The sequence below is a fragment of the Eucyclogobius newberryi genome, unplaced genomic scaffold, assembly GCF_026437365.1.
Source record: "Eucyclogobius newberryi isolate DKJ021-1_F unplaced genomic scaffold, fEucNew1.0.hap1 SCAF_10, whole genome shotgun sequence".
NCBI lineage: Eukaryota > Metazoa > Chordata > Actinopteri > Gobiiformes > Gobiidae > Eucyclogobius > Eucyclogobius newberryi.
This window is the reverse complement of record NW_027315724.1, coordinates 18,833,138-18,884,411: the sequence shown is the minus strand read 5'-3', so window position 1 is coordinate 18,884,411 and position 51,274 is coordinate 18,833,138. Positions and strand designations below refer to the sequence as shown.

At 40.7% G+C, this 51,274-nt stretch overlaps 1 protein-coding gene across 2 annotated transcripts; it reads right to left on the bottom strand.

Moving 5' to 3' along the window:
* Nucleotides 1-14,478: 14,478 nt before the first annotated feature.
* meis3 (myeloid ecotropic viral integration site 3) lies at nucleotides 14,479-33,817 on the bottom strand. 2 transcript variants are annotated; one of them, XM_072461979.1, is made up of 13 exons: nucleotides 33,768-33,816; nucleotides 33,304-33,408; nucleotides 26,920-27,062; nucleotides 24,265-24,442; nucleotides 24,103-24,153; nucleotides 23,964-24,014; nucleotides 23,171-23,320; nucleotides 22,503-22,611; nucleotides 21,416-21,561; nucleotides 18,601-18,677; nucleotides 17,127-17,185; nucleotides 16,196-16,282; nucleotides 14,479-14,985 (listed from the first exon to the last, which is right to left on the bottom strand). In XM_072461979.1, the coding sequence occupies exons 2-13, from the start codon at nucleotides 33,313-33,315 to the stop codon at nucleotides 14,786-14,788; spliced, it is 1,263 nt and encodes a 420-aa protein (XP_072318080.1). In that variant the 5' UTR covers nucleotides 33,316-33,408; nucleotides 33,768-33,816; the 3' UTR covers nucleotides 14,479-14,785. The 2 variants fall into 2 exon arrangements, with proteins under 2 accessions (XP_072318080.1, XP_072318081.1); XM_072461980.1 differs by lacking the exon at nucleotides 33,304-33,408 and having other exon boundaries at nucleotides 33,768-33,817.
* Between the last annotated feature and the right edge of the window lie 17,457 nt (nucleotides 33,818-51,274).

Sequence of the window (51,274 nt, the reverse complement as noted above, 5' to 3'; positions counted from 1 at the left end):
ACGACTACGCCGTAAAAAATTAGGCATTTTTGTGATTGGCTTTTGTGATTGGGACGGCAAAGTAGAATTTTGGGTAAAGTTTAGACAATTTTGGTAAAACTAATTTTTGACCTTCAATGTTAATTTAAAGGTCACTCTGTAGAGGCGCTATCGCGCCCATTTCAATTTTGTCAGCCTAAACTGGTCCAAACTAGAAAGTTTAACAACTGATTCAAATTTGGTCCTAATCGGACTGGTTTTGATCAAATGGGAACAATTTTTTAGATCTGCAATATTCCAAAATAAGTTGTCCAACTTTGCGGCTGCGCCGCACACAGACCGTAAAAGGTATCTCAAAAAATTGGATAACTTTAGATGTCCCACTTGTCCAGAGGACGTACGCCGATTTTGAAGTCGGTGGGCAAAACGCCCTAGGAGGAGTTCGTCAAAGTTTGACGTAAACAAAATGGCTAACTCAGCTTGTTTTCATTTTCAAAGGAAGATGGCGGCCATAGGGTAAGTCTGGGGGCGTGGCCACAATAATATTTTTTTTTTGTCCTCACGAGAGGAATGCGTGTCCCGAATTTCGTAGCTTTACGACAAAGTTGACCTCGGGGCGTCTCCCATAGGCGCAATGTATTTTGACTTTTGTCGGTGGCGCTGTCGCGCCATTTTTTAACGAAAAAAAAAATGGCCCAGAAAAAATCAAATTTTTCGCCGATTCTGAATTTTGGGCAAAGTTTGGTGAGTTTTTGAGCATGTTCAGGGGGTCAAATTAGAGCTCAAAAAGCAGAAGAACAAGAAAAATAAAAATAATAATATTTTTAGCAAAAACAATATAGCCGTTTCCACTATAACAACAAATTATACATCGTTTGAAAGCTCTAAGCCTTCCCCATGCCGCCATGGGGTGGAATCATCATTACGAGCGCTTACGCGCTCGTCACTCCCCATTCCGTCGGGATGCCCCGCCCACTCCCCATAGACTTCCATTGATTTGAGCAGATACAAGCATGGCCCATGCCTGCGGCATGGATTCTCGCGTACAGGACGATGCCAGGAGGGTTTTTGGAGGAATGCAGCGCTTCGCGCTGCTGTTGTCAACAATTAGTGAATGACTATTTCTGTCATAGCAGGAGTAAGTATGCATGATCCATGCCTTCGGCATGGGCTAGTTCACTGTACTTGCCAGGGGCGACGGGGCTTCGCGGTCGTCATCCCAATGTAAGGTGCTCGTTTAGTGCGCACTTTTGCACGGGCTTCGCCCGTTTACAACGGTAATGTTCCATTTTCCTACTACTAATTAGTATGCACGGGGCGTGCGTGAGTGAAGGAGTGCGTTAGTGAGTGTTTGGAAGTGGGCGAGCGCTTCGCGCTCGATTTCGTGCGCACTACGTGCGCACTTTCGCAGCCGTGCTTCGCACGGCCTTACGAGATTAATAGGCCTCTCGCCAGCTTGTGGCGCTCGGGCCTAAATATAGCCGCAAGCGGCAATGATCGGCCCTCGCCACGCCGCCGCCGCCACGCCGCAAGAGGAGGGGGCGCTAACACGCCCCAATTGTCCTTTTATTACGCCTACTGCTGAATCTGTGACGCTGTCACGTCTTCTCCCCTTTGTTTTACCATCAAAAAGCTATTTTATTTTGAATTCATGGCAAAATGTGCGGCTTTGCCGCACAGACACCGTGACTCTTTGAATAAAAATGTGAATAACTTTTGACGGTCCACCCCTGAAGATGAGTCTCACCAAATTTCAGGTTGATAGGGCTAACGCCCTGGGAGGAGTTTGTGAAAGTCTAAAGTGTAAACATGTTCTGGCGATTTCCCCATTGGAATAACATGGGAGGTTTTGGTCATCGCTACTGCAAAACCATAACAATTATGACATGGGTCTCATTGACTTTTTTTGATGGGGATGCCAAAATTGAGGTGTGTGTCAAATTTCATAAAATTTCGTAAAACTAAACATTTAACCTCCATATAAAATCTGTAGGGGGCGCTGTGGTGCCAAATTAATTTATTTCACTTCAAGTATGTTTAGCGCAAAGAGTTTAACAACTGATTCTAATTTGACGCAATTCGGACTTTATCTGCGCAAACGGCAGAAATGTTAAATTTGGGAGATTTCTGAAATTCTAGCTAAAGTTTGCGGCTTCGCCGCACAGAGACCGTGATAGGTATCAATGTAATTTGGATAACTTTTGATGTCCCACTCCTCAGTAGCATTTTCACCAAATTTCAGCTTTTTAGAGCCAACGCCCTGGGAGGAGTTCGTAAAAGTACGACGTTTGGAAAAACTCCCGAGTCCTGCTTAGCCATTTTTGAACCAATATGGCCGACATTTGGTTGGGTGGACGGCGTTGCCGTAATAATATTTTTTACTTCTCTTGTCACCATCTACCTCTGCGCCAAATTTCATGATTCTACGATCAGATTTTTTTTGGGTCATTTCCCATCTCTCAATGCATTTTTGGTACATTTGGGGGCGCTGACGCGCCAATTTTTTTTTATTTTAGAAAAGGGAAATAGCCAGAATGTAGAGAGGCACGATTTTTAGAGGTGTGCAAATTTTTGTGACTTTTCGTCAATGTTCACTGGGTGAAAAATAGGGGGGTTGGTCCCGAGAAGAAAGAAAGAAGAAAGAAAGAAGGAATAATATTCCGATGCGAAAACAATGTTTCCCATTTTTCAAATATCATAAACTATACATTTTCGGAAAGCGCTCGCGCTTTCCTACCTCATGGTGTGGGTCCCTGGTCACTGACGGGTACTTTCGTTAATTTTGAGTGGGCTCCGCCCACTTTGTGTTTTTGGCCCTCTATACAGTAATAATGTTCATTTTTTGCATTACATGCTTATATGCACGGAACATGCAAGAGATGGGGAACGTATTCGTGAGCTACTTAGGGCAAATGAGTGCTTTATATGGGGATGACGGTCGTCATCCCCATGTAAAGTGCTCGTTTAGTGCGCACTTTTGCACGGGCTTCGCCCGTTTACAACGGTAATGTTCCATTTTCCTACTACTAATTAGTCTGCACGGGGCGTGCATGAGTGAAGGAGTGCGTTAGTGAGTGTTTGGAAGTGGGCGAGCGCTTCGCGCTCGATTTCGTGCGCACTACGTGCGCACTTTCGCAGCCGTGCTTCGCACGGCCTTACGAGATTAATAGGCCTCTCGCCAGCTTGTGGCGCTCGGGCCTAATAATAATAATAAAATAACAAATAATTAACAAAATCTCAAGGTCTAAACCAAGAATAATAACAATGTACTGAGTGAGAACTAGTGTTTTCATAGTATTTACTAATATTTTAAACCCTTACTTTGTTACCAAGTAAAGGCTCGATACACATTTTGATACCACAAAACAGTAGTACTTTACCATGTGATTTATACCGTGTACTAGTGCTGATCTAGTCCCAGAACTTTCAAAAACTATTCAAGAAAGGTCAAAAGAATTGTCCCATTTGTACAATTATTTTATTTTATTTTTCATTGCAATTATATTTGTTTATTTTTAGAGGAAAAAAGCACAAAATACAATTAACACAAAATAATAGTACTTGTTCTGATAAAGCTAAAAAGCATTCTTGCTTCTTGTTCAGGAAAAGTCAAATTTTGTCCTGTTTATGTGATTTTTCTTTAGTATCGATACTTGTCTAAATGAGTAACTAGATTCAATAGTAGTTTTCACATATTAATGATTCTTATCAATGTAAGTATTAATGTGACTTCAGTCTCTTGGCGAGCTGATGACGAAATATCTGCAGGGCAAAGGGGAAAAAACACAGCAACAATCACACAAAGGCAAAGCACAGTATACGTGAAAAAGTATACATAAAAAATATATACACTAAATAAATGCTTCAATAAATAAATAAACAACTTTCAATATTAAAATGTATTTTGTTACATGTCTTTCCAACCGTATACCATATATGTTTTTAAACACACAAAGGGAAAAAAAAAGTAGCCCGAAGAAAGTAGTTCCCTCAGAAGAAAGTAGTTCCCTCAGAACTTCTTTCCTCAATCCTCGACAGTCGGCTTTGTCCCCCTCATCCAGCCTTAGCCAAAAGTACACTCCACAGGTATCCATCCATCGTCTCCATTATTGGCGTTTTACATCCAAGACACATTATTTTAATGTGAAATGTCAATATTGATAATTTCTTCAGCGCTTTTGACAATGCTGTTTAGTTTTAGAATCAGTGTGTCATCTGCTTATCGATACATTTGTAAACTTGGATCTGAACCAAGAGTGAAACTAGCTTTAACAAACCCGATTACGCGACCCACACTTGAGCCGCCACCAGCCCCCACACCGCTTGAGAAACGTTGCGGCGTGGCCTTTTCCTCGTCCTCGGCGCTCCTTCACAGACGCGATGTATTATGCATACATGAGACTGTGTAACGCACTCACTGCCGCCATAAATTAGATATATGGCGGTCGTGCTGGAGGCGGGGCCAAGTTTGGAGTTACTGTGTGTGTGGGAAATGAATGGTAGTTTGTGGGGTGAGGGGGTGAGTGGGGGGGGAGAGAGAGGGGCACAGATGGCTCCGGCCCGAGGCGTTTTAGAGGTACCACAGCCAAACACGGAGACGCACTGAGCAGGATTAAGGGCTGGCTCACATAAGCAAACATTAAAACGTATTAGTCGTCCATGTTTTTGACTTTTACAGTGCATTTATGTTTGAACAATCACCGTTTTTTCATTTGATTTTGATTTTTGCCTCATGAAAAGCAAATTAAAATGGCGCCCAACGTACGTTTTACAGTCATGACAAAGGCGTACTTTTTCATTTCTACTATTTAACACAACATTTTTTACACTTTTTACACTTATTCCACATGCTTTTACTGAAAGATTTGCCGTTGACGTTGATCATTGATGACAAAATGACCGAACCTCGACTTAAATTTGATTACCGTATTTTCCAGACTATAAGTCGCACCAGAGTATAAATCGCACAAAAAAAAAGCATAATAGAGAAGAAAAAAAAACTGGAGTATGAAATGCGGTTGCAAGTGTGAAAATAACAAATAATATCACATATAAGTCGCTCCGGAGTATAAGTATTAGTATATAAGTATAAATATAAGTTTAAGTTGCACTCCGACCAAAACTATGAAAAAAGGTGCGACTTATAGTCCGGAAAATACGGTATTTTTTTTGCGTTCGGATTCACATTTTGACCTTGTTTAGTTGGCATTGTGTGTACCGGTTAATTGTAAATTTTGGTGGGAATTTAAGACTGTAACTCTCTTTTTTTTTGGTTTGTTAAACAATGACTCCCTAACTTTAGCTTTAATTTAAATTCTCAAATCACGATAATTTATTTGTTTAGCTCTGTTGTCGTTGCTGCTTTTTCTTTTAAGTTCCGCCTGTGTTTGTTCAAATTTTTCATCTTAAGTTCTTGTATTTATTCATTTATTTATTCATATTTAATTAATTTATATTTAATGTCGATTTCACCTTTTCAAAAACTTTATAACAACAAAATAAACATGCGCTCTGTTCAAATTGCACACAAAATAACTCAAACTACAGAACAAAAAAAACGATGCATTCAGAAACTATAAGTACAAGTATTAACTGTGTACGTCTAAACTGCCTGCTCTTTAGCGCAGCGCTAATGTAGAGCTTATCCTCCCATCTACACACTGCATTACACTTCGGCCGGTAATTTAGTGGTCATATTTCACGCGTTCCCAGCCCGCCGCCATTAGCCCTGTGATTATTCTGTCTTCTGCGCCTTATGTATCTGTCTGCACTGTCCCGTTCAGCCTCGTCCTCATCACTCAGCCGTCCGCGAGCGTGTTCTCTCCTCCGTCGGACTCCAGCAGCTTGCCTCTGTCACGAAAAGCCTCAATAAAACTATCTCCGCTTTTGTCTTTTGGCCCCATTATCGTTTCTCTTCTGTGTCATTCAAATCCTCCCTGTCTTTTTACCCTTTTTTTTCTTTTTAGTTTTTTTACATTCCTTTCTCTCCCCTTGCCTCCTCCCCCTCGCTCGCCCACTTGTCTGAACTCTGACAGGTGTGTAATTGGATGATTAATGACTCTATAGCGCCCCCCCCACACACACACACACACAGCCCGGCCCACCCCGCTCCTTCCCTCACAAACACACACTTTACTTTTTTATAATGTTCAAATGAAATTGTACATATTTATGCGGCCCCGTATTCACGCGCACATTTTTCACATTACACACGTGGGTTCATTTTGCGCCGCTCGCTTTTGGTCAAATTCGAACCAGTCGGGCCCTGATGGAGACATTAGGAGGAATGTAGCGGCGCATCGACTTCAATATGTATGAACTGGAGGCAAGGCGGCGGTCGAACATGTGGCAGAAACACAAAGCAAACGCTGAGTAACGAGGAAAACATTGCTAGATAATGTGAAAAATATATGTTAGCGTCGTAGCAATCCTGGAGGTATGCGTGCTACCTGTTCGTCTCCGTGGAGATGCTATTGTTTTGCTGAGAATGTTGTGCAGAATGGCCTTAAACGCGTATCTTGAATTCATTCGATTGTGGGTATTGCATGGGCTCGCCTCCTCGCAGAACCGACCGGTAACGTGACTCGGCGGCGTCATCTGCTTTTCTTTGTGCAAAAAGCTCAGAGTGCAACAGTGAAACCTTAAAAATCCACCAGCCAAACAAACAATAAGTTCTAAAACACTGAAAGTTCCGAGACACATTTTGACACTGAAATGAGCTAAAAAGATTAAAGTCCATATGACAGGTTCTCTGTTTTTTTCTAATTATGACTAAGTTTGGTGGTATAGAACCTGTGGTCAGTATTTATCATAGTTTTGCATCCGTAAATTGGCAGTTTTTGAAGACATTTTGAAAAATAAGACTTTAAATTCACAGGAAGTTGTGCTGAATTCTAAAACTGACTGTGATGTCATCAATGTGCGGCGTGCCATTGAAAGCACAGATGACAGTTTGAACAATAATTTAAATAAATAAAAGTGTTAAAGAGTAATATTTATTGTCAAATCATAACTATTGTGTAGTTTATATGGATTTTGGCGCTAGTTTACAGTATAGTTGCTTGGTAGGGTCAGAAAAGTGTAGTGTAGCTTTTATGTAGAATAATAATACATTTAATACAGTGTTTCCCGATGTGTGCTGGGACCTGTGGGGCAAGAACACTCACAGAAGGACTGAATTAGAGAGAAGGTGAAACTGAATGTAAAATGTACTTGAAAGGAGAATTTACATCTTTATGTTTTATGATTTGGACATCAATATCATTATAAAACAAAACCGTAAAATAGAAGTGGCATTAACTGAGTGTAAAGAATCATCATTAAACAGACAGTTGGTACTCGGGTGTTTAATATGAAACTTAGGGGATGCGCAAGACAAAAAAGGTTACAATAAGTGTCCATCCATCCATTTTCTACCGCTTGTTCCCTTTCGGGGTCGCGGGTGACTGGAGCCTATCCCAGTGACTTCGGGCCTTAGGCGGGGTACACCCTGGACAGTGGCCAACTTGTCGCAGGGCCAACACAGAGACACAGACATTACAGACAGTTCACGCTCACATTTCACCAATTTTTACCTACCACATGCATGTCTTTGGACGGTGGGAGGAAGCCGGAGAACCCGGAGAGGTTCTTGGGAGGCAAGAGCGCTAACCGCCTTTGCCACCGTGCACCCTACAATAAGTGTGTATCCCGTAAAATAAAATAAAAAAATACTAAAAATGAAAGCAAATGTTTTCCGTATTTTGTCTTACTGTAAATAAAATGTATTTGCTGGTCAAAATGAGTTCTTTATGTTGGTATCGTCTCATTGAAACTGAACTGTGCCTTAACCTTAAACTAGTTATAATTCCTGTCAAAAGAAGGGTTAATTTGCAGAAACAGATAATAAACATCAAGGCTTACAATTGACTCTTTGAATAGCAGCTCTATAACTCTATTTTATTCCCAAAAATATGTGATTCTATCCCTTTTTGAAATCCCGTCAACAATACGCTTATCAGTAATATGTGTCGAAGATGTTCTCAAAAAGAAAAGAACCAGAACCGTGACAAACGTTCTTAACAAATCAATCTTTTTCAACTTCCATAATGTTACCTCACTGCATTCACATAAACCCGCAGTGAAAACCCCAAGACGTCTCTGTCATTTATCACGTTTAACACAGATGCTGGTTTGATATGGTGTAATTCTCCTCCTCTAACGGTCTCTGCTGCAGAAGGATTGGCCGCCTCACTCTGTCTCAACCAATCATAGGCTCGGGCTGTGAGTTATGTCAGCGGCGAGAGGGTCGGACACACTGGAGGGTCGTAACCAAAGATTCAACCCGAGGAGGTGGATAATATATGGCACGTGCACCTGTTGGACTCGACATTGTAAGTATTCGGTCAAGAATTAGCAAAACGACACTAGAATAACAACCAGCGGTGAGTAGAGTTTCCAGAAACTGAAGTAAGAGTAACAATAGTTCTAAGAAATTACTCAAGACTAACCGTCAGAGCTGTTGGAACAAAACATCTGACAAACTTTTATATTTTCATAGGATGGAACCCTAAATTTGGTTTCCCCCTAGTTTAGGGCTAAAAACTTTAGTAATGGTGCCCCGAGTTTAGGCTCAAAACTTTAGTAATGGTGCCCCGAGTTTAGGCTCAAAACTTTAGTAATGGTGCCCCGAGTTTAGGGCTCAAAACTTTAGAAATGGTGCCCCAAGTTTAGTGCTCAAAACTTTAGTAATGGTGCCCCAGGTTCAGTGCTCAAAACTTCAGTAATGGTGCCCCAGGTTCAGTGCTCAAAACTTTGGTAATGGTGCCCCGAGTTCAGTGCTCAAAATGTTAGTAATGGTGCCCCAAGTTTAGTGCAAAAAACGTTAGTATTGGTGCCCCAAGTTTATTGCTCAAAACGTGAGTAATGGTGCCCCAAGTTTAGTGCTCAAAACTTTAATAGTGGTGCCCCTAGTTTAGAGCTCAAAAAGTGAGTAATGGTGCCCCAAGTTTAGTGCTCAAAACATGAGTAATGTCCAAAAAGTCCAAAAGTGAACCTCAATAAGCATAAACATGGAACAACACCTTGACTAAACTTGTGTAAATCCCATACCACAATTTGGAAATCACTGATAGAAATTTTCTTACGAGAAAGATTTATGATGTTTGTTTTTTTTATGTCCTCGATGTTTAGATGAAATTTTCGGAAAAAAAAACACAATTTGTCATTACGATTTCGCAAACAATTGAACACTACGCAACACTCAACAAACAGAAATTATAGCTAAATTTAAACAAAATTCAAGCGATTTTGGCTTGTTTTTTTCTTGTTTGATTACCAAATTGACACTGAGCATTATTTGAGTTACTTGTTCCACTTCTGAAACGTTGCGCTCTCATGCATTAAAGTCCGTGTTCTTGTGGGGGACGTCCCGTTGAAGAATGGCGCTCTTTCGTCTGTGTTCTTGTTATAACTCAGGTTTGTGTTGTTGTTACTCGCTGTGGTCGAGGCCGGAGGGTCGAGAGCGGCAGATCTGTCACGATCCACCTGAACTATCACAGGAGCCGTAAAGAGCCGAGGATAGAGTCTGTGCACGGGGCAAAGTGCAGCTTCTGTGGCTCATTTAACAATAGGAGAAAAGATAAAGAATTTAAGTTTGGTCAGGTAAGGGCAAATAAAAGTGCATCAGTGAAGAAGAGGGAAACAAAGAAAGTCTAAATGATAAACTCCTCGAAGAGAACGACTAAAGGTTATTTTAGTGTTTTCAATTACCAAACTAGCCAAAGATGATTTCTTATGTACATTGAGATTTTTTAAATACATCATATACATGTTTAAATGTGGTGGCTGAAGGCGTCTAGATAAGAATATTTGAATAAAGTGTATTATTGATGGAAAAACAGACTAGACTGGAAAAAAAAAAAAACATTTATGATATTTAGATTCAATAATGCCACTGTCTTTGATTTAAAATGGTATATTTGTATGTGTTTTAGAGTCTGTTCAAAATTGCCAAAATACAATTGCAATTATTTGTCTATGATTTTTGTCATAGTCGAAAGTACTCCACTAACGGTCCAATACTCTCATTTATTTTATTTTATTGAGACCTGTTTAAATACCTCTAAATATTTTACCCAAATCTACTAAACCATTAATGCGGCATATGATGTTATATTTATTGGGGGGAGTATTATAATCATTCCATATTAGATACAATAATACAATTAATTTTGAATTTTAGGTACCACTTAATAACCTTAATTAGCAGGAAGAGGTAATTCAAGAAAAAATATTCAGGCTTAGGAACTATTTAATTAAGATGTTAGATGTTAGGATATTACGTGGTTATTAAGCCTGAATCGTTCTTAATAAACGATTTGTTCCATATGCGTTAAGTCTTATGCTTTATTAAGGCTTTTACATTTGTAGTTAGTTAATTAATGTTACCAAACTTTATTTTAATCAGTTCTTTCTTTTCTTTTGAATGAAAAGCAAAGCTGTGTATTTCACCCAGAACTGACTGAACTTTAGTCGTGCTTTGGCAGTTGTTTTGAAGTCTCTCCAAACACTTTTTATTGTATTTATTCCTCTGTATTTCAATTGTGTCGGTTTCCGTTCTATAACCTTTAACCCCTTTCTGTCCCGTACGTTTGTCAAATATATTCTTTCACTTTTTTTTTAAATCTCCAAACACACACAGGGTCAGAAGCCGGTGATGTTTTTAGTCAACACACTTTACTCTTGAAAACCTGTGGCCTTTTCTTGACAAAACACCACTCTTTTCTTCCACTGATCTGCTTTCCTTATCCTTAACCTTTTAGCTGCGCGTTATCTGCCCCAGTCTAATCCGACATCAACAACATGCCCCGGTGAGAGCCTAAATACCCCCCCTGGGCCCCGCTCCTGCCCCCCGCTGACCCGCAGCTCCGGGGGGTCATAGGCTAGAGTTCACGCGGGGGTCAACAGGATATGGCTTTTCTCCCTGGGACTGTGGCCTGACCCCCGCAACACCACACTTTTCATTTCTCCTTTGTCCCGCGCACACAGGGCCAGGACGGGGCCTCAGCGCTTAAGCCCAGCTGACTTTTTAAGCACCACGTTCTATAGGATTAGGAATGTTTGGACCGTTTTGCGAAAAGAAAAAGACGAAAAAGCAGATTATGTCTATTTGTTTGGGGGGGAAAAGCATAATTCAGGAATGACTTTTGTAGATAGCTCCATTATTTTTATTGTTCATTTACTGTAGATGATGAAAGAGTGAGTAATCATAGACGTGTGACTTTGCATGATAAGATGAACACTATTGTAACTGATTTATTAGGGTCCTGATTATCAGCCTGTGATGACCGCTTATCTCTGAAGACCACATCTGCCCCATGTCACAGCAGCGAGTCTCAACTGCTTTAAAGACTTCAAATGACAAAGAGTGTATGACTGAAACCAGAGATTGAACAGGTCTTTTCTTGTTAATGTTAAATGTGTGGATTTGCTGTACATTGAGGTGGTCTATGGTCCAATTTCCCTCATTAACACACATTATTGAAGTAATGCAGACCTCAAATTAATGTTCTAAGCCAGGGATGTCCAAACTTTTTTCACCAAGGGCCGGATTTTGAAACTTAAACGGGGCAGAGGGCCACAAACAACTTGACAATGTCGAATTTGTTGATTGACAAAGTGAATCATTCGAAATTTGGCGTTATAATTGCGATGAGCCTCCACCTTTAATTAGACCTAGAACATTAATATTAGGTTGGTATAACATCAATATGCCTGAATTTTCCCAATTTCACAGTAAAAAGTACTACTTTTTGTTGTTTGGGCCGACATAGCAGGAAGCTGGAGGGCCAACAAAAATTGGTTTGAGGGCCGCATTTGGCCCCCGGGCCCTAGTTTGGACATGCCTGTTTTAAGCCTTATGTAATGTTCAGTGGCTCGTTCAAAGAGCTTAAATATCCACTTGGCACCACTGTGGCCCCCTGTGGACACCCCTGTGGTATACTTTAATACAGGTACAGTAGTAGTACTATTTGATACTGTTACAGCTACTTCATCTCGATCAAATAACTGTCTTTATTTCTTGACTTCACGGGCCCCCAAAGCATTTTTAACATTAGCATTAAGTAAACGAATGCCTCTTAATGAGCTCTCATGCCCGTCCTTCCTCTTCAAATATTTAACCTAATGTTCCTAAGGCTACATAAAGTATAAAGCGCAATAAGAGCTACACTTTTCTTAGCCTTATAAAGCAGAGACGAGGACTTAAATCGTAATGAACACGTAATCGATTAAAGTTTATTCATTCAAGAGTAATTAAGCCTGAATAATAAACAGTTTGTTCACTATGAATTAGTAAATGTATTAATGGCCAAATTTAGGACTAAACCACCAAGTCACAACCAGATCAAGGTAAGATTAAGCCCTAATTAAGTATTTTCATGATCTATTAAGGCTAATTAAGGTGTAGCTATTATCAAGTGTTATAATAATAGACTAAACATGTAATTTTGAACTAAAATTTCCATTGAAGCAGATCAAAACCAGATCAATCACGATAGAACTGAATCTAGGTTAAATTTGAAAAAACATCTAAGTCTAGAACCTAGAGTTAAACCAGGATTAAGCCCTAATTCATGATTTATTAAGGCTAATTAAGGTGTAGCTATTGTAAAGTGTCATAATAATCGACAAAATATAAATACCTGCTCTGACTCTATCATGATGTTGTGAATTGCTCGGACACTGACGAACGGAGACAGACGTTATATAAAAAAAACATTTTAATACTTTATTAACCATAACTGTATATCCCATAGTAATAATCATTCAGAAACGCTTCAGCCGAGTCCAGACGGAGCGGAGAGGAGCCGAAAGTTGAATGCGTCCTTTGGCTGCGGCCGCTCTCTCTCGCTCTCCAGACGAAACAAAAAGAGAACCAAACGCTACAGAACCCGACGGCACGAGAACAACTCAAATGGCTTTTTCTAGCTCGCGTTGCATGTGTTTTTAGGCCCGACTGCGGCGCCTTAAGGAGGTCAGTGAGAGACGAGGCAAGACTGGAAATCATTCATAGCGCGGTAGCTTCATGCTATAAGGAAGAGCACTACGTGACGCCGCATCACAGTCAAAGTAGGAGGCCGAGCGGCGACACGCTGCAGGAGAAGCTCTGGTTTTAGGCCACGGTAACCACGGTAACGAGAGTAATGACGGTAACGACTGGTGATGTAGGCGGTTATTGCGACAGCCTCCATTGTGTTGACATGACACGCCCAATTCCTCAAGAAAGAATTGTATTTAATGATATTTTTCTCAATTGACTCATTGGACATTTTACTTGTTATGAATATTTTGATATTGCTAAAATGTGCCTGTAAATGTTTCTGTTCAGCACGAAACCTGAACGGACCATGAAATTAACCACTAAAAATGGCAGAAATATCACTTTACACTCTTTGTTTGGGAGGTTTCACTGGATGTTTCTGTCTCTTTTTAATTATAGATTATATACTCATCCAATTGTGCATTTCTTCCAGGTTTTGTGTGATGAATTGTCTTTGTTTATTGTTTTTTTCATCCAATTTCCTGAAGCAAAACGTCAAAAACTGCCGCTTTCCAATTCTCAAACGGTTTCCTCATTATAACTTTCGTAAACCGTAACGATGTTGTTTTGTTGATGGAAATGTGAAGGAGAAACCACTGGATATTTGGATAAAGCTGTGCACTTCTCCTGCAGCGTCTCGTTCATAAAACAGTGGTTGAAGCATGGATATAACTCTGACAGTAAAATGTGGAGGAAGACGGGAAAAAGGCCAAGTGTTCATCACAGGTTCAAGTCTGGTCCAAGAATCCAGCAAAACGTCCATTAGGCATGATGGGAAGTGTAGTTTTAAAGCGTACGTCCCACCCACAGGGCACAGTGGACATATTTGGAGAGGAGGAAGCACTTGACTATAGTAAAAGAGGTATGGCTTAAACCTGTGGGTCCAGACCAGGGGTTCTCAAACATTTACTGACCACGTTTTGAAATATTCCAAGTGCCAGGTTTACTTAAGTGATCCTGAAGTTGGATATTACTTCTAGTGAATGTATTAAATGCCAAATTGAGGACTAAACCAGGACTAACCCAAGTCAAAACCAGATCAAGCAAGCTAGAGCTGGCTCTGGGCTGTCTGGAAAAAGGTCCAGGACATGGTCTAAACCTGGTCCAGATCAAAACTTCCATTGAAGGAGATCGAAACCAGGACTAAACCAGATCAATCATGGTAGAACTGAATCCAGGCTAAATTTGGAAAGAGATCTAGAACCTAGATCTAAACCAGGATTAAGCCGTGGTGAATCTGGACTAGTTCTAAACCAGCTGTTTACTTAGATCTAAACCAGGATTAACACATGTTTTAACTCAGTCTATACCCGGCCAATCAGGATTAACAGTTCCAAACCAGGACTAACCCAGGAATAACCTAAGATTTACCCAGGACTAAACCAGGACTAAACCAGTGCTACACCGGGAATCACCTAAGACTTTAAGCAGGACTAAAACCGCAAAAACAAAACCTGATTTGAACAGCAATAGTTCTGTGAAAAGCCCGGCACGCGGCCCACAGTTTGAGAACCCCTGCTCCGGCCCGTTCTGTGAAGCAGGGAGGCTACATTGAGGTCTTTAAAGTGGGGAATGTAAACTTTGTGTAATTTCTTCTCTTTAAATATCGTACTCCACACGCGCACGACGCACAGCTCATATTGGATAAGTCTCTGTGTGCGAGCGCTCTCAGCCGAACGCCAGTCTCTTTCAGTCCCACGGCAACGGCGGCGGCAACGACGGCGGCTAGTGCGCGTGAATGTCCAGTCCTTGCGCCAAAAGCGGCTCAGCGGGGTGGGCGTGGGGAGGCGGGTGGAGCAGCATGGCGGGGTGCGGGTGGGCTCCGGGGTACCCGTGGAGGGAGGGGCCCGGGTGTGGAGGGTAACCCGGCTGGGACAGGAGCGCGCCCGGGTAATCGCCCTGAAGAGAGGACATGCCCTGGAGACCTGAGGGACGAGAGCAGGACGCGTCAAAAAGACAAATGAATATCACGCTCACACTTTATCACTGTGTTTTATGCTGTAATTAATTATTAATTTACATAAAAAATATGTAAATGTAAAATATATACATTCATTTAATCATTTACAAAATATGCAATACGTGGTTTCCGCCATTTAAGAGCCACCCAGAGTTTTAAAAGATTGATTTTAAACAGTTATTGGACTGGGAAGAGCTCACACACTTAATGAGGCGCATGCGAGCGTCAGTTTTAACGAAGACAAAATGGACGACACAGTTATAGAACATTTACACAGTGGGACATGTTGTCTTTGCAGATGTGGCACAAGCGACATATGCAGGAAATCAGGATTCATATCAGCTCCATTTGGATAAGTCTACGGAATCGTTTAAAAATGTGCAAACGTCGTTCCAAAATGCAGTTCAAAGTTATTATGTTCATACAGAATAACTCAGGAATGCACTTACTTTATTTGCATATTTGTTTAACGGTTCAGGCTCGTGTTAGTTCCGGAGTGGGTTCTGGTTTAGCCTATGTCAGACCTGGTTTAGTCCTGGTTTAGACCAGGTTTGGACCTGGTTTAGACTTGACACTTTTGCAGCTCCTGAACGCTCGGGCCGGGGAGGCCAGCAAACTCGTTCTTACAGAACGAGTCATGATTAGTGAGTATTTTGGGGACTTACAGTGAAATACAAACCTTTTTTGACTGCAAATATTCAATTTTAGGTTTAACACATTTCGGCGATCAATTTTATATTCTGAATTCGTCTTGTTTCATTAGAAGTTAAAAGTAATTACAGGTATTATTATGTATTTTATTGTCAATATTTGTAATTTTTTTTTAATAAAAAAAAACAAAAAAATTATGTGACTGTATTGTTATGTTAGTTTTGGTAATATTTATTGTCGTTAATTAAAAAAAATATATACAAAAAGTACTTATTTTTCCCATTTAAATTACATTTGCGACTGCATTTTAAAACGCTTTCCGTCGCTCCAAAAAGAACCTTCACTTCCACCGCGCCGATTATCAATTTTTCATTAATATGTTTAATACCAACAAAAATAGCAGCGTGAAAGTGCCGTTTAAACATTTACGAGTGCTGCTTGTGACCACACTAATGCACTGCGTTTGGCGCCGTGTGCTGTGTATATGATTTATAATGATTCATGATGAGGTAAGAGGTACAGACCTGCTGTTCTGAGCCCGAGATGAGCCTGTCCGTCCAGGCCGTATCCCCCCAGAGCGGCCCCCTCCGGGCTGTACGGGCCCCCTTGACCTGACGCACACAGGAACACAGTTAGACAAAGCTCCTTATGTTTTACAGTTTTGTGAAGAATGAGTACTTTTACCTACAAGTACTAAGCAGTTATTACTTATTACTTATTATTACTGCTAAGATTTTAGAGGTGGAGATGTATCACAGTTTTGGAGACATGCAAAAGGAGAATATGGAGTGTTTCCTCTATGATTAAAAATAATTAAAAATGACTTAAAACAGCTGATTAAGACAGCGTTTAACTCAAATATACAAAGTGACATTTTTGCCTTTTTCTGTTTGATTTTATGATCTCAGTCACATTTTGTGCTGGACTTAGACAACAACCAACAACAAAATATAGTTATTAAGATGACGCAAAAAGAAAATCGAAATATTCATTTTCGTCAATATTTCCAAGCCCTTTTATACTGTATATTTGAAAATGATGACTGTGTAAAGTAATATAATAGCATAATATATGAATAGCGTTAAAGCTACTACGACTACAATTAAGACTGTAGAGTAAATGATATGTAAATCCTACTTTCAAATTATTCTCAGCAGTTACTAGTTATAGTGCCAACAACGCTCACTTTATTTGGTTTCATATTCAAATTAAACGCTCCCAAACGTCTCTTCTCAAGTCTCTATCGACGGACGTTACAATTGCTGCAAATATGAATGTTTTTGTCGTAATGTATGAGGATTTACTGATCTAACGAAGCTCTGATGTGTTTTAAATTGTCTGTTGTCATTCTGCGATGTAATAAATGTGTTTGTAAGATGTGGACTCAAGTAAGAGTTAAGGCAAAGGTACAAAAAACAAAAGAATTAACAAAACAGCAAGGAAACGTCCACCGACCTGAGCGATTTGATTGGTCGATCATGGGCTGCACTATTCTCCTTCTGGCGTTGATGAACCTGCGTCAGGAACAAAGGAAAAAAAGACACAAAAATACACGGTGAGTGAGAGCGAAGGCCACCGGATAATGGAGAAGCGGAGCGAGCGGGAGACTATTAACCTTTTCCCTTTTTACAACCACTTAACCCCGCGAGGGGCCGGAGTAAATCACCGCTAGGGCCACAGCCGCGATCAATCCGCTCCGGTAATTGATTGATCCGCATCGACTGTGTGCGAGAGCGTGGCTTTCAGGGCAAAAATGTGATGGAAATGGTGTAAAAATCAGTCTATGAAGACGCTAAAGGCGTGTTTTTAGGATTATATCGGTATTTCAATTTCAATTCAAAGACGGGACTAAATTGAGATCAAAACCAGGTCTAAACTAGGTCTAAACCAGGACTAAATCAGGTCTAAACCAGGTCTAAACCAGGACTAAACAAGGACCAAACCAGTCTAAACCGTTTCTAAACCGGGTCTAAACCGGGTCTAAACCAGGTCTAAACCAGGACTAAACCAGGACTAAACATGGACTAAACAAGGACTAAACAAGGACTAAACCAGTCTAAATCAAGTCTAAATCAAGTCTAAACCGGGTCTAAACCAGGTCTAAACCAGGACTAAACCAGGACTAAACAAGGACTAAACAAGGACTAAACAAGGACTAAACCAGTCTAAATCAAGTCTAAATCAAGTCTAAATCAAGTCTAAACCGGGTCTAAACCAGGTCTAAACCAGGTCTAAACCAGGTCTAAACCAGGTCTAAACCAGGACTAAACAAGGACTAAACAAGGACTAAACAAGGACTAAACAAGGACTAAATCAAGTCTAAATCAGGTCTAAACCAGGTCCAAACCTGGTCTAAACCAGGACTAAACCAGGTCTGACATAGGCTAAACCAGAACCCACTCCGGAACTAACACGAGCCTGAACCGTTAAACAAATATGCAAATAAAGTAAGTGCATTCCTGAGTTATTCTGTATGAACATAATATACATAACTGTCTCTTTGAACTGCATTTTGGAACGACGTTTGCACATTTTTAAACAATTCCGTAGACGTATCGTTTCTGCCTGTTTAAGCAGGAACACCAACAGTCAATGTGGTCGCGGGGATAATTTGATTATTGGGTATTGATTGGCTATTGTGCTTTATGAGCGAAGACAAAATTGATTCCACTAATTGTGACCCTGGCAAATTTACTCCTCCCCTTTTTGCCCTGTCGTAAAAATTGATTAAAATCCTGCAAAAGTGCAAAACCCTTATTTAATTTTGGCGTTTGAAGACCACAAAGACCATTTCATACGACTGTGGCTGGTATTGCATTGACGAAGCGTTAATTGGAAGGTTTACGGCTCACTTTTACCCTGACCCCAAACTGAATATGGATAAGAGAAAGTGTCTGTGCATTGATTATTGATTGCGGGTGGCACTGACCAGTTGTTGACCTGCAGGATGGTCAGCCCTGTGTCCTGGGCGAGCTGCTTCTTCTGCTCCTCCGAGGGGTACGGGTGCTGAAACACACGCCACAGGCTCATACGTGTTCTTCAGGCAAACTTTGCAAATACGGCGACTTTATGGGGACAAAAATCAGGTAAATCGTTCGGTGTAAGAGCGATAACACGGTGTAAAGTTGTGGGATGTCTAGGTTGAAGCGCCCCCTATAGGTCGGACGACTCATTGAACTAAAATGCAGTTAAATATATTTCGAATTTTGCTAACAGAATATTAAGCAAACAATATTAACAAAAATATTATAACAAATGATCAGAATAGCACATTTTTTAGGTTTATAATTCCATTTCCTGTTTGTAGTTGATGACATCACACTAGGAAATTACTAGTTAGTTTTATTTATTTGACAAATAAAAGTATGTGAGAGCGACTATTTTGTTGAATAAATGTTTAAAGGGTTAAAAAAAATTGTTTGTTTGTGTAAATTCTGCATAAACTTTGACTGGAACGATGCCCTGGTGTGATGTCACTTCCTGTCATTTTATACAGATTTTTGAACATTTTCTCCTCAAATACCTGTCTTGATTGGTGTAAAACTATAATGTATAAGTACAACAGGTATAAACACACTAAATACAGTCAAAATTGGAAAATCTTAAAATCCTGTCATAGGTACTTTAAGATCAGGACTCTGGATTATTTGTTTGTTTGTGTGTTTTGGTCTGACATTGTTAAGTATTTGAACGTCTTTGAGGACTAAAATTTGTTGTTTAAGCAAGAACAAACATGTATTTAATCATAAATAAGTTGTTTATTTTAGAATTATTTAAACTTAGTAACGAGGAGCCAAAATAGCAGTTATGTTTCGGGTTCTCAATGAAGTTACTAAGGCTGAATCTTCTTAATAAACTACACTATCGTCCTTAATTAAGATTTTGTTGGTGCTTTATTAAGACAGACAGTTTCCAGGTGCTGTTGTAAATGGAAAGAAAATTACAATAAACACGTAAATAGCAAAAAGAGCCGACTCCAAAAAGCAAAAACGATGAGATTCATGCGCTTTCGTGGTTAATTTATTTGACAATGCGACACTTAAACCCCGACGTTCACAATCGTGTTTTAGGACGTTTTTGATAATATTGTCCTCAGTAAAATGCCAAAAACGTAACAGCATCCATGATTTTTCCCCAATATCGTACACCCTAAAATTGCCAACGATTTTTCGCTCGGTAGACGCCAACGAGCTCATTCAAACGACTTCACAGCGATACAAAAGCTCCACGTTTGCCGTCTTTTGCCGGTTCCCACACTCTCTCTCGCGCTGCGGTAATTGCGGCGCAGAAACATTTAACCTGCCTCATTTCATCGCTAATTACCGGTCTAATCACCTCGTCGGCGATTACTCCGTCCATCGCGGCCACTTCCTCGGCGCTCAACGCACTCGCATCATGGCTTAATCCCGCTCGCTCCTGTTTGATTTAATTGACCTCCGTTGCGAACCCGGGGCCCTCGCTCTCTCCGCCCGCCGCCGTCGATGGTGTTTGGCCTCGCCACTAAATCCTCTTTCAAACTCATTACCACGTGCGGTTTCATCGTTTGCACCCGGCGTTAATTGTTGCGAAAAGTGTATCTAATTTAGTGCGATTCGTGGCTGTTATGATCATGTTCTGTGCATTTCCTCCTGATGCTTTTATGTTTGAATGTGAGTCCAAAGCGAGAATAAACCTGTGACTAATAAAACAAGATGAGGTTCAGACTGGACCCAGCCAGGACGTATTTGGAGTTTAAGTACTAAATTAACAAGGACTAGCAGTAACAATAATTGAAATATTGCGAAATTGTATTGTCAAAAGCTTTAAAATATCGTAATAATTTGTTTTGTTGCAAGAATAGAATGGTGACTTATATCGTGATACTTATTTTAGTGCAAAAACCTGGAAGATGTGACTGTTTTATTGTCACTTTTTATATACTTTAAGTCTTTGGAATATGACAGTTCGTAATAAAAGCTTGTCAAGGCGTTTTCATTTTAACACATTTTTTTATGTCGGCAAAGAGAGTGTGTCGTACAGAAATGTGTTAAAACAAGTCTTTAAATAGTTGAGGTTTAATTGGGTGAAATGTAAAATGAATCACTTAAAACCAGAAAAATCAATATTTGAAAGTTTACAACATAACTTATTTTATTTTTAAGCAGCTATTTTTAGGTTTTTTTTTATCATGAACTAAATACTCAACAACATTCACAATTATTATTATTAATATATGTTTATTATGATTGTTATGATTATTATCATCGAAAAAGTGATGAATTGCCCACTGCTAGTTATAAGCCAGTACTAAACCTTTAAAAGTCAAACTGTATTAATTTAATTCATTAATTATGTATTTTTAAATTTAATGATGTATTTATATTTTATTTATTTGTTATTATTATTTATTTATTTATGTGCTGTTATTTATTATTTATTGCTGTCAGTCAGTCACATCTTTCTGCATGTTCTGTTCCAAATCATTCAGAAGATGCAGTCTCTCTCCCCTCCATCTTTTTCCCTCCTCCGTCGCACTTACGCCACCGCAGCAGCAAAACCACCAGCCCCCTCAACCCTCTTCATCTCAGAAAATAACATCAAAACCAAACTGTCAATTGTGATTTAAAACAACAATAGAGCTAATGCGGCTAATGCAGCTAGTGCGGTTAATGCGGCTAATGTGGCTAATGCAGCTAGTGCGGCTAATGCGGCTAATGCGGCTAATGTGGCTAATGCGGCTGATGCTGTTGGAATCCCGTTCTTACCGACAGGTGCTGGAAAAGCCACGCCCTCATGATGTTTGTGGCGACTTTGGGGAAGATGCCTCTCTTCTTGTTGTTCCGTCGGTCTCTGTCAGAGTCGTCGTCGTCCCCTGTGCTCGGCGATGCCACGCCCCCGTCCAGACCGTCGCCTGCGTGAAGAAGAAACAATGTAAACTTCTGAAGACGCGAAAACGGCAACACGTGTTCGATAATTGCATTAGATTAGGTGTTATTAGAGGACATGGCACTGGGGTTTTCAAAAAGTATCAGTGCTGAGAAACGAATTGATACTTACACTAGTAACAAAAGTATCAACACTGAAAAAATGACATAAAAAGGACCAAATTGAAATATCAAAATAGCTTTATCAGAATTAGTTATAAGTCACGTGTTAATACGATAGAAAGAACATTTAATTTGTTTTGAAAATGGCAATCTAGATCTTCAAAAAAGAGTGTTTTTGTGATGGTGGAATCGAGTATCAATCCTTTTCCTTCATGTTATAATCACTCTCCTGTTCAGTTCAAACCAGCAGAAACGCATAGTAACAACTTAATGACAAAAAGTGCATTCCATTGTCATTTCCATTTGGTTACAACACTTAAGTACATGGAAATAGTCCAGGTCCTACTTTAATCTGGGGAGGAATGGAAAATAGACATAGTTCTATAATGTGTGCATAATAAGCATGTAATAAGAGCGTAGTAAGTGCATAATAAGAGTAATAAGTACGTAATAAAGAGTGTAATAAGGGCATAATAAGTGCGTAATAGGAAAGTAATAGGTAAGTGATAAGTGTGTAATAAGTGTGTAATAGGTAAGTAATAAATTGTAATAAGTTGATAAGTGCGTAATAGCTAAGTAATAAGTGCATAATAAGTGCGTAATATGCAAGTAATAAGTGCGTATTATCTAAGTGATAAGTGCGTAATAAGTGCTTAATAAGTGCGTAATAAGTTATAAGTTGTAATAAGTTGATAAGTGCGTAATAAGTGCGTTATAAGTTGTAATAAGTTGTAATAAGTTCATAGGTGTGTAATAAGTGCGTAATAAGTGCATAATAGGAGCATAATAGGAGGTTTGTGTTTACCGGTGTCGCTGCCGTTGTCCCCTGTGCTCTGTGAGGGCAGGCCGCAGTTGCCGGGCGTCCCCAGAGGCGTCGTGGCGCACTCGTCCGGCTCACGTAACCAAGAAGCCCCCTGCAGGCACAACAAGGCACGAGCCGGATTAAAACTAGGGAACGACTGGCTGTTTTTTTTTTGCTGAAGGCTGGTAATGTGAGAGGGCTGCGGGGGAAGGCCACAAACTCTGAAGCAAACTCGGACACAAAGCTTAATCTGATTCAAGATGAAAATATATTTGACAAGCTCAGCCAAACTCTGGTTTAGTGTGACGTTAATTGTAGGGGGTTTGCCCAAAAGATTAGTCTAAAAAAGAAAGAAGTAAGAAAGAAAGAATGAAAAATAATGACAAGACAGAAAGAATCCAATTCAGTCCTGTCAGTCCTCAATGCGAATAAGATTAATCACATGACTTTAAATCCATGTATAAAACTCCTGCAATGAAAATAGACACTGAGGGACACTGAGGGACAATGAAGTCCATTGAGGGAATCAGAGGGACACTGAGGGACACTGAGGGATACAGAGGGACACTGAGGGATACAGAGGGACATTGAGGGACACTGAGGGACACTGAGGGAATCAGAGGGACACTGAGGAACACTGAGGGATACTGAGGGCTTGTCTTGGTTCTGACCTGATCTGAAAGGTTGGTGCAGGACCCTCCGAAGTCCTCCATGTCGGACTTGGAGCCGCCCTCTCGCTCGTCCAGGACCAGGTCTGTGGGCATCTTCCCCTTCAGACACGTGATGTACCGGTGACAGAAGTTATCACACAGATCGTGAACCTGCAGAGCAAAGAAAAGTGTTTAGACAAGGAGAATTCTGCTCAAAGTTCTCATTACATCATTATTACAGACTCATTTAGACAAGGAGACTCACAAATGACTTCACTGTTAAGCATAAAAGTCACTATGTCAGTTTGTGTTAGCAATAAAATAATACAATGTTTAGTTAGAGACATTAGTGTATCGAGAAACTAAACAATTGAATGGGCCTGTAATTGCAGGTGAATATGAAAAAAAAACTACATATCATTTTGAAATATATTACATTAAAAAATATACATCTGACCTAAAAATAATGCATTTTATGTGTTAAAATAGTTTGTACATATTTGGGACATAAATATGAAAAATGAAAAAAGCCAGGTTTAAATATTTTACTTCATTTTGTTGACATAATAAGATTTTACACAGGAGATATTTTAATTCAGTTTTTAAGTAAATTAATATGTGCTGAAAATTAGCGTAGCAATCCAAATGTCGGCTCAAATAAATCTAACTTAAAACTTGAGTTTTGTCGCATACTGGATTAGAAAAGTTTGGTGCATGTGCTAACGGGTGATCTATATGTCCCTATATCAGAAAAATATATAATTTTAATACGTTGTGCAGTGGTACAAAAAATATCACACACAAAAAAAATCACCTTTTCCAACTCCAGCAGGTGAAATCGCAGAACCTGAATTGCTTGGATCATCTGCAAAGAGAATAAAAAAATACAAATGAGACACAGAAAATATGAATTAAAATAAAAAACAATAATAATAGTGTTAAAAATGTCTGACCAGGTTGTCCAGCTCAGGGTTGGAGGAGAAAATTGGCTTCTCTGAGCGAATCTACAAAACAAATCAAGCAATAACTTAAAAAAAAAAAAAACAACAACAAAAAACATTCAGAACACATTTAAACCTCTGCTTTGCCATTGGCCGACTCCGCCCGCCACTCACCTGTTTAGCGAAGGCGGCAATGTCGTCGTTGAACGAGTCCGAGGAGCAGACGTCGCTGTGGTTGTTCATTCCCAGCATGTGGGAGGGGCCTGAGAGCGAGGAGGCGGAGTCGCGGGGCGAGCAGGTGGCGAGCTCGCACTTCTCGAAGACTAAGGCGAGCAGCGGGAACAGCGGGTGACTGCAACACGCACGAGGACACGCACGAGGACACACACAAGGACACGCACGAGGACACGCACGAGGACACGCACGAGGACACACACAAGGACACACACAAGGACACGCACGAGGACACACACAAGGACACACACAAGGACACACACAGGGTTAGAAGACAATCATAAATAATTGTGATATGGCTGTTGTGTCTTGTACTATCGATATTATTGCGCTATTTGACACATTAATTGACATTTATCTTGGGATGTCACGCTATAACGTTTTTGTGTTACGATTGTTGTGAGAAAAACGTCACAATTTAACAATTATTCGCAATTATTCATGATTACCGAGACTAAACAACAGGGAAAACGGTGGTGGTCTAACATGTCATTGTTCCTCAAGTTTGTGACCGGATTTATGAAAGAAAATAATGTTAAATGTGACAAAAACAGCCAGATCCAATAAAGTTCTTTACATTTAGATCTGTTTTTGGGCTAAAGCTTGAACAAAAAAATCTTAATTTTGCTTCTAAAATTGTTGCAATCATTATTTTTTCTTCTTACAATTATCAATAAATATGTTGATGACTTAATATATTAGTCAAACTCTGTCGAAACGAAAGCTTTGCAGACACAAAACAGAGATCAAATCAAGGCTAATTTACTCTGAATAAGATAAACATGACTAAAATTGACATTTAAAAAAAAAAAAAAAAAAAAAAGTAATTTCTTCAGATGGAGGACCCTGGCGTTGTAAATTGTAGCTATACTTTGGTAATAATTGGACAGCCTTGGTCCAAAATACTATATTGTTACTACTAATCCATCCAGTGAATTGTATAATCGCCATGTTTATTTTTAAAACATCACAATAAATACATAAAAAACATCCTTAGCAACTTAAATCTAATATCATTCTTGATACAGAAGCATGATTCATACAGAGATGTCAGATGTTAAAATACTGCAGAAAAAGTATGTAAATTTCCAAACATTGCATGATAAAAATCTATTAATATTACAACTTTTTAAATAACATTACAACAAATTGCAACTTAACCAATAAAAGACGAGGCATTTCACGTCGTTACATCTGAAAACCTTTGAGAATTCGACTGTAACGTGTGAAAAATGTCTTTGGAAACACAATTTAAGGCGGGTGCATTTGAAAGCGGTGCGTGTCGGCCTCGTGGCTGCAGAAGCGGTTAACATAGCGGGCATAAACAGGCTGACAGTTGACAGAGTCCACCCGGGATTGACTTTCAGACCACAACAACTGCACATATCTGACATAAATGGACATTCACGGTGCGCAAAGATAATCTGTTAAACGCTGACGTGAGGTTTTAGCGCATTACAGACCTGCGTGGAGGAATCGCCAGGGGTTCATTGTAAACGCAGGGCTTTAGAGCTGCATTATTTATCATTATCACGTGTTGTCTGTGGTGTAGATTTAATCACATTTAACTCCTGCGTTAATGAGATGAATGTACAATTTCTGTATTTTTTTTCCCACATCAGTGAATGGATTTTGTTCTGACAGAAAAGACACTGACAAGTCCTGAACTCTATAATTAAAGTTTGATAAAGATTCTTTAAAAAAAAACGGTTTGCAGATTATCTTAATAAATGTATTCCTCAAGGTCATTGGACCACTGTTATTTACAATGTATATAAATTCAACTGTGCATAATCTAAATGTAAAGGTCAAATGTATTTAAAAATGTAATAAAACATGCCCGTTAATAAAATAAATGCACAATACTTGATTCGGATATTTTTACAGTTTCTAATAAAATCAATTTAATTGCAATAATACCTCTTATTGTTTCAGTATTGGCTGCACAAAATAAATAAAGAAGTGTGCATTTATTTTATTAACGGGTATGAACGTTTTATTACATTTTTAAATAAATTTTTGAGTCATTTTAGACTGAGCGTCGCTTTGCATCGAAAAAAGAAAGAAAAGCAATCACCACTGCCAAATTTTGAGAACAGAACACTGGCACGGACATTATTCACCATATTACGGGCATTTTTCCCTTAAATTAAAGCTCTGAGTTGGTTATGTTTTAGTTTGGTGCAGTTTCAGCCACAAAAACGTGCGCTATGGCTTCAAAAAGGTTGAAAAACGCTGCATATTTGAGCCTTCGCACTCATTTTCCAGGGGGGAATTCACACCAGGCCTGCACGATTATATCTAATTGAAATCGTGATTAGATTTGCAATTTTGGTTTTCGTAATAGGCGTCTGCGTAGTGTTTATATTTCAAACGTGTCCTGGAGAACTGACTAGGCCTGACGAACAAAACGTGTACTACCAGAACATGTTTGTACAGCTCTAAATTGAACTTTTCTTCTGCAGAATAAGACATGTTGGTGCTTAAAAGCTGCAGCGATTTTGCCAGCTTTGCCATGGTTGCGTCATAATTCTGATTTGTGCTTCTTTCGTCTGAATAAACCCTCGTTACGTCGCGTTTATTTTTCCGTCTCACCCGTAGATCTGGTCCTTGTGGTGCTTGAGCGAGTCCGGGATGGGCGCTCCGTACTGGGGCGGGGCCAGGCCTCTGAGCTCGTCCGCGTAGCCCCCCATCGCCGCCATGCCCTCTGGCCCGGAGTAGTGCACCAGGTCTTCATACTGGAACACAAGGTAATACGGGGTTTGTGTTAAAGTAAATAAAATGCAATCGTTCAGCACACGCCGATATCAACATCTAATTGTAACGTCGAGGCGAATTGATGCGTCAGGAAGATAATAACGTTACTTTGATGCTTAAAAACACACAAAATGAATAGTATATTTTGGGCTGCAACTATGAAAAGGAACCAATGTGGCTATTCAAATAATCATAAATACATTTTGATAAGCTTGAACTGACCGTAAAGACTCGTTTTAGAGCAAAGACAGCGGCTTTATTAAATCAAAATGTCAACAACAAAAAAAGAATATCATCAATCATATCATCTCTTTCTAGAATCCTTCAGTCACTATATTTCAACCTTCATTATTATCTACATTTACAATAAAACACAATTGTCTGACTTCTGCTAAAACCACGTCGGTTGCGGCCCTGGCCATCTTATTACTGAATATTAGCTGCTAAATCGTTAAACAGAAACACAATTAGCAGCTCACAACAGAGACTTTGACATCTGGACCGCCGGACATCAAATCCCGGTCAGATTTTATTATGAAGAGGGCTGTGGTCACATGACACGTGGGCTGTTCTGGTCAAACAGAGTCTGGTCTGTGCGTGTGTTTGCGTGAATTAGCGCACAATTACATTTCAATGCTTTGTAACTCGAGACACTGCAGTGATAAAAGCCATAACTAAATGTATAATTTCTTATATGTTATAGATGGTTATGGTGATATATAGCAGTGTATATATATATATATTATATATATATATATATATATATATATATATATATATATATATATATATATATATATATATTATTATTGTGTTTACTTGGCCGTGTAAACTGAAAATGTCTAAAACACGACTGAAAATGTCAAAATTTGACAAACTTTGTTTTTGTCGTGCGCCGTAACTTAATTGTATCTTTTGTTGCCTTTATTTTTGTTTTTGCCTTCTTCTCTCTGCGTTCTGCTTTTTTTTCTTCAGTTTTGTTTTGTACATTTAAAAACTGGGGTAAAAACTTTGTACAGAAACATTTCAAGCACAGATCAAACCAAAAATGGGTCCTTAACTCTGTGTATTTTAACATAATATGACGTACATTTTGTAGACAATAAACCTTCCACACCAATTATTATGCATTTATTTATCATTATTAGTTTTGAACTGCTTTTGATTTTTTTTTAATCAAAAGCATAGTTCAATACATTTTCAAATAAAAACTGAACTAAAACTTAGTAGAAAAAAGAGTTGTTGTTGTTGTTGTTGTTGTTGTTGTTGTTGTTACTATTTATTTATTTACATATTTTTCAAAAGAACCCATTGTTGAGGGTATAAACGTGAATACAAATTTAAAAAATGCATATTATATTGCACTATGCCACTGTACAAGTATAAAATGCACAATTTAATTTAAAAATATATCTATATAATAAGTGACGATGCAATTTTGAGACATCATTTGTTTTTTGGGGAGTGAAGGAGACATTTGCGCATCGAGAACCTACAGAATGAAACCCGTCATGGCAGTATTTGTTGTTGTGGGCGTCGATGACTGTGGCTAATGTCGCCTCCTCCTCAAACCGGAGTGTCGTCGTGCCGCGCCGCCCCTCACGACCCGCTGTGACGAGACGACATCCACGTCGCGCTGGGACGTTTGCAGACGTGGCACTGACGATGCTCCAGTTCTGTTCGTGTACGGAAAGTCGTTCTTAATATATAAATATATCTTGTTTCTATGACGTGCATTTCCTCTGTTAACTTCAAGGTAATATTGATCAGGTTATCTAATCAATTCTCAGGACTGTTATGACTAATACTAAACTAATACGTAGCCCATTAATTCCAATATGTCAAGGGGAAAGAATGGACATTATGAACTTAGATACTTATGTTTTTGATACATTTTTAAGATGTATATTTGTGACAGCAACAGAATGGGCGAACGCTTTAATATATTTTGCATTTAAGAGCACAATAAACAGACATTTTGCATCTAAAACGGTTGCATTTAATGGCACTGTTTCCTCACTTGTTATCTATGATTGGTTATATACTATACTATTAATTTAAAGTGGGTAAGTGATATTGACAAAATGTAATATCTCAGCATTTTGGACTGATCTCGATACTGATGTTCAGACAATATTACGCAGAAATGTGCTAAAAACAAATGCAAACGTCACTGTTCTTCGCCTTATTCAAACGATAAAGGCACACGTTAGTTTATGTTTGTTGTCAATGGGCTTTTTTTAGACACTTTTCATGCTTGCCTGACCAATACAGGTCTCTCCAGACTGCATTTTGCCTGCCCACCTTGGCCTGCATCCTCTTGGCAGCCCTCGCACCATTATAAATACACAATGACACCAGACACGCTCCCTCGCCTCCCTCGCACTTGCCCGTACGTGTTTGTTATGAGCTCATTTGTTCAGGCTCGTGTCTCTGAGGCTGCTGCAGGAGCGTCGTCCAGGTCAGCACATCTCGCCTGTGTTTGGGATTAAAGGAACACCCCTGGCAGTCTCCACCCTCCCACCCACCCCTAGGGGGCTGCCAGGATCACAGACAAGACGCGGCAACTGCCTGGTGCCCTCGCTGTTATTCTAACCGAGCCGTAAAAGAAGCGGTGATCAGCCGCGAGTGCTTTTTTTGGCACTGGCTGTGTTCAGCGGGCAAGAGGTTGTGATTTACAACGGTGTGTGTCTGTAGGTCAGGGGAAAACCCACTCTGGACAGATGAGTCGGTGGAAACATGTTTGAACGCCGTCTGAACCCACTCCTCGGCTTGTGAACATGTGTCTGTAACGTGCAACCTTTCTAGTGTTGTCACGGTACCAACATTGCACTCTTGATTTCTATTCTAAAGAATAAACTCTCGACCAATTTAGAACACAACATAGCTGTACTTTCTTGTGTTCTTGTAAAATGTAGCGTTGATAAAGCTTGTCGTTCTAAAACTCTTCAGAAAAAGTCACATTTTTATTTGTTTAGGTGATTTCTTTTGTATCAATGCTGGTTCAAGGAGTGAATCTGTTTTTATGCTTTTACGACACATATGTTTTTAATCTGACAGCTAAAAATCCCTTAAACTTTTGATAAAACCTGAGGCAATACAAGGTAGAATTATTATATTATTATAATTATAAGTATTATGCATACATTTTATTCAAAACACTTATTTTGTATATGTTTCTTGCAAGGCTTTGAGAAATGATGGCTGTTACGAGCTGGGTCAGGGAGGTAACCAAACCAGGAAGTTAAACAAGTTCAAATGAATCAGTAGTTTGGGAATGTAAAAAGAATAAAAAAGTATTATAAACAAAGTGAACCGTTCACTCTTGCACAATCACAACAACAAAACAGAGACTAAACTTGGAACGAAAGCAGAAAAATAGAGCTAAATCAGGGCTCAAACAAACGTTACATTAGACTCAATCTGGTCCCAAACCCAGGCCATGGTTTGGACACACACTAAAGCAAACCAAAATGGATCATTTAACAAACCAGACTGTGAAACAAAACTTAGATAAAGTTAACAAAAGTACAAAGATCGAGCAGCAGAGAGAAAGCAGCAGCATTTACGATTATCAGAGAGTCTCAACCTTTGGGTCCGATCAACCTCTATTTGACCCACACATCCTTCTCCTGCCTGAAAAATGACAATGAAATTTTCTGGTTAATAAACAGATCAGTTGTCAATTGACTTGAAACACTTCATAGTTAACGTGTCATCATTGCATAGGAGTCTATAGTTTGAGCCCTGGGGCAGGAATCACTGACCACAACAAAGATTTAGCCCATTAAAGATGCAGCCCATAATAATGATTTTTTATCCCAATCAATTCATAAAGAAAATTGCAATGGAAACCTTTACCGACAAATTAAATCCACTTGTGAAGCAACACGAAAATCACACATTATATAAAGTTGTATAAATGTTGCTCTGGACACCACCGTTCCTTTTGACCCGCAATATTAGAGCTCTCAAACCGTTATATTCCTGTCCCATATGGTCATCAGGATCACAAAAAAGCACCTGCTCTGAGAGGCCCTCGCTCTGTGGACACCTTCCAGCTTTATGTGCTCTGGCCATTAACGCAATCGCCGCTATCGGATCGCGCGTCTCCGTTTACGCGCGGGTCCTATCGCGTTTCCGTGCGTCACGCGGATCAAAGCGGGACACGTCGACATGACAAATTCCGCGGATTTCCCCCCCAACTTTTCTTTCTTTTTTCTTTTTTTTTGTCCAAAGAAAAGTCACGTTTGAGGCGGGTTCAGCCTCGGAGCGCGGCACATCGCGAGTTTAATTGTGTTATTTCAGCGGCGGCGCGTAACTTTTTTGAACAGCTCTAACAGGCGTGTGCGCGCTACTGCTAACAAGTCCCAGGGGCCCGCATTAACGGAGCAGCGGGGACGGCACCTCCAGAGAGCAAGAACTGGCCCTTGACTGCATTACTTCACAAACTCTTTAATTGGCTGCAGCTTTTCTCCCTTTTCAAATGCGTAAAATGAGCGTGAAGATGCAAATGCGACAAGCAAACGTGATTTATACTCTGACCATACTGACACGTGATACAAATAAAATGACAATAAACAAGCCACAACGTCGACTAAATAAATATAAGCTGCTGAGTGTCTTCTCCTAACTCTTTTTAAGTTAGAAAACTGTTGAAAAGAAATCCCTGTGCGTATAATGCGTGTGTATAACGTCACATTTCGAAAACACTCAGTAACACACAGTAAAAACACAGTAAAAACCTAGATTTCCTTGTTGCAAATGGCCATGCAAACAGGCTACAACGTGCACAACTCACATGTCAAAAAACAAGTTGCACTGATCTTAAATTCTGGTTAGAACGCGACGATGACCATTCCAAAAACTTGAAGAAGACCTCCCAATCTCTGCTTATAGCCTATTTATACCACAACGTGACAGTTTTCCCACGCTATTTCCCACGGGCCACAGCAAGATGCCAGCCGGCTCTCCCCACGCACCATCCCGCGGTCCATCCATCCATCCATCCTTCCATCCTTCCATCCTTCCATCCTTCCATCCTTCCATCCATCCATCCTTCCATCCTTCCATCCTTCCATCCTTCCATCCTTCCATCCTTCCATCCATCCTTCCATCCTTCCATCCATCCATCCATCCATCCTTCCATCCATCCATCCATCCATCCTTCCATCCTTCCATCCTTCCATCCTTCCATCCTTCCATCCTTCCATCCATCCTTCCATCCTTCCATGCCCCGCGCTCGAAAATCACTGTAGCACAAACACTGACCTACTTACGGGAGTTCCATCTCGCCTTTGCTCTTCCTAATGACCCCGCGCTGCCACACACACACACTCACACACACACACACACATGTACACACACACACACACACACACACATGTACACACACACACACACACACACACATGTACACACATGTACACACACACACACACACACACACACATGTACACACACACACACACACACATGTACACACACACACACATGTACACACACACACACACACACACACACACATGCACACACACACACACATGTACACACACACACACACACACACACATGTACACACACACACACACACACACATGTACACACACACACACACACACACACACATGTACACACACACACACACACACACACACATGTACACACACACACACATGTACACACACACACACACACACACATGTACACACACACACACACACATGTACACACACACACACACACACACATGTACACACACACACACACACACATGTACACACACACACACACACACACACACACACACACACACACACATGTACACACACACACACACACACATGTACACACACACACACACACACACACACATGTACACACACACACACACACACACACATGTACACACACACACACACACGCACTTGGGGATGTGTTGACACGCTTTCCCCTCCGCGCAGTGCGTAATGGTGACTTCTTCGCCGCGGGCCTTGCTCCTCCGCGCGTCTCTCGCACTGACCACTCGTGTAATAACCGGGCAATAGGCGTCCATTAATGCTCTTAACACCACGCTCGACTCCTTGGCGGTGTAAGTGAATCATGGACGCGTGCATCGCAGCCACTCTCGTTATATCTCTCTCTCTGTCTCTCTCCTTAAAACCAAATAACATCCTTTAAAGAAAAAAGAAAGAAAAAACTGCTTAACGACATGGGACCTACCCTCTTCTCCATGCGGCTCGACGGCCAATCCCACGCCGGGGTCGAGGATGCTCTGCTCGGCTACTCCACTCCGCGTGCGTCGCTCCGCTGCTCCGCGTGAAAACCCTGGAAATGCAAAAACGTGAGCATCTTTTGACACTTATGGAAGTTGATCGAAATTGGCTCGGGAGGTGAATAAACGCGGGTGTAAACAGTCGCCCCCCCCCCCCCCCCCCCCCCTCCCGCGGACAGCCGTCCCAGGCACAACATTAAAGGATTAGAGGTTTTATTGGCGTAATAGTCTTACACCGGGGCTGAAGAGGCGGTAAGACTCTTAAAACAATGAAATCCCGCGTGCAATTAAAACGTATTAACCATTACGGTTCAGGGGCGCGAGGGGAGGGGACGGGGGGGGGGGGGGGGGGGGGTGTAAACAACGAGGCACTGGCGGCGGCGCGAGGATGGTTCACGGTGCTGCCTCTTACCGTAAACACCGACACAGTCCCGCGCGCGTCCGGAGGTAGTAGTGTCCACAAAGGGAAGAGAGGCGGCGGTAAACAGCGGAGTGCCTTTCCCGTACGCGCGCTGTCTCGTGGCCGCGCGCTATAACGTGCTCGGCGGGTGGATAACGGGGGAGGCAAGGCGAGCGGGGCGAGCGGGCGGTCAGTCCCCTCGCTCCTCTCCGCGGCTTTTTGGCTCCTCTCGCTCGCTGTCCTTGCACAGGCGTACGGCGGAGGGCTCCTGCTGCTCCTGCTGCTGCTCCTGCTGTTACTGCTCCTGCTCCTGCTGCTCTTGCTGCTGCTGCTGCTGCTGGGATGTGTCAGTGCCTGGGAATGAGCCCCGGTGCGCGCAGCCTCCACGGAAGAAGAGGAGGAGGAGGAGGAGGAGTGGTGGTGACGCGAGGGTCAAAACGCAACGGGGTCTGTCTCTCTCTCCTAAACCTCTCTCTCTCTCTCTCTCTCTCTCTTATTTTTCTTTTTTGAAATATATATACACACGAACAAGAAACACGACCAGAATATAATAATAATAATAATAATGATAATGGTAATAATAATATAAGTGACATCACGCAGACACTCAATAATAGAGATGATGATGATGATGATAATAATAATAATAATAGTGATGATGATGGTTATTATGATAATAATAATAATAATAATAATAATGATAATGGCACAGTATGACAAAACATAAATCAAATATGGCATAAAAAGTTCTACATTATATTCTAACATTTTAAGTCCAATTTAGTCCAAAATCTGTTAAATTTGTCCCTTTTCAAATAAAGTCTGAATGTCATTTTTTCCATTTGTCTGATGTCTGTCACTATGTCAGTCCAGTCGTCGGTGCAGTTCATCCGTTTCTTTGTGATGCCTCTTTCCTGCCGTCAGAAGTACACTCCAAAGGTATCCATGTGTTGTGTCCATGGCAGGAGTTTTGAGGCCCAAGTACACTGTTCTACAAGTGAGTGGGAAGGTCAAAAACAACCTGCAGTGCATTGTTAATTTCAGTTAGCAGAGTAGCTGTCCAGATTTGCAACGCATTGACAACATTTAGATATTATTTCCTTTGAAACTTCTGATTCTTTCTTATTTCCATTTTCTTTTTTATTAAAACAGTGGTGGAAGAAGTATTCAAATGTGTTACTTAAGTAAAAGTACTGAGCATGTGCAAAAATGACTCAAGTAAAAGTATCACAGTGCTGGGAATACAGACTGTAGTACCTGAATATATGTATTCAGAAGAAATTTCCCCATGTGTGGACAATAAAGGATTATCTTATCTTATCTTGTCTTATTTGGTGGTATTCAGAATAGGCCACAATGTGAAAGTATTCCAAGTATTGAATGGACCAATCAAATATGTTACAAAATACTGTACATTTTAATCAGTATTCTGTAACATTTTCAAAGTATTTTTCCCAACACTGGTTATCATTTCTGCTTTTAATGATAAAGTACGGCTGTGATGATATCCAAATTTCACAGTCTGATTTATTATAATATTAATTTCACAATACAATATTTTGAAGAGGAAAACCACATTGTAGATAATTAGATTTTTAAATGTTTTGACAAGATTTTGGTAGGAATAATTCGTCACGATCCAAATATTTAACAGTTCCCCAGCTGTTTTTTAGCTGCTGCGGCAAAAAAACAATGCATTTTGAAGCAAAGGAGCTCGTAACTGGATGTGTCGTGACAGTCCGTAATATTATTGAAAGACTTTTGACGATACGATATCAAACAACATCCAGAAATCCTCCAAAACTAAATTCTAATACGGTTTACGGTTCCGGAGTATAAGTATATAAATAGAAGTATAAGTCGCACCCCGGCCAAAACTATGAAAAAAGGTGCGACTTATAGTCCGGAAAATGCGGTAAATGTAAGCGAGTACACCACCTCTGCGAGTGCAACATTGTAGTAAACTGAACTGACTGAATAAACACAAACTCACGGCTTTTCATTAGAGTTGTTTTCCTCAACACAGAGACATTTCACAGACTTTGAGGATTTCAAACAAAGTGAATTATTTGGAAAAAGCTTGTGGAAGTTTCAGTCCGTTTGCATTTTTCTGTGTACAGTTTGGACTATTAAATTGTGACATAAAAACGGCAGCTTTGCACATTTTATGCCCAGAAATTGATTACATCTTTTGCGTCCGGTATTTTTTTTAAATTATTGTTAATGTCTTTGAACTTTACTGTAAAATAATGTGTAATTGTTGTCCAAAAGAGAAAGAAAAGTGGACTTAAGTGGATTGTATTTCTCCTCAAAATGAACAGGAGATGGTAGTAATTGTAAATCTGTGTTGAATAAAGCCATTAGAAGGAAAGGAAATGTATTTATTTTGCTTTAGGAGTTAATGACAATGTTATATATGTGAAAGTATTCCAAGTTTTGATTCAATATGTTAAATAATACTGTACTTTTGCTTTAGGAGTGATGTTATATACTTTGCTCTCACTGCATTCTGAACCCTTCTTCTTCTTCTTCTTCTTCTTCTTCGCTCTCACACTTCCACCGCTCCCGTAGCCCCTGGTGCCGTCGCCCGTGGCTACATCACTTTCGGGGAATTTGGACTCTGATCGATTGCAACGTTAAACAAATACACAAGTTAAATATTGAAGAGTTAAGAGAGATAGAACAAGCTTGTCAAATTGGCCCGTTAAAATTAGCTACTACTATATCAATATTATTGCGATACAGACAAAACCGAGACTGAATGAGGAAAATTGTGAATAAAATCAGCTTTTTTCAGCATTTTTCTTTATAAAACCATGAATTTTCTCTCAAATTGAGAACTTTTTTCATTGCGATATAGAATATTCTATTTTGTTTGTGCTACATTGATTAATGCATGGAAAAATATCGCAATATCAACAATTTTGCCTTGATTTGTGCAGCCCTGGGAATTAAGACTACAATTTGAAGTTATGAGATCATGATAATTTGCTCTCATGTCTATATTTTAATTTTGTTTACAAGTTATAACTGCCGTCACCACCACTAAATACTACTTCAAACTTTGGAATGGTGATAATAAGGTCAACGGTGAATTGTTGTGTGAATTCTCTGCAGAGCCAATGACCCCTTCCCCGTCATTATTGTTGCTTTGTGTCCCACTCACGGAGTTTAAAGCCCCCGGAATCAAAGGTGTGAGGGGGTCTTTAGGCTGTGATTTTGTTATGGGTAAATCTTCTCCCATTTGAAGTCACACAGGGCTCATTGTGCTCGACCCGGGGCTATTGTGCTCTCTTGTTACAGTGACAACAGCGAAGTTTGCCCCGGAGTAACTCGATCCTGCTACTCGAGTACTTCTTGTTCAGGCCGCGACACGGGACATGGTTCTGTGCTTTGTACGGATCAATGCTTTACACGGTTTCACGTAGTTAGTTCCCGGCAGATTTGAAATACACGCAAAAAGAAGGCTCTGAACATCTCAAATTGTATAAAGAGGGACTTTTTTTTGTCTGTCTTTGAAAATAAACAAATAAAGAAATACATACAAAATAATAAAAAATAATAGAAATAAATAAAAATAAATAGAAATAAATTAAGTTATGTATCCTGAAAGTACAAAAATAAGAAAAGATAAAAACGACTTGGAGAGTGTAACTGTAACTGTAATAAAACTATATGATTATTGGGTTTTATCAGTCGTAATGCACAGAGAGACACCGGAATAGCAATAAGCGCCATATCAAACGGTTTGAAAGCCGGTACAACCAAAAAATCCGGATTTATTTGTGCAGAAAATATATTTGTCATGTTTTGTATGTAAAGGACAACAAAAAGAAGGACACGCAGTCACATTAGTCTATACTTTTTACCTCATTCAGCTGCAAAATGTGGAAATCGTCTTGACTTTAACGTCATTTTTACAGCTGCAACTAACATTGCTATTGCATGGATAAATAAATGTTGCAAGTTGGTGTTAAAGGAGCCTGTGCGTGTGGGTTTATTTCCGTTTCATTGTATAGTTTTATGAGGCTTGTTTTAATGCTGCAGGAGGTTTTTTGAGCCTTTTCTTTTGCCCAGAGATGGAATGTATACAAGTACTCGCTGTAAGTTGGGCAGTTTTTTGGTTAAATTTACTTTTTTGAATAGATTTTTAATTGAACTTGCACTTGTAATTGCGTATAAGTCCAGGTAATTGTACTTTATTATGTTAAAAATCTTGTGTATCACTGAGTAAATACATGTTTCTTACTGCTGTCTTTGCTCCTCCCACACATAACAGCATCCCCTGCTCTGATTGGCCAAAGCTCAAGAGTGGATTGAAATGAACCAATTCAGCTTTAAACGGTTCGATTCACAGAGATTTATATAAAAGAAGGATACAAAATACACTGATTTACTGAGTTAAAAAGTAGCGTGAGTAGAGTATTTCATGTGTACTTTTGACAACAGTACAGACTTCCAGTACTCTTTCCACCACATGTGTTACTATAATTCAACAAATGCAAATAACCAAACAACTAAAACAAATACAAACGTTATCATCAATTTGTTGTTGCATTTGTTGTATTTGACTTGTATTTGACCCATACTTAAGCTTAATCTGTGCTCTTCAATGACTATGTGGCCATAAATAAGCGGGGCGCAAGTGTGATGATGCGGCTTGTAATAACTCCTTAAGTGTTTTATTGTGTTTTCTTTCTCCACGGCCCAAATGTCACTCACATTCAGCCTCCACCCGCCTTCGAGCAGTGGATTGGTTTTGGAGAGAAAGTGTGAAAACTCGTCCATTACGCGTGAAAGTTTAATTTGAACCGAGGGGCGAAATGGGGAGAAAACTCGGGGCCGTTCCTCCTTTATTGAGGCGCGGGAGGAACATCACCAAAGTGGCAGTCTTGTGTTGTAAATTACACTTCAGTGACATAATAATTATTCAAAACGCTTCCCCTGAGCGCGTCCCGCTGCGAGGGGGCTGCACTTCAATCAGCGGCGGCCTGGCGGGGAACAGCAGGCCGGGGCAGGGGGCTCCGTGGGCGGCATGCGGTGTGCGGCTGCGTGCGCGGGGCTCTTCCAGCGCGTCCGGGCCGTGCGCGCTTTGTTCTCCCCGGGGGGCTGCTCTCCGGCCCGGCCATGATCACAGCGCTCTGCCCCCCTCCGCTGAGCCGCGAACACAGGCTTGAAACGGCTCCGATGGAGTGGAAAGGGCCGTGCACGCCGTGTTTTCACTTTGTTAACAGGGCGAATGAAAGGGATTATCATTTAAAACGCGCGTCATCTGGTCAAGTCGTGTTTTCCAGCTTCCTCTGCGCAGTCAGTCGCAAAAGGGGGATTTTGTGACCATTAAAAGCTCATTTCATTTGTTAGTGACATTTATCTGTTTGGTCAATTAGACACTTTACAAAACGTCTAATTCAATCCATAAATGTACTCATCTCCCTGGAAGTGTCCTATTTATTTCATTTATTTGTTTGGTAAATTTGTCACTTTAAAAAAATCGAATTAAAAGAAAAAGAAAGAAAGAAAAAACAGACAATAAAATGATCCCCATAAATCAAACTGATTGTGCCTCACTTTTTTATGAATAAAAAATAAATACTTTTAGTTTAGGATCAGCATATCAATCTACTAGCAAAATACATGTCTTCTGAGTTTAAAAAAAATATTTATCTATGCTTTTTGGGCTGAGGCTTACCCTTTTAGTGAATGAAAAATAACTTTGGTAAGTAACACATATTAATGACTAGTAAATGACATAAACAGTGTTTAATTATGTCTGTTAATAAAGTTATGTGTTGTGTCTCAGGTCATTTACAAGTATTCAGTTCATTAGTGTTCATTAGTATTATTAGCAATAAATGCTTTTGTACATTCACAATAAGCATAATAAGTGTTTTATCCCAGAACTAAAGTGTTACCATAACTTTACACTGAGTATTTGCTTTGCTCTTGTGACTATTTTCTTACTACTTACTTACTAAGTAGTAGTTACATACTATATTATCCTGCCGCATCTAATTGGTATCGACCATAAATCTTATACCATAATTGGCTAGTTAAGGTATGTTAGTGATAACTTAAACACGTAGATTAGGTTCATTTGCATCACAAACACAGAGGGACGTGTTACTTTTATCACTCCACCTCATGTTTAAGGGAAAACACCGTAACTTTGTAGCCGCAGGGCGATGCTAATGAGGCGCGTTTAAAGATGGCATATGTTGGGAAGATGGTGCTAAACTGCAGAGAGTTTAGCCGAACACAAAAGAAAAAGAAGAATAACATGGGATCAAAACAAAGCAAACTGTAGAAATAAAGTGAGGGAATGATACTGAAAATCCGTTCCCAATTAAAAAGGCAGTTAGGGTTAAAAAATACTCAATACCAAGTACAAGTACAGCTACCAAAAGTGCAGTTTTAGTGTAATTTAGATCCCTCTTTCACACAAAACTGTTTATTTTAACTGTTACGTGCAGGATTTTCCACACATTCAGAGGAAGTGAAGCCAAGTTCTGTGTTTGTCGGTGTAGATAGCAGCAGAGCAATGACACAACAGTGGATCAGGATGACTGGGACTGTTTAAAAAATATACTGTTACTTAAAAACACAGTGCAAAGTGGCATTGAGCGCACTTGAATGAAGAAGAACATAGGCCAGTGATTTGATACTGTTTGGATTCACGCTTTTGTACCAAAAATATAGTATAATTCAAACACACAAAAACCCACGTTTTGGCTGTTCTTCATGCTGTTTGTTTACAAGGGTGGAGCAAGCAGATACAATAATTGTTAACAGTCTAACAATAGAACAAAGCAGCTTGAGAACAACATGTGATTAAGCGTCTTGAACACAATTTCCCATGTTTATAACGTCTCCAAACTGTAACTTTTCTCCTGAGGACTCCTGCTAGCTCGTTTCCATGGAGAAGTTATTGCTTTGCTTGGAATGTTCCGCAGAATGGCATTAAACCTGTCCGTCTTGCATTATTCGATTACGGTTATGTTCATGGCTGCGCAACACTTGTAATGCAATACAATGGCGTGGTGGTAACTTGGCCTGGTGGCATCGCCTGCTCGTCTCCATGGGGATGGATACTGCAGAACGCAATAGCATCTCCACGGAGACAAGCAACGGGATAAACAAAACAAAAAAAAGAGCGGAGAGTTGTGATGCAGGCGAATGGGAGCGATTAAAAACTCGGACGAAACCGCAGTTTTACTTTTTCTTCGTTGACGCAAGTAAAGTACAAGTTTAAAAAAAAAGTGTAAAAGTAAAAACATGTATAGGAGGACAGGAGGCAGCGTCTTCTCCAGCAGCAGAACACAGCCTTTTATCTAGTAGCACAGTAAAACTAGTGGCTAAAACTCGGACAACGTGTTATAATTAGCTTTATAAAACACTCCAGTGATAAAAAAAACAAAACCCCTCAAACTATTTAAACCCAATTATACATAAAACCCTGAAAATCAAAACACCAACTGGAATTAAAACACATAAAGCATTAAAAACACCCATCCTGCTTCCCCTGCATGACAGGTTTTATTTGGTGTATTTATACCTCTTGTACATATCAATTATTGTTTGATACCAATCGAGTAGGTATTTGTGGAGAAAAGGAGAAAAGACATCACACTAGGGACACTCTTTTCTGTCAAATTGTATGACCCTCTAAACGTTAATTCAACAAAATAAAGTCGCTCACATATATTTTTATTTGTCAAATAAAAAAAAATAGTGACTTTAGATGGGTTTTGGCCCAGTGTTTGCTGGGTAATTTCCTACGGTGATGTCATCAGTTACAACCAGGAAGTTAAATTATATATTTTTTTTTATAATTTTCAGCAAAATTCTAAATATATTTTTCTTCACTGCATTTTAGTTCAATGAGTCATCCGATTTGTAGGGGGCACTTAAAGAGGTGAGCTTGTTTCACGGGGGAACTCTTTGGCACTCGGACACAAGAACAGAAGGTAAATAACAGGTTTAAACGCCATCAACACTTAAAACGTTCTTCGACAGATATTGCATCGTCAATGTCTTCGTCTAGTGTTGCGCTTGTCCCATGTTATTGTTGTGTATTGTTGTGCTCTAGCATTCTGTACATGTTTCACCCAGTAATCTGTTTTTACATGGACTCGGAATCTTTTATATTTTTTTTACAAATCCTAATTGTACTGTATATAATGTAAATGTATGTTTTGTATATTGCTGGCATTCTACACCTTGCCTTGGACTAGAGTTGGAAACTAGCTACAGCTAATACTGGCACAAACAAGTTATAGTAATTCCATAATAAATTAAAAAAAAAAAAAGAACCAGCAGCCGCCAGTTAAAGTTCCATGTGCCCAGGATCTAAAAGTGGCAAAAGGATCACTAAATACTTTAAAACAAATTCTTAGCAATTTTGAATGTGCAAATAATGTTTAAACGCTGTATCAAAAGTGCTACGTGCGATTTAAAGTGCTGGAAATGAAGAGTATGTGTAAGCAGTGGTAGTGACTAGTGGCGGGCGCCTGCTACTGCAGCTACTACGCGTGGCCACGATCTATAGCCCCGCCTGCCGCGCACCTCTGCCTGTGTTTTAACCCGGTGTCTCTGAGGCCGCTCCTCCCTCTTCGCCTCCATCCGTCTCCTGTCAACCCGTCAAGGCTGCTGCAGTTATTTGTCACTGTTGTCAGGGCGTCGGAGCACTGTCCCTGCACCGCGCCCGCCCCTGCACCGCGCCCGCCCCTGCACCGCGCCCGCCCCTGCACAGCGCCTGCCTCTGCTGTGGGCTCGTGTGAACGCCAAATGCACGTGCAGGCGACCAGAAAACAACGTACAACAAGAACAATCGGACAAGCAAATCATTAGGTCCAATTTGTGGTGATTTTTGCTGAGGAATTTGAGCAAAACACACATTAGCTTATCAATATTTTTTAGAGAAACTGTTCAAAAAATACAATTAATTCAAAATAAGTCTTTCAATCTTTATATTTTCGCTTTCATTTTTTGCCTTTCATAGTTTGCCTTTTTTTGCACTGGAGTGAACCGATGAGTGTGTGTGTGTGTGTGTGTGTTTGTGTGTGTGTGTGTGTTTGTGTGTGTGTGTGCGTGTTTGTGTGTGTGTGTGTGTGTGTGTTTGTGTGTGTGTGTGTGTGTTTGTGTGTGTGTGTTTGTGTGTGTGTGTGTGTTTGTGTGTGTGTGTGTGTGTGTGTGTGCGTGTTTGTGTGTGTGTGTGTGTGTGTGTGTTTGTTTGTGTGTGTGTGTGTGTTTGTGTGTGTGTGTGTTTGTGTGTGTGTGTGTGTGTGTTTGTGTGTGTGTGTTTGTGTGTGTGTGTGTGTTTGTGTGTGTGTGTGTCTGTGTGTGTGTGTGTTTGTGTGTGTGTGTGTGTGTGTTTGTGTTTGTGTTTGTGTTTGTGTGTGTTTGTGTTTGTGTTTGTGTGTATGTGTGTGTGTGTGTGTGTTTGTGTGTATGTGTGTGTGTGTGTTTGTGTGTGTGTGTGTTTGTGTGTTTGTGTTTGTGTGTGTGTGTGTGTGTGTGTTGCGTGTGCAGGGTCAGTGTCAAGGTGCTTCTAAGTCGGGCCTCACTGCAGGCGATGCCCAGGATAAAAAACAGGAAAGAAGAACGCGCTCACGTCAGAGAGGAAAGGCCTGCGACGGAGACAATTTTGGCTGATGGAATGTTCATCATGTGTTTGTGATGATGTTACGTTTGTAGACAAGGCAAGTTTATTTGTACACGAGGCAATTCAAAGTGCTTCACACAACAGGAGAAAAAAATGCATTAAAATCACAAAGACAATCACAAGACAAACCTTCATTTCTATTCCTTCAATTGAACAGTTTTGTTGACATGAATCCTACGTTTTGTCTGTGCTTAGTGATCCGCCAGATGGAAACCCAAATCTGTTGGTCCACACTGCAGACACTCCAGACACTCTCTCCCATATTAATTTGACATTGCCAGCATGACAGGCGTCTCTGGGATGGGCACATGGCTTTTAGATGGATTCTTTTCCATGTTTGACCGTCCCTAGACGTCAGCGCACTATCTGCCTCTGCACACGTCTGCCTCTACACGTATGTATCTTTTACCACGACTCTCTCGTTGACGCCTTCACCTTATGTGTGGTTCTTTTGTATCTTTAACGACGGACCCAGTCTTGCCTGCCCCCTCCCTAGATTTAAGTTGACCCAAGCTTTTAGTGTTAATCGCTCTTGGTCAGTAAAGGTGCACTTTGTGGTGGAGGGTCGCCTGCTGCTTGTCTCCATGGAAATGTTACCGCTTTGCCTCATGTTCCACAGTGCGGCATTAAACTGATCTGTATATTATATTTATTCATTAACGGATGTTTTAAAAGCTTGAAAAACACCTCGCTCACCTCGCCCCAGATCTGACCTGTAACTCGGCCTTGTGGCATCACTTACTTGTCTCCGTGGAAACAGATCAAAAATCGATCGAAGTCTGAAGTAAATTGTAGTTAAAGGTTATTTTTAATGAGGAAAAGAAGTGTTTTTGACTCCACAGTTTTGAGGTGAGTTCCAGTGTCTTATGGCACAACTCGACTCTCCGTCTACGCGCCAGACCTAGAGACGGGACCTCACTTTCCTCACAGGTTGCCCCGGCGACACTGACGAATGGGTCAAACGCAGAGAATGAGTCTAAGTAAAAAAAGTGTGCCTTAACTTCACCTTAACAACATCACAGATTCATCATGTCGTGTTTCTGGTGCTTGTCTCCATGGAAATTCTCCGCGGTATATGTGTTAAACACCACCTGGCAAAGTGACGAGTCAGATCTGGGAAGATGTGAACCTGCATTTTTCTAGCCATAAAAACACCTGAGATGGTTTAATATTCTGTGGATTGCGCACCCTTAACAACTCGTGAGATTGTCAGTAATGTTTTCCGACCTAAACATTTCTTGAATTATGTCTGATATTTAGCAATCCAACCAGCCAGTTCAGAGTCAGGAGTTCAATCACATATCACATTCTGCCTGAAGAATATCTGTTATTTAAGCTCACCAGCCTCGTTGACTCCTCTGACTTCGCCATTAAGGGAATATGGCGGCCGTGACCTCCGAGAAACCTCTCCCAAACGCCTCAAACATGCCTTAGTCGCGGCCCCCAGCACCTGCAGCGGCGGAGGGGAAGGGGCCGAGCAGGAGGGGCCGGGGGGGGCCGCGGAGTGCACGTTTATGGGCCCGCGCCTCTCCTGTTACCGGGTCGTCTGGTCATGTCCACATAAATTTCACACCCTCGTTCCATTTTCCCCCGCTCCGGTCCTAAATCGACCGGCTTTGGCAGTCCCGCAAACTTTTTCTCCCACTTTTTCGGCCCGACGGAGCGAGAGTCGAAGATGGATTCATGGAAAGTTTGCAGCGGAGATTTAATCAGTGCGAGAAATACTGACAATTGTAAATTACAGTTTTGATCCGCCGACGCTTGTCCGTTTTGTTGTGTTTTGAATGCTTCTACTCGCACAGCTGCTCTAAACGTGCATCAAATTCGTAACGTCGGCGATGTGAAACTTTGGAGATTTGAGGACGTTTGTGGAGGGGGAGTTTTTCCAGGCTGTAACTTATATTCAGCAGGAAAAGGGGAAATGTCTCTGGCTGCCTTCTCCTTTTCTCCTATTTTTCGAAAAAAAGACAGTGAAATATCATACGTGAGATCAGATTACCACTCGCAAAAGAAGAAATGCTAACAATATCATGAATCTGACATAACAAGTAACCTTTTTCTCGGGCGTCCTGGTTTTGAGCCAGTCCCGAGCCCGGACAAGCTTAAAAAAAAGTCTGTAATAAATGAAATAAAACTACATATTGCTTATTCTCAATGTGCTCATTTTGTAGATAACACTTGACAACTTGTTTTTTATTTTATTTTGCTAAATTTGCTAACCATATGAAGAAACTGTTCATTATTTCATAAAACACATTCAAATACCGGTGTTGTTTTCAGGTTTATTTTCCTATTTATCAGTTTTTTCTTCTGATGTATCATTGTTTTTAGTTTGTTTTTATTTGTGAGTGTGAGGTGGATGGTGGGGTATATTATTATATTTTATTTAATTTTTTTGTGTATTGTTATGTTCATTTTTGTCATATTTTATTGTCGTTAATTTAAAAAAAAAAAAAAAAAGAAGAAGAAGGAAACTGCTCATAAGTATAGATCCAAAATCCAAAGATAATGAAAAGAGTAGACAGTAACACGTTATAACATCACCAGTTAGCCTTGTTTATTAAGAACGAGTCAGGTTTAGCTTTAGTAACTGCTTAATTAAGAGCAAAACCAGTCAGCTCGTCAAAATGAGACTGCTGAGTGTGTTCTGCATCTAATTGAGCATTTTATTTTGGGAAAACCAGGAAGTGCGCTAGTAGCATAGCTGTGGTCGTTAGCGTCATGCCAGAAAAATCGCTGTGGCCTCTGAATGTTGAGAAAGGCACTTATAAAGAATAATTAGAAGGTTAGGATTAGAATACGTGTGAAAATAATGAACGCTGGAAACAGTTTTTTAAAGGTATTTAATATTGAGCAATAACATAAGTATTTAGGCTGTGTTTGTTGTTCAGTCGGTGTAATACCTCATTCGTCCAGTGGGTTCCATTCCATTCCTTTCCATTCCTTCAAAGACAGTGTCCAGATGACCACAACTGAATCTTTTTTCATTGTAAAGCGCAGTATTGATCTAAAATGGCTCAATGACAGAAGCAGGTCCATTCACTTCCTGTTACAGAAGCCCCGCCCCTTCACAGTGTCCTTTCACTGTAAGGAGCAGCAGATGGTTATTTACATGTTTTTATGTTTGAAAAGTTTCTATGTGACATTTTAGAACCTTCTTCTTCTTCTTCTTTGGTGTTTTAGACTCTATTCTTTAGACTTTATTCTTCAGACTGCTTCCCCCCATGTTAGAACCTTTCATGTATCACTCTACGCCTTCATTTAAAATAAATAAATAATAATAATAATAATAAAGGGTGTGGGCGGGGATTAGGGGGTAGGTGAAAACAGGACTTTGCTGAACCACAAATGATGAAGAAACACAGTTCAAACAAGCTAAAAGCTCATTAAAGTTTCTATCTTGTCCCCGTAAAAGGCCTGTGCAGAACTGACTGACATTGTCTGCATTTATTCAGTTTTCTCAATAAACTATCAAGCTCCTAGGAAGGTCGAATCTGAAAAGAAAGCGGTTACTTTTAGTCAAATCAACTGATCTGGGAACAATCAGTGTCCAAACTCACAATACAAAAAAATCCATAAAACTCAAGAAGAATTCATAGGCCTTATGGGCATTCCACCTAAACGTTTTGCTTTATTAAAAGTCCCTAAATCATCTCATTGTTAAGTGAAATCAGCTTCAACAAAGGCTCAGTCTATTGTCTGTCAGGGCAAACCTCCATAAATTCAACAACGAAAATACAAGCGCAAGTTGGAACCTGATTTCCCTCCGTGCTGACCTTGTGTACACTAAGTAAATCAGAACAACAACAAACAAAAGTACAGAGTCTCAGCTTCACAAAGAGTCATTTTGTTTGTTCAGGAACAGCTTCGGTTTGAATTCAGAAGAGTTTTCGCCAGGCGTTTTAGAGAAAATCAGCCTGAACGAAGGGGCTGGAGTAAGTACGTCTGAATAATCTTAAATAAACAAGTTGCTGATGATGAATTGAGTCTCTGTTCACGCTTTAGGGCTATAAAAAAGTGTATTTATTACAAAGTTTGACCGAGTAGACTAAACAACACAGCGGGCGACGTGAGGTCAAGTGCAAACCCATTTTAACTCAAACCCCGGCCCATCGTTTTCCCCTTATCGCCGCCATCTCGTTTTGTTTATACCATAAGCCAACTCTACCTTTTCCCCCTTCTGTTATTTTCTTCTTCTCCTCCACCTCCTCCTCCCCCACGCTCTCCCTCCTCCCCCTTTATAGATGGAGATTAACTGGAGAGTGCCTCGCCATCCGTCCTCCTGACTGTTTGTTGTTAAGGAGATGGATGGAGGCTCCCTGTGCCAGCTCTACGCATTCGCAATTACACCGGCGGCCATGATGGATGTACCCGAAGGGGGGAGGAGAGTGAGGGGGGGAGGGGGAGGAGGAGGGAGCCAGATACAGGGACGGGGGCATCTATCAAGACCCTTAATCTACCTGTCACTGGACTGTAGATGGGTTCGGAGGGGGTGGGAGTGCACTGGGACGGTCTTGAGGGGGGGAAGTAAGAAGACTGATTTGGTTTTAGCTCCTGTGCTTTTTTGTTCGTTTGTTTGTTGTTGTTTTGTTTTAGGAGAATTAAGGGCCCCCGAAGCTGCGCGCTCATTAAAAGTCGTCGGTCGTGGAAATGGATTGCCCCCACGGTTTTATTGGATTCTTCGTCCGTCTCTGAGTGCAAAGGGTGAACTATGGCGCGCCGACTAAAGAGCTCTAGACATATCGTTTGGACGAGTTTAGGCGAAATTTTTGGGAGAATTTGATATCGTCTCGCTTCGGTTCGTAGGTTTGTTGTGGCGAATCGCGCGCCCGGCGTCCTGTGACTTGTCGATTTTGTGCACTTGCTGTCGGGACGAGACGCATTTTCGCCGGTTTCGTTTTAGGCGGCAAACGCACGACAGTAATTCTCGATTGAGCAAACAATTGGGTTCACTGATTAGTTGCTTGGATTGCAAATAGCCTGCGAACATGAGGGTTTTACAAGGTTTGATGAATGTGAAGCAAGAGAGATGCAGCTTGAGAAAACGTTCCAGGAAATATGTACAACAACATAGTAAATTATATTGTGTATATGTTTTGTATGTTATTTAATTTGTTCATTCATTGGCTTTGCATAGACCTATACTTAAACCAGATGACTTTTGAAAACCAGTATTCAAATCAAATTCATTCATATGTCATCAAATTTACCCAAAACAGACTGTCCTGTTGCCCTGAAATATTGGATTGAAATGAATAATGCACTGCAGATTGTTTTTGACATGGCCATGGTTAGGGTTAGCTTTAGTACTTGGGCCTCAAGACTCCTGCCTCGGACACAACAAATGGATACCTTTGGAACATAAGTTTGGAGGCAGGGAAAAGGGCCATCACAAGGACATGGATGACACAAACATCACCAACGATCATGGACTGGACTGTAATAAGCATCAGACAAATGGGAAAAAATGACATTCAGACTTTAATTGGAAATGGACAAACTTTGGACCAAATGGGACTGGCCTTTTTAATTTACGTTTGTCAAATCAAATCAAATCAAATCAATTTATTTTTGTAAGGCCCAAAATCACAACAACAGTTGCCTCTGAGGGCCACAGGGAGAAATGAATCAACAATGTCTGTGGTGGCGATGGAGTCAGACAATGTCTGTGGTGGCGAGGGACGATGTCCCAGGGTCCTCTGTCCTTAGACTCTCCTTCTCGGCCAGGAAAAACTACAAAAAAAACCTCTTTGGGAAAAAAGCGTAGAAACCTGGAGGAGTTCCAGTGAAGGAAAGATCCGACTCTCACAGACGGACACGAGGGAGACTGGAGCTGGACCCACTCTTCAGGCAGATGAGGGACCGTCTGAGGCGAGCTGGACCCACTCTTCAGGCAGATGAGGGACCGTCTGAGGCGAGCTGGACCCACTCTTCAGGCAGATGAGGGACCGTCTGAGGCGAGCTGGGCCCACTCTTCAGGCAGATGAGGGACCGTCTGAGGCGAGCTGGACCCACTCTTCAGGCAGATGAGGGACCGTCGGAGGCGAGCTGGACCCACTCTTCAGGCAGAAGAGGGACCGTCTGAGGCGAGCTGGACCCACTCTTCAGGCAGATGAGGGACCGTCTGAGTGGAGCTGGACCCACTCTTCAGGCAGATGAGGGACCGTCGGAGGCGAGCTGGACCCACTCTTCAGGCAGATGAGGGACCGTCGGAAGCGAGCTGGACCCACTCCTCAGGCAGATGAGGGACCGTCCAAACAGGGCAGGGACCACTTCACCAGGGGAGGGGCATCTGGGTCCACAGGTCCTCAGGAGTGAGAGAAAGAAAAGAAGGCGGTGAACAATTTGCAAGTGGAATCAAAAAATAAATATTGTTTGATAGCATAAGTAGTCAGAAGAAGAAGAGGATAGTGCTCAAGCTGCCATACTTCCCCCAGCATAGTTACTCCTAGGGCAGCGTAGCTAAAGCTTGTCAATTGTAACATTATTTTTATTTTATTTATTTCTTCTTATTATCTTATCTTATTTTATTATACTTATTATTATTTCCCCATGTGTGGACAATAAAGGATTATCTTATCTTATCTTATCTTTTATTATTCATTTATCATCAGTCATCAGTCAGTCAGTCCTACACTCTGATCTTGTTTCTTTTATTTTTTCTAATGTATTACAAAAATAAAATTAAATAAATGTAAAACCAACAAGTATTACCTAAAACAAAACTGGCAGTGACTGTGGCTTACTCTGTGAGTGTTCACCCTACAACCAGAGGCTTGCCGGCTGAAACCTTGTCCTGGCACATTTTATAAACCAGTGTTTGCCCATAAGCTTTGTCTTACTCTCATGGAGGTGACGTAGGCAAATAACAACATACATAAGTCAGTTTGTCAATTATTTCTGTTGTATTTTCTTGTTCAGATGATAGCGTTTGGTTTAGACAACAGTAGAGAAGTTATATTCATATTTACAGCATATTCATTTTATAAGAAATTATCCAAGACCTTCTCAAGGATGTAAATTGTACCACAGAGAATTTGTAATACTATTCAATGTGAAATCTGAAAACATCACAGTAACACAATAAACACAAATCACATTTAGATTTGATATTCTTATTATTGTATCTTTGCATGTTTATGCTTGTTCTTGCTCGTTCTTACGCACTTTTGAGCTCGTGTCATCCCACGCCTGCTCTCATCCCTCATCGTGACAGAAAATTGCTCCAGCTCTAAATCACAACTACATCCAGCATCTGTTCCTTTTCCATCTTTTCCTTTTTTTTTTTTGGCGCGTCTCTTTGCCTTCTCCGCACGTGGCCACATTTGCATAGACAAACAAATTATGACAAAGTCGCGTTCGCGCTGACTCGCGCCGCGTGATCCGTATCGCCGCGTTATTATTACCAGATCAACCTCGGAGCCCTTTGACTCCGGCGCGTCTGCATACATTACACCTGTCTCCTTCATCTGGAAATATTATGAAAAGTAATCTACGCTTTCCCTCTCCCCCCTGCACCTCCTCCTCTTCCTCCTCCTCCTCTTCCTCCTCCTCGCGCGTCCGCAGGTTTGAAAGATGGCAGCGCGGGATTAATTCTCTTCCGCCGGTGCAGCCCTGGGAATGATGGATGGATGGACACGGGAAGGCAAGAGCAGAAGAGAGGAGGATGGAGGATGGAGGAAAGGAAGCGGAGGAGAGAAAAGGAGAGGAGAGGGGCCGTGGAGATTAAAGGAGAGGACTCTGGGGTTCATAAATCCACAGACCTGCTCGCCATCACACGCTAATAAGATCTACAAGAAAAAAATCCATGATGAGGGAGAGAGAGGAGGAGAGGGGAGGGAGGAGGGGAGGGAGGAGG

What these genes read in the sequence shown, in the direction of transcription:
- meis3 (XM_072461979.1), bottom strand. An exon ending in GGACAACGGCAGCGACACCG is followed by an intron (nt 21,562 to 22,502) that starts GTAAACACAAAC and finishes TTCTTCACGCAG; the next exon opens with GCGACGGTCTGGACGGGGGC. An exon ending in GGCTTTTCCAGCACCTGTCG is followed by an intron (nt 18,678 to 21,415) that starts GTAAGAACGGGA and finishes CGTGTGTTTCAG; the next exon opens with CACCCGTACCCCTCGGAGGA.